At 37.4% G+C, this 72,089-nt stretch overlaps 3 protein-coding genes and 1 pseudogene across 3 annotated transcripts; 3 read left to right on the top strand and 1 right to left on the bottom strand.

Moving 5' to 3' along the window:
• Nucleotides 1–11,153: 11,153 nt before the first annotated feature.
• On the bottom strand, nucleotides 11,154–16,506 carry LOC140241145 (uncharacterized). Its single transcript, XM_072320906.1, has 2 exons — nucleotides 15,505–16,506; nucleotides 11,154–11,207 (listed from the first exon to the last, which is right to left on the bottom strand). The coding sequence occupies exons 1-2, from the start codon at nucleotides 16,504–16,506 to the stop codon at nucleotides 11,154–11,156; spliced, it is 1,056 nt and encodes a 351-aa protein (XP_072177007.1).
• A 3,419-nt stretch (nucleotides 16,507–19,925) lies between these two features.
• Nucleotides 19,926–36,543, top strand: LOC140241146 (retinol dehydrogenase 8-like; annotated as a pseudogene).
• Nucleotides 36,544–40,450: 3,907 nt separating this feature from the next.
• Nucleotides 40,451–41,524, top strand: LOC140241147 (uncharacterized). The gene has a single exon (XM_072320907.1). The coding sequence runs from the start codon at nucleotides 40,451–40,453 to the stop codon at nucleotides 41,522–41,524; it is 1,074 nt and encodes a 357-aa protein (XP_072177008.1).
• Nucleotides 41,525–64,887: 23,363 nt separating this feature from the next.
• LOC140241148 (retinol dehydrogenase 8-like) lies at nucleotides 64,888–69,051 on the top strand. Its single transcript, XM_072320908.1, has 4 exons — nucleotides 64,888–65,152; nucleotides 66,439–66,618; nucleotides 67,320–67,413; nucleotides 68,724–69,051. The coding sequence occupies exons 1-4, from the start codon at nucleotides 64,888–64,890 to the stop codon at nucleotides 69,049–69,051; spliced, it is 867 nt and encodes a 288-aa protein (XP_072177009.1).
• The last annotated feature ends 3,038 nt before the right edge of the window (nucleotides 69,052–72,089 follow it).

Raw genomic sequence — 72,089 nt, forward strand, 5'->3', positions numbered from 1 at the left:
GTATAATAGCTCTGCCCGGATCTCTGTGTCAACTAGTGTCATGTTAAATTGATTGCTTTGGGAGTCGCACGATCGCTCTTTTAAACAACATATCTGATCATTGTCACCGTCATTATTAGTGCGCGACAGGCATCCCATGCTTTTAAATACTTCATCGCAATCCGACCATTTTCTCCCAAATCGCTTGCAACTTGATGGAGCTTCCTGCTGTACCTAGTTGAAAGATAACGTTTCGTCCAAGGTTATTTTTTCTTGGGACTGAACGGAAGCTTCTTACCTTTGCATGAACACGCAGTGACAAAAAAAGGAAAGACTAATGGATTTGTGTAATTTAGGCGTATGAAAACAAGAGGAATCCTTTGTAATCACAAACATAAATCTCATATTTTCATGATATTTTGAAATAAACTACCGGCCTATGGCAACATGTTGGCCAATGGTGAGAAAATGTATGCAAAGATACCGGTAATCTACAAAATTGGCTCATTTTTTCGCTTCTCTTCCAGAGTCAGGACGCTGATATCACCAGGGGTAAACGATCGAATGGCATGTACCCCTCCGGGATTTCCTTCCCTGCTGGTGGTGAAATTGGTGGACGTGGGGTTAATAATGGGAATGCAGATAGTCAAGCTGATCTAACACCAGCTCCAGCACCAGACGTCATTTCCTCAGACATTTTGGTCATGCTGTCTTCGATTTCTTTCCGATAATAATAACATGCTTCCATCTATATATTTCCATTTCAAAGCATAGTCATACTTACAAATTCAAATTACAACGGAAGCACTTAAGGCTCTTTGGAAGTGATCCCCTACTAAGCATCGTTATTACATCTCAACATGATAAAACAAAGGCGGTAGATACAATGAAAAAAAAAAAAGAGATGAAGAGGTGAAGGAAGAAACATTGCATACTCACACGTTATGAAGTAGATTTTACTGCCCTCAAAGGTTTTATTATAATGGTTCGCGACACCCAGCATTACTTAAAATAAACTGTAACCTTTAAAAAAAAACATATCATAGTTATCTTTAAGGAGGCATGCCGCCGTGGATAGCAATTTCGCGGTATGAAGTGACTGGTATTAGTGGCTCAGGTAAGTTTTATTTTCTTCATGAAACAAATTACCCGCTTTTGGTAGTTTGAGTTTTAATGAAGCAGACGTTGTCCTTCTGAAGAAAACGAAATGGCCCTTATATTCTTATTGTTAGACTAGTTTGTTTGTTTTTAGTTTTGGTTTGAATTGAGCATCTCTATCAGGCTGTCAAGTTTAATCAGCCTAACTCCACTGGGAAATTCTTCATTGTCATCTTGCGTCGGTACGGGCTAGTATTCATTGTCCGGGTCAGACAATAATTCAATATTATACTTATAACGAACTAAAGAAAACAACATGCCCTTTCATTTTTGGTTTGGGTTTGAAAAGATCGGAGCGTCTCCTTCAGCCCATTGCGGTTAATCAGCTTACTCCACTATGAATATCTTATTCAGTCATCTCGCTTCGGTACATGTCTGCCAGCATTATTCCCTCGGGTCAGACAGTGTTTTTGTTTAGGAAGAAATGTTTTCTCTTCGATTTATTTCAGTTCAGGTCAGGTCAGCTTAATTTCTGAATTCCATTGTCGATACAGTGATACAAGAACTTACAAAGTATCGGCATCGAATATAAAATTAACACACATCTCTTGTTGTTGTTGTACATAATTAATGACAGATACGTCAAAAACACAGATATAAGGTAATTTCATGTTGATAACACAAAGGAAAAAAGAGAACACTTTCGAATAAAGTTTACAGAAAATGACTTGAATGCAGAGGACCATATAAGCATAACGTGACTAGGAACATTTCAAAAATTAAAAATTTACAACTCGAAAGAAATAATCTGTCATAATATCAAACTGTCATTTTGTATGAAATAACTTTCTAATCTCGCGCATGTATGGGCATGATGGGTGCGGTGTATGTGTAATGGAGGTGGCACCAGAATCATGTTTACGATATACCACATCTAGATTGTGATGAGCGCTATCTCAATATACGGCCGTCACTGCCAGCAAATTGTTCTCCATTCATTCATATATATTTCATATATATATATATATATATATATATATATATATATATATAGTTGTGACGAAGGACGAGCTAGAGGACGTTGCAGTAATACTTATTGCTTTCAATGCTGTATATTAACTGTATATTATGGGCCTACATGTACAACGAGACAGCAGGGAAGAAAATAAAAAAATATCACTGAAGGTGATTAATACCCCCGCCCCGTGACGACAGTCTTACCCAAGGAATGATCTTTCCTTGATCTTCTGCCATTTAAATGCCGTTACCATGGCAACGCAGCTTCCGACACGTCCGAAAAATATGTCTTGCACATCTTCCCACCAAGACTATTGTGTGTGCCATTGCACATTTCATAAGCTTTTGTCAAAAACTGAGGAAGTAGTTCAATCCACAAGATCTTCCGTTATTAATTAATATGCCATTAATATGCCGTTACCATGGCAACGCAGCTTCCGACACGTCCAAAAAATATGTCTTGCACATCTTCCCACCAAGACCAATGTGTGTGCCACATTTCATGAGCTTCAGTCGAATACAGAGGAAGTAGTTCAATCTGCAAGATCTTTCCTTGATCTTCTGCCATTTATATGCCGTTACCATGGCAACGCAGCTTCCGACACGTCTGAAAAATATGTCTTCCACATCTTCCCACCAAGATCAAGGTGTGTGCCACATTTCATAAGCTTTGGTCAAAAAACTGAGGAAGTAGTTAAATCCGCAAGATCTTTCCTTGATCTTCTGCCATTAATATGCCGTTACCATGGCAACGTACTTTCGGGTACTGTCAAAAAATGCGTCTTGCTCATCTACAACCAAAGGCACACATCTGTACCAAGTTTCATGGAAATTGGGCAAAAACTGAGGAAGTAGTTTGCAACACAAAATTTTCCATCATTTTGGCTCATAATATGTGAGCTGTTACCATGGCAACATACTTTTTGTCACTGTCAAGAAATGTGTCATGCTGACCTATATCCTAAGACAAACATTCAATATGAATTCCATGAGAATTGGAAGAACACTGATGAAGCAGTTTTGCCATGAAGCATTTTGCCCTATATTTTACCAATAACATGCCGTTACCATGGCAACGCACTTTTTGCCACTGCGGAAATATGTGTCTTGCACATTAACATATTCAGATGAACATCTGTACCTAATTTCATAAAGATTGATCAAAAACTGTGGGAGGAGTTCGCGACGCAAGATTTGTACCCATTTTTGCCCATAACATGCCGTTACCATGGCAACGTACTTTTGGGTACTGTCAAAAAATACGTCTTGCACATCTACAACCCAAGGCACACATCTGTGCCAAGTTTTATGGGAATCGGTTGAAAACTGAGGAAGTAGTTCGCGACGCAAGATTTGCAACGGACCGACCGCCCGACCGCCCGACCGACCGACCGCCCGACCGCCCGACCGTCCGCTGATTCCTATATACCCCCTTCAAACTTCGTTTGGCGGGGGTATAAAAACAACAACAAGCAAACACATACCAGGTGAAAGAATATAAACATTACGGATTGCAGACAAATGAAATCTTCAGTGTAAGAGAAACAGATAGGTTTTCAAGTTTGAATTTGAATGTCTCTGCGCGTAGACAGTTGGCGTAACTGAATACAGTTTTGATCCCATAACGGAGAAGGCACAATCACTCCATCCATTTTTTTTTTCCTGGTTTAAAGTAACAGTCCATCTGATGATTAACGGAAAACGATGAACTTCGTGTTGGGTTGTACTTGGGAATAAAGTCACGTAGGTCTGCGGGAGAAAGGAGTGAACTGAATGATGCTCTAATAACAGAATCGTAAAAATAATACAATTTTCAACTGTCAGCCAGAGTAAAGGTAAGAAGAATTGGTGATATGGAGTCAATCTTTTCAGGGAAAATTAACAACCAGGGCAGAATTTTCTTTGAGAGATTATAGAATAACAAAATCGAAAAATCCAACCAAGAAAAAATCCAAACATGACTAATAATCTCAGCTGGGTATTCAGACAAAAAATGTCTTATGAAACTTAAAGGTTTTATGACATAAATATGCATGTTGATTTGTGTTGACCCATGATACCCTCAACATAACTTTTGCGGTGAAAAGAATATTTAGAAACAATCCGTACACTTTTAAATACTTTTCTTCAGATTACTTGGACGCGCCCACAACAAACCTTCCAAACCAAGATTCTGGTTATGACCTCATCCGTCAATCATTGCTTACTCATGTTTCACAAAAGACATTGAAATGCATCTTCCCCTCTACTCAGCATAACTTGCATGTTTCTGTGATATTAATGTGACTAACAAAAGACATGGCGAGGGAACATGCAAGTTATGTTCCGTCTCGGGGAGGGTGCATTCTAATGTCTTTTGTAATCTTATTAGTACTTTGGCAATGATTGACAGATGAGGTCACAAACAGAATCTTGGTTTGGGAGGTTTTTGTGATTGTATCCAAGTAATCTGAAGAAAAATAGGAGAAAATAAAGAAATATGGAATATTTCCACATAATATTCGTTTCACCGCAAAAGTAATGTTGAGGGTGTCATGAATCAACACTAATCAACATGCATTTGTATGTCATAAAACCTTTGAATTCCGCAACTGATGTCTTACATTCCGCTCAACTTCAGCTATGTGACATCGGAATGACATGACACTTCCTTATCAAATAATACGCCCAGATTTCGGGCTGTCTTTGATGGATTAATACATATGCTCCCGATATCAACGTGACTAGATCGATGCAGGGGCGGATCCAGGAATTCCGTAAAGGGGGCGCCTTTACAATATGAAAGTGGGGTGGGGCGCATCCCCATTTTCCTTTTTATTTCTTTTGTTTAAAAAAAAAATAAAGTGGATGAGCACACACGGTACGCCCCGCCTGGATCCGCCACTGCGATAATCGACTTTACTTAGCATGTGCTTTGAACCCAATAACAAAAACTCAGATTCAGGCATACCTATTACAAATAAGGGGTATACTTCAATTGTTGTTGTTTGTTGTTTGTTGTTTGTTTTTTGTTCTTTTTGTTTAGTTTGTAAAGTCTTAAACCTTCACTCACAAGTTCAGGATTTGCTGGTATACGGATTTCGTCACGGATATCTGTCAAAACATTAGCAGGGAAATTGGTGTGTCAACCTAATGTTGATATCCGTCTTAAATGACGCAGTTTTTGTGTCCAATGTCCACCTCATGGCGGACGTAGAGAAATATATATACACATAGAGTATATGGATATAGATACATTTCCACTCGGGAAAGGTTTACGGGCAAAATGGGGTTATGATGTTAATCTCTCAGGTAGATCCACTGACAATTACGGAAATACATCTTTTCTACTGTAGACACTGAAGGTGTGAAGTCAGAATGATAGAATCGAAGAACTCTCGCAACCAGAAATGAGAATTCCGTATCAAAGAATTTCTATAGAACATTATCAAGTGGTATGCCTATTTGTCTTTCTCTATTTTGCTGAAGAGTTAAAGGCCTATTGGTTTCTCTAACAGATGCAAAATCTAAAGGGCAAAGATGTGAATGATTTTCTCTGCGCTGAAAAAAAAAAGAAGAAGAATGGGAGACTTTCGTGGTAAAGATCGACTGAATCTGAAAAGTCGCTTGGCCTCAAAATATCTTTAATTCTGTAACCTTCACTGAGGACTGTTCTCAATGCAGTCTTCATCTCACTCTTTTCCAACAGTGCAATGATTTCAATAAGAATCATTTATTTTCTTTGTGGGTAAAGCTTTTCTTCACGTTAGGGGAAATAGATAGTCATTTCACTGCCATACTGGTAAATATCTGTTCATTCTTAAGAATTCGCACATAACAATTCCCTTTTTCTACTAATTACAATGATGTTATCCACTTAGTGACATAACTATGCGAAGGAAAATTCAAGAGATGAGGAAAAGAAATCACAACCTTAGAGTAGCCTTTTAAACACTTTTCTATCATGACTCCTTCATCTTTTTTGATGAAAAAGATGTGGACGGAGCCTAATTGTATCGATGCCGTGCTGAACGATGCTCGTAAATAAATCCACTGCAAGTCCATCAACGCTCAGGTCTCCTCAATACGCTTGACCAGAAAAGAAAAAAAAAATCTCTTTGTCAACCGTCCATATTCATTCATTCATTCATGCATTCATTCATTCATTCATTCATTTTTTCATCTCCAACAGAACTTGTAAATACATTTTTTTTTCGTCACATAAAACATAAGTACATATATGTGTCAACAATAACAAAATATGATAAATGATATTTATGGATAAACAAATGATAGGGTGAAAAAAAAAACACAAAATGCAGGAGATGGGGAGGAATGCTGAAGAAGCAATGCTTGTAGGGTGCATTCCACCCAAACATAGTGAAACAAATATACATAAGATATCATTGACATTTTACTTTTGTACACGAAATTCAATTCACGAAATGAATTACACAAACTATGATTAACAACCTAACTAGCCCTAGACAAACACCCAGACAATCTCAATGCATAGAAATATATGTATAAAAGGTGGACGAAAGAGATGAAAGGATCGTTTCAAAACAACCAATATTTGCTTCAAAAGCTAATTTACTCATGTCTTCACTCCGATCACTCTGCTTTCAATCACAAACACCACATCAAGACTTATAATAGATCTTATTGCTACGGCAGTCGGATCATCAAGGCAACTGATTGTTCTTGGAGTTTTTTATTTTATTTTTTTTTTTGTGGTACTCATTACCAGATTTTGCTACGCAGTATAGATTGCAAATGTATGGTAACAGATACGTACCACTTGTTTGCGAGTTCCTGTGTTCAGAGTATTTAAAAAGTGCACTCTTTAATTGACTGTAAACGTCGGAAAGGGATGTGAATTGGATATCCAATAACTTTTAACAACACTATTTGTTCTGTACTCTGATATGATTAGCGTAGGCATTGACGCAAATACAACAGATACACACTAACAATTTTTGTAAATTAAGGTTATCTGGCGTGAAAATAAGATATGTGACCTGATTAGTTTCGCTAATACAATGGCAGCTATTAACAGCAAAAGAACTGTAAAGGAACGTGATTTTGACTCCGAAAAAAAAAAAAAACACATACAAATACATTAACACAAGAAAGTTTTATGAACGGCACTTGCTCTAGTAGGGATTGCAAAACCTGATAAAGTTTTGACATTCATAGAAACTTCTTGGATTTAGATAAAGCATTACCTATATGTTTTCTTTTTTTTTAAAACTCACGTAGTATATTTTTCATTCACACTCATATGCACGAGTGACTGAATATGAACAGTAAAGTCTGTTCTTATGCCGGAAATTGTGATTATATTCGGTTACCGGCTTCCCTACTTTGAGTGTGAAGGGATCTGGGAAATTCAGTGAGAAATTAAGATTCAGAGTTTCACGATTTTAACCATATCCCCTGAGAAATGGGTCAACGATTTTGATGAGGTATCCGGTCTTCATTTGATATTTTATAAAATGAGATAGGATCATTTTCTTCATTTCATTTATTAAGTTTCCACGCAAATTACATCTTGCGACATACTTCAAAGATGATGAATAGTAAGAAATGCTTGAAAATGCAGTGCATACATACTAAAGATGATATGAATTCATAATACAGAATGGATTTAAATCCCATTTATTGGAAACTTAAGATGATATGCGAAGGGAACCTACAGAAAAGCAGATGCTTGTGGAGGGGGGGGGGGGGTCCCAGAAATGAAATCAAACACAATTATTCTTACACATATGCCCACACTACATGTATGATCAGTAACAAAACATTTCAGATTTCTAGATTCACGTTTACCATGTTATTTTTAATTCTCTTAGTGCATTTTATCGGCTGGCTATTCTGCATCCTTGGCTTAAATTCTCCATTAAAACTGATGTTCTGCAAAATGATTTATTTTGATAGCCGGCTTGCATACCGTGTTCCAGTAAATCTTGTGAAATTCAAAGAGAAAAATACGAGTCATATGAATGGTGGTATAGTCTTGAAAGTCTTGTATCTCGTAAGCTGCGAGTGTATTTTGCGTGTGTGCGTGTCTCTGTGGGTGTCACAAAAGGGATGATAGAAAAGTTTGAAGAATAAAATTTGCCAAGTAAATGCAGGGAGCTTTATGCAATGTTATATTTGAAATCAAATAAGACCTGTCTTTCTCTTCATTTACTTACATCACTCTTTTTTTCTTAATAATGGCTTCGTCTCCTTTTTTTTTCGGTCTTCTTTCGCAAGCAATAAGCTGAAGAAATGTGACATTAGCTCAGCATAAGAGGAGCTTCATATTCTCTGTTTCCACACCAAAATCAATGATTTCTTTCAAGCGCTAAGTGCTTTTGAAAGCTCAAGGATCTGCTGAGATGTGTCTTGATGTCCACTTTACGTCGATTTCCACCTGAAAACAACCTATATATATGTGTATATATATATATATATATATATATATATATATAAACACATGCGAATATGTATATCTACATAGTATATATCGATTTGTCAACTTGACAATTATTGCTTGATATATCTCTCAGACATCCCCTCTTCAGCATTTTCTTTTCTCTCCATGTTTGTCTTGAAATTCACAGCTTCCTAGAATAAAGGCTTTTAGTATCAATATTACCATCTATCTTCTTATTCCTTTACACTTTACACCAAAAGGCCTTTGCTTTCTACTGTTAAGTGAACATAATGGAAACGTCTGTCAGTTTATGTTGTTCAGAATTGATGGTCGTCTCTAACACATGGAGATGGTAACGGCATGAAACTTGAAAAGTGACATTAGCAATGGGTTTTCTTTTTATCATTGTCGGTAATCTTATCGTTTGTCCAATAAGCAATAATGTGTATGTGTGTGTGTGTGTGTGGGTAGGGGGGGGGGGGCTACAGTTGCTAGCACTCCCTCCCCGATCCTCGGATTATGAAAAAGAAAAAGAAAAAATGATCCTATTAATGAAGCCTTATTTATTAAGGTGTGGTGATTAAATGCAAAATAAATGTAAATTCTCAAAACAAACTTGAGGCGGCGATGAAGGTGTTCTTAGCAAAGAATAAACGTCTCTCATGGTTCAGCACTTTTTTTCCAGGTTAAACTATACCCCTTCTATATGGAGACTTGGAGGCTCGAATTCAGAAATTTATTGTCAGTAGAAAGCCTAAGATGGCACTTGCAAGACTTTCAAAATCTTGTTTATAGTAAAACAAGTGTTTAAATCCTCACAGGTGTTTATATTTTATCATCGAAGTTTGTAATTGTATATAATTCACAGCTGAAATATTTCTCTGAATGTTTGTATTTTCTTCTTATGTAACCACGTAGATGCCTGTTTTTTGTGTTTTTGTATTTATCATCGACAGTGATCGAAGTTTATAATTGTATATAATTCACAGCTGATATATTTCTCTGAATGTTTGTATTTTCTTCCTATGTACTATATTGTTTGTTTATATTTCTCATGTAAGGGACCACTCTGTAAAACAGCGCTGTCGCGATAACAGTGCCGAGTAGGGTCATCCCTCCGTTGAAGGACCATTTTATGTAATATATCTTTGTTTGTATATCTTTTAATGACCGAAAATAAATACAATACAATACAATACAGTGCGTTTTAAATTCTTGTTTCAAAACAGTGTTTGCAATCACGACTATTCCGAAAACAGCCTCTGGCTCTCTGCTGATAGAGGGCTTTCTAACTTTGTAACAAAGTGAAGTAAACAGTCTATTGACGTACCTTACACATGCGAGTGTCACTGTGTGATCAGATGTCTGCAGGCGTATATCACGTGATGTTTCACGCTCATTTACACAATTGAAGTTTCATAATCCATGGACTAGAATTCACATCATGTCTAGCGTAGAGATAAGTATGTTCTCCCTAGTAGTTCCATTAGGACAAACTGAAAATTCTGGAGACGATAAATTAAAAAATCTCACTGGTATATTCTTCACGAGAAAATATTGACATAATTATGCGAACATATATCACTTGAATATTGGATCATATAAATCATATTTCACTGATAAGAACATATGTACATGAAAACAAAACAAAATATATCGTGATTATACTCGCAATGCACACTCGTCACACACACATGCACACACACGCACACACACAGTCCCATGTGGAGTAAAAAAAAACAAACGAATTATATTAAATCGTCAAGACATCGTTTTTTACCTTGAAGTAATGTATATAGGCCTATTTTACAGGATACAGCTATCTCCTGATTTCCCCAATTTTTAAACATGACAACGAGATGTTCGTATAATTGTCACTCTTTTGAAAAGGGCAATTTTAACTCCAGGATGAACTTGTGCATCCAAAATTTTGACTACTAATAAGGTCCCCATATAACCATAAGTAAGCATTTAAGTCTTAACATCTAATGTTTTTTTTTCCGCAGAATTAGACTAAACTTTGCTTAACATACACCTTTTCCTGAAATTCCAACAACATAAAAGTTAAACTCAACTCTTTATCATTGAAGATTGAAAAAAAAAAATCCACAGAGATTCCCTGGAATTTCCAGTTATCTCATTTTCTGTTTAGGTATGTCAATATCCTGGTAAAGCATCAATATACAATACCTCAATTTGATACTGTATGTGCTTGTATGCATAGTATGCCTGTGCGTGTGTTTGTGTTGTGTTGTGTGTGTGCGTGTGGGTGCGTGTGTGTGTGTAATTGTCCACATTATGACCAACTTTTGCGTACTCATAGCAAGTATAGCTTTCGAACAATGCCAACAAACTGTAGCATATTATTCAACTCTTATTTAAACTATGGCATCTTGAACATCTAGGCCCTACCTGCCTCAAAATCCATAACAAAAAGAACATAATTATCAACAAACATTTATTATATATATATATATATTTATTATATATCTATTATGTACACATAGCAGTGCAGTGATTGACGTATGTATTCTATCTACAACCCAACACGAACATTATTTTAGGACCTGAAATAATCTTGCTAGATGCGATTTACTTGGCCTTTGAATCTAGTTCAAATCTCATCAATAAGTGCATTGACAATAGCCCTAAATGACTACCATGCACTGTCCGTAATCAGTCTCTGCTTGATCATCTGCGTCTGATGATACTGCATATCAGAAAACAATTCATTCAAAATGACATGTATGAAGAAGGCATAATATTAAAACCTTCCTGAAGTGAGGGTTGATTACAGCTTTGCGGACACTCTAACGTATCTGCTTAGATATTCAACTTATTTCTCTATACCTAAACTCTGATTCCAACTCTATCTCTAAATTTCATCAAAATCAATTTACAAACTTACCAAAGAAAACACTTCAACCATAAACACTGTCTTATCTATTCAGGAAACGAATATATACAACAAACACATATATACATAAAGTTACAAAGAGTATAGGTATTTTATATAAAACGAAATGTCATTTACCTTTATCTAACCTTCTTACTTTTTACAATTCTCGGGTATTATTTTAGGTATTTTATATCAACTTGCATGGGGGGAACTGTAATCAATCAAATATGAATTTATTACTGAAACTACACGAGAAAGTATTAATTCAATGACATCAAAAAACTCTGAATACAATTATTTTAAAGTGTTTTTTTCCACCAGCCGAAGATATAGTCTATACTATTCGCAATCATTGTGGCATCACAGAATAATTCAATGACATCAAAAAAACTCTGTATACAAATCTTTTTAGAGAGTGTTTCCCACCAACCGAAGATAGTCTACACCATTCGCAGTTATTGTGTCATCACAAGGTCATTAAATGACGTGCAATCAAAAACTCTTTATACAAATGCAATTAGTTTTCTCCATCAACCTAGCATAATTATGATACTACCCTATTCGCAATCATTGTGTCTTCACAGGGTCATAAAATAACGTGCAATCAAAACTCTGTATACGAATACATTTAGATTGCTTCACATCAGCCTAGCATAGACGACACTTTTCGCAATCATTGTGGCATCACAGGCTAATTCAATGACATCAAAAAAAAAAAAAACAACTCTGTATACAAATCTTTTTAGAGTGTTTTCCACCAGCCGAATATATAGTCTACACTATTCGCAATCATTGTGGCATCACAGAATAATTCAATGACATCAAAAAAAAAACTCTGTATACAAATCTATTTAGAGAGTGTTTTCCACCAACCGAAGATAGTCTACACCATTCGCAGTTATTGTGTCATCACAAGGTCATTAAATGACGTGCAATCAAAAACTCTTTATACAAATGCAATTAGTTTTCTCCATCAACCTAGCATAATTATGATACTACCCTATTCGCAATCATTGTGTCTTCACAGGGTCATATAATAACGTGCAATCAAAACTCTGTATACGAATACATTTAGATTGTTTCACATCAGCCTAGCATAGACGACACTTTTCGCAATCATTGTGGCATCACAGGCTAATTCAATGACATCAAAAAAAAAAAAAAAACAACTCTGTATACAAATCTTTTTAGAGTGTTTTCCAGCACCCGAAGATATAGTCTACACTGTTCGCAATCATTATGGCATCACAGGGTCATTGAATGACATGCAATCAAAAACTCTGTATGCAAATACATTTATAGTGTTCTCCATCAGCCTATAGCATAATTTGCAATCATTGATGTATCACAAGCTCATTTAATTACATGCAATCAAAAACTCTGTATACAAATACATTTGGAGTGTTTTCCTTCAGCCTAGCATATAGTCTACACTGTTCACATTCATTTTGGCATCACAGGCTCATGTAATGATATGCAATCAAAAAGCCTGTAAACAAATGGATCTAGAGTTTTCTCCATCAGCGTAATAAAGTCTTCGCAATCGTTGTCGCATCACAAGCTCATTCAGCGACATGCAATCAAAACTTTGTCACGAAATTCATGAAAATCTTTTGAACAAAGAATCAAATAACCTCTCTCTACATTTTCTAAATGATGCAACTTCTTGTATAACAGGCTCATCACCTAATTGACACCCCCCCCCCCCACAAACACACACTGCATAATATTTTAGTCATTGCAGTGTCCACGGTAATCAGCACTGATTTATAAACAATCGATTATATAGGACATTCTGTATGCCTTTGTAATTCTTGTAGCAATAGAGATTGAGAGATTAAGAGATCTTCTAGTCTGATGATAGCTTGCTTTACGTTTTGAAGGTAGGTATGGCTTTTATAATATGTGATTACCGGAGAATGTGACGTCCTAAAAATTCTATGTTCGTCGTCTTCACCAAACATATTTATCATGTCGGGAGCATCTATACTTCCATTCTAACAGAGGTACTTGCTAATATTTACTGATTCTAATAACGCTGTCAGAATATTGTTCGGGTAACGGACCAAATGAGTTGCCATGTGTTTTTGCGTGCCTCACAGAATACCTATTATTTCCGTGATTAATATGATCCTCAAATACGCCAATATGTAACCCTCCTTGAAAGATCCTTGGTAACACATAAATTGAATGAATTTGCAGGATCTATTTCACAATCTGAGATTTCTTCGTTAAACATTTTGAACTACCAAGCGATGCTCGAGTTTGAGTTTAAGTTTATATGTAAAGATAAACACAACATTGTGGTAATACAAACTGCTAAACATGCACAAAAAGACAATTTCCATGTAACGCTCACAGCAAAAATGTACGCTTAAAGTCGCACTTTACGGCCCGTTGCGAATATTAAACACGCAAAAAAAAAAAGAGCGAGACAAATATGAAGCAATTCTATAAGCTACGAAAGCCAAAGTTTGTTGGAATTCTAGGTTTTTAGGTTGCGGAAGTGTGAAAGTTATTAGCATCGCTATTCACAAGCAAAAATGAAACAAAGCAAAGTAAAACCCTGAACAAAAGGTATATTCATGTAAGAAAGAAAAAAAAACCCGGATGATTTCTGTTTTGTGGCACAGCCGTAACGTAGCAGAGATATCATTCTGTTTGGCTTTGTATTATAAAGATCGCGAAAACTGGCCTCCTATAAAATATGACCGAAATAAGGAAACTTAGAGCCGATTCACCAACTTATCCAAATGTTATAGTTAATCAAAAGCTGTTCCTGACAAAAAAGGGCAAAAGCCAGTTCGATGATTACCCGCCATAGCAGTAGCCATTGATACGAGCAAACCGTATTAAAATATTCAATTAGTAGGCTATAACTCATTAGGAAAATTGAAATTGGATTTGCACGTCGACAGGTTCTCAGGGAAGAAATATTCATATTATATGCACAAGTGCAGTGGTGCAACATGCACTGCCCCACCCTGGCAAAAGGAAGCAAGTCACAAATGTGATATTTCAAGTCACGCTTTCGATGGTACTAACAACAATATAGTACTCGTTGTATGGCTTCTTAATAATGTATTATCTATATAATAAGAAAATGATCAATATTTCCACTCAAAATGTTGCCAGTACAGTGCATTATTGTGTAGCAATAAAGCTGAACTGAACAATAAAAGCATAAGTGACTCGGAATTGAACGATTTGTCGCCCTTCGAGTTAACTCGCTATTGAAGTTATCACACTTTATCATAAACAAAGATAATTGCATATAGTACACAATGTATACACCATAAAGAATGGCACCAAACAAAATAGAATCAACCTAACAAAACGATAGAAATTTCGTTTGAATTTAATTTAATATAAGAATGTGGACTTTACAAAACTACGATCGCATAGGTAAACGTAAGAGGTGGCAATACAACTTACGAGTCTTCCACTGAAATGCACATAAGTTTTCGAAAGAGGAACGCAGAGTTGTCCTGAACCAGCGATGAAAATCTTTGACGGAAAGGCGTTTTTTATCACGATATCGGCATAGATCTATGGGGGTGATGTTCGTTGTTGCGAAGGTTCGTAAGTCGGAAAATGAATTCAGGTTCGTTGTTCTGAAGGTTCGTTAAACCCAAACACTCAATATCCCTATAGCTTAATGTTCGTTTATCCATACCTTTGTGGCATTATTCCGAAGGTTCGTTGTTCCGAAAATGAAATTAGGTTGGTTGTTCCCAACGTTCGTTAACCCAAAATGCAATAAGGTTTGTTAATATGAAAATGAAAAGAATGTGCCCACAAAACCTTCGGAATTACGAACCTTATCTCATTTTTGGACTAAAAAGCTTCAGAACAGCGAACGTTCGGGGGAAAAAAGAACCTTCTTTCATTTCGGATTGACGAAGCTCGAATTAATGAATCTTCGAAACAAAGAACTGCAACCATCTGTGGAAAAGGTGACATGCGCCTGGCATTCTAAACGCGAGTCGAGCGTAAAAGAGGAGACTAGCTATTTCGGGCCGAGTAACAGTTTTTTGCAATTATCTCTGAAACGTCTATTAACAGCTATGTAAACGAAAAGATTAGTGATGTGGCTGACATACTTTACTTGATAGAAAAAGTAGAGCAGCGTGCCTGAAATGATACTGGCGATGTGGCCGATCTGCACGTGAGAGAGCTGATCGAGAATTATGCTAGGCAGCCAGAGGAGAAAGAATACGGCCGTGATGATTATCAGCATCTGTGTAGTCTTGTGATCCGATTTACGACCCTTCCTGGCCCCAGTCTGTGCTTGGTCAACGATCTGCCGACTAGGCGGTGGTCCTCTTCCAGACGGTTGTGAAAGGATAGGGTCGACGTTGGCGGATTGAATATCCAATACAACTGACGAGAAATCATCCGATGGCGGGTTTGAGGAGGTAGAAGCTATTTTGACGCTCTTGCTTACAGTGTAAACACCTCCTATCGCTTCCGGTTTGCTTTTAGGCCCAGAAACTGGTTGATCGGACAAGACTTTACGACGGATTTTTTGGTGACGGCGGATGTTTTTCAAAATCAAGACATAGAGAGCCGTGACAGGTAAGGCGGAGGCACAGAAGAGAACCGCCTGTGACCGCGAGTAGACACTCCGCACCCATGCAATGTTTCCGTAGATGTTGCAAATATACCCGCTCCCTGCTTTCTGCGATGTCGTGATGAAAAAGAACGGTACATGTACAGCAAAGGCGAGAATGGTGCACGTGAGAGACAGCCAGGCGGCAGCCCACCGTCCGACGCGTTTTCCGAATGGATGACACACGGCCTGGTAGCGATATGCAGCAATAGAGGTCGTTAAAAAAAGACCTGCGAATAGAGCCGATCTGGAACCTATGATTTCGAGGAAGCAAGCCCATGGATGCTCGTCATGGAAAAAGACGGCGGCGATTTTCATACCGCTGATCACACTCCCGACGAGGTCGACTACGGCAAGGGCGATGAAGGCGACGTCAGTGGCATTGCTGATTGACTGCCTGGTAAAGACAGCTATGATGATTATATTACCAGGAATTCCGAAACCGATAGAAAGAGCTCCAACTGTCAATCGTAAGATCGCGAAACCGCTTAAAAACATGGCAGCAAATTATCGATGGACACTGGCACTTCTGGAGAGAAAAGAAACTTGCCAGAATATACGCGATTACTCGATAATGAAACTAGTTGTCAGGCTAGGTGTTACCAACCTTAATGTATCAAGTAAGGAAATGACGTTTGGGGTAGGTGGTTCGTGGGAGAGCAGTTGTCATATATTCCTGAGAATGTTGATAAATTTGTCGGTATGAGCTCGTTGCTCCTACATCAACTCGAATCAAAGCGTAAGATCAATAGACCAGTTCGTAATTCCACTTTGCGCATGAGCAGATAAAGGTCATTTTTACCAACTGGCATTTTGGTTTGTAAATTCAGATAAGCATCTGTGATGCGATGATTATTTATGTGATCCTTATCTAAATGGTGCTTGCCAGCACATCCACCTGACAGCAAGAATGGTATTTCGCAATATAAAAAGAAATAGGCTGTTATTGCATTCAATACAAAACAATGAAATGGATGCCTGCTGCTAAATTGTCAACTGATAGAGTATTCTGATCACCTGATCTAAACGCAAGTTCATTCTTTGTTTGAACATGAATTCCATAAATTGTTACGTCGGGCAAGCTTCTGCATTATACCGCTTTGAAAACGAGTGAAGTGCCTAATCAACTGAGAAAAAAGAAAGGTCATATGTGCCAATATGTACATGCGCTAATTACGAACTGGCTTATTAGGACAATGGCTTAAAAAAACATTCAGCATCGATATCTCACTCGATGCAATATGCCGTTGAAAGTTGTTGATCATAACTGACAGTCTAAACTAATCTTATCCTTATCCTTGGTAGAGCAGGCTCACCACCGAAATTGTCATGGTATATTCCTTTGAATCGCAAAAGCGAGGCTAACTCATTTTCTGCCTCTCCATTTTACAGGCATTCAAAGCAATGCGCTTGCGCGAAGCTGAAACCCAGCTCAATGCATATGTAAATGTAGACGATGCGTTGTAAATTGCGTCGTAGATCATTTATTCAAGATCAAAAATGCCAATAAACGTTGACATGTACATGTACCAAGGATAATTACCACAACTCCGACTACGACTGCCAGACAAGATTTTGTGAGCATTTATATACCTTAACGATTCTTGCTTTGGAGTGCGTGTGGTAGACGACACATTGGAGTAACGTTAGGAAAAAAAAAAAAAAAGAATGGCCGCCACACCTGAAATCTTTACTTTGTATCAAATGTCGAGGGTTCATCTCTATTAGACCAATAACCATTAACATCATGAGTTTTCTTTTTTTTTTTCTTTCCTCGAGAGTGAATTGCTCGAGGTACTAGCGGATGTCACTCAGTCTTATTACTATGATCCTTCACGACTCATGCGCGCGCATGCGCACTAGTGCTTTCTTGATGGCTCGCAGATGAATATGGTGATCAATGATTAGCTGGCTTCTAATAATTGGAGGTTGTGGAGTCCTGACAAATTTTCCTCTTTTTTATGATGATATGCCCCCTTCTCCCGAAGGAAAAAAAAAAGGAAGAAATGATTGTGTGTGTGTGTGTGTGTGTGTGTGTATGTGTGATGACGATCCCTTGATGCAACTAGGAGCAATATTCGCTGAGTGCAGCGATGTGATGTCAGTGTATTTATTTTGGAATATGTGTCAGTGCGTGTGTATTCGTATTGAAACATGAAAGTGAAGATGGACAGGGAGGTGGGAGAGAGACTCCTTGCTACCCAGCTTGTGTTTGTGTCTTATATTAAAATAGTGGAAATAAAGATCTATTCCTTATTAGGGTAAACACAAAATTGTTACCTTTAATTTCCTGTATTTTTCTTTGCATTTTTGAGGGTCTTACTATACTGCCATATATACGATACAAATATTGTATTTGTAAATTCTGTTATAGGCGTCAGCAATAAACACCTTTTTTATGCTATCCTAAAAAAAAAGAGTATAACATTAACACTTCAGTCAGCTACTCCAAATTCGAATGCATTCAAATTAAATCTGATGATCTTCATTTTATTTTCATGATTGCATTGTCTCCACTCCACGTATGTGTCCTTCTAGACCATCTACCTTTAGTGTTTAATACTGGACAACAACTGAATCTGAAGAGGTTCCTCTGTTTTGCTGGAACCACAGATTTCAATTCATCTTTTAATGAAAAATTGAAGAAACTGCAATGAAATGAAGAAAGAGGAAGACAAGCTACTTTAGCAATTAATTTTGACTGACGGGAAAACAGGCTCCGTTCGTGTGTAAATGATATAATGTTACACTTTTTAATCCTACTGTGGCCCTTACTTTCCTTTCTTGTGTGTCAAGTTCGTTTATTGCCTTTTACAATTTCTCCACATAGTAATATAATCGTGGTTGATGTCTCATTTGAATTTTTTATTACATTATGCGACGCACGGACCAGTTTGAACAAATTGATTCATATAACCAAAAAAAAGGGGGGGGGGGGGCTTCATGAGTGTCTGTAGCAGTATTGTGAGCATTAGAACACTGCTTTGTGTGTTTGTTATCAAGTTACCCCCTTTGATTAAAACGTTACTACAGAACTTGAAATCTAAAGGACAATTCCTGAAGAGTTGAAAATTAATTGAAAAGAAAAATAGTAACATTCTATAAGACTACTGATTCATGATCAGAATCAAATAAGAAAAATACGGCAGATATCAATACATCAATAGCGAGGGAATTGACGAGTTTTCACTAAACAGTTCTTGAAAAGTCCCTATGAATATTCGAATGCACGATTTGATAATGTCATCACCGCAAACTCTTTAAAACTTATATTTCTCTTTAAATGTAATTATTCCAAAGCCTCAAATCCTAATCCTAATTTTGATATATTTCCATAATTTTGTAAAAGTGTATTTATAGAGTAAACCATCATTAATCTCTCCAAAAATTGTTCTTCAAGGCATAATCTTTCGTTAAAAAGATTATGAGGTCCTTTATCTAATATTAAACTTCGGTGGCAAATGCTGAATATGAAACTGCAATTTCTACTTCTGTTTTGTTGGTTTTTTTTTTTTGGTTTTTTTTTTTTTTTTTGCTTTTTCTTAAGTGTTCTGCATCACCTTTCCTGTGATACCACATCTGTAAACATAACAAGGGATATTCTTGAAGTCATGAGTAAAAATATAAAGGGTTTCGTTGTGTTTATTTCAACTTATCAAGAATGTACTGTAGTTTGCGATATAACTCTCCATAATCTTCTTCTGATATCTCACATCAGATTTGGTAGGCTCGTGCTTTAATTTGCAGTTAAAATCTTCCAATGAATTACTGCATGGATTTTCTGTAATGAGCTGGCTATTTCTACTAATGAATAAAGTCGTTTTATATGTTGAAGTATGCTACGATTTGAATTTGAAGAAAACTGAAAACATGAAATGAAATGAATTTAGAATTCAGACACGTCAGCAATGTACTTGATGGAGGTAAGACGTCATTATGGTCTCTATTTGCCCCAAACATACACAAACGATCGTGAGCTTGTCTCAAAAAGTACAGTTTGCATATAATGTCGTAATATAATTGGTATACTGTAGAACTTCGCGGTTGTCGGAAACATACGCGAGACATTCTCCGAACTGTGGGGATCTGTTTGCGGCTTCAAGAAGATTTTATGGCCCTTTTACACCTTTCCGGAAAGCATGCGGAGGGTCAATAACTGTCTTTCTGCTTGTTAGTTGAGAGTCGGCTGCGGCCAAGAAACTGACATTCTGTGGGACTTCTGTCATATCAAATTCCTTCAGAGGGATTCCTTCACCGAGTTGTCAGCCCTCACACAACACCCACGACACGCAGGTCACACGGAATGCACGTAAATAGAACGTACAAAGCACGGCTTCAGCAGGTAAAGCGCATGCAAAAGTCGCCTAAATCCTTGTCGGCCTGCAAAAAAAAAAAAAAAAAAAAAAATCCTGCGTGCTGAAAAATCCCCAGACGCAACAAGCCCGCCTAGCTTGCCCGGAAAGGTGTGACAGGGTCTATACTTGGCTGCTGGTGAATAGGACTTGCGTGCATAACTCCGGGTAACTACGGGTGAGATACGTTCTCGGTATTGTCATGTGCGGGCCATCTGCGGGGACCTCCGGACAGCAAAAATTGTTCTGCGCAAGTCGCACGCAAGGCTTACCCGGAAAGGTGTGACAGGGCCTTAACGAACATCTCGCCCTTGCGACGCACTACGACTGTCCGCGTGTATGACGAGGCTTTCATTTTTTTTTCAAGAACAAGCCACCAGTGTGGGGAAAACGTTCACAAGAAGTTCAAATGTTATGAAAATTACCACCTGACTGACAAACGACACCCTCAAATAGTTGACGCTTGCGAACCCCCGCGCTGGTTTAGCGATCGTTTCGTAGAGTAAAACAATATACAAATGTTGGACTTATTGGCATTTTCGACATTGGCATCTTTCACAAACCGTTCGGTTGGGTGAAATCAGCCCTTCCGCAAGCATTAGCCCCAAAGTGAAATATCCCCCTGAAGGTTGTTGTTTTTGTTTTTTTTTTATGAAATTATAACATCGGGTCAACTGAATGTGAGGCTAGGGAATTCGATTATCCCTATTAAAGTCCACAAAGAAGGATTCAAATTCTACTTTCACTTACCAAGTGTTGCAGAAAATGTGACAGCAGGAATCATTTAAATTGACACCTCTGCGTTTTGCTGCAATATCTTATATTGGGGATGATTAAATGGGATCGGTTGAATCCATGTATTCTGCACAAAGCAAAGAAAAATGCACGAAAAAAGGCCAATTTGAGATGAAATAGTGTCTATAATCGTCTCAAATTTGTTTTATATTTCAAGAGTACTTTTTACTGTAACCATTAGGAGCTTTTAGAATGAATTTTGTAACCATTATGCTATCATTGAGACAATAAAATAGTTCATCGAGAGTTTGGGGAAAAACAGATAATAGCATAACATTTTATAACCGAAATAGGGTTAAAACAAAAGAAAGGTTGATTTTTATTCTGCCTTGTTAAATAGGGCTACCAACATCGAATGAAGGAACTATAATAAAAAATAATACAGCACCAACTCCCAACTTCCATAGAAGTTCGAAGGTTACATGCTTTCGAATTTAAACTACGGGCAAGTGCCTGTATTAAATAGAAAAGTACCAAAGTTTTAAGCTTTAAAATTTAGGAACACTTCTCTCACAAGAGCTCATGGGAATGCGTCTCTTACAAGTTAATAAGCAATAACTCGTAACAATAGCTGACTGGTTGATTAAAGATTTGATGCATAGCCTGAGTCATAGGCTGCTTCACGTTACAAGGCAATCAGTGATGTTGATAGCAGCATAGTAACAAAATTATTTACTGCGTAAATAATACGTGGTTGTATGATAATGATTATACTCATCAGTAAGTATCTGTTATTTAGCAATTCATGAATAAACTGGGCCTCGTATCCCAGAATTGTGTAATTTGTAGATGAGAGTTTTATGATCTATAGTATCGAAGGCTTGATTAAATCCAATGTCAAAGTAAGGTGCTCTTCTTGAGAGAGTTGTTTTAGGTTTATCTTTTGACTATACCATAGCAAAATCAATGGAGTATTTTTCAAACCAAACTTCCTTATGCAGGAAAGAAATCGTCAGATGCTTTCTGTTGAATACTCATGCTTCCTGTTTTACTCAAGAACTGGATTAACTTCGTGTGGTTACCAAGACTCCTCAAGTAGTACTCTTGACTAGATGTTCGTCGGGTATCGGGCTCTCTACGGCTCGACGTCTCGCACAAGACCCCGATCAACGCTACCTTGTCATCGCTACTGATTGTCATGGCAGAAAAGGCTGAGTTAGTTGCCGCCGTTGGGGATGCTATTGATAAGACAATTTTCATCAAGGAGATGGACGTCACTAAGGATGAAGACATCATACGAGTAGTTGATGACGTCATTAAAACACACGGACGCATCGATATTCTCGGTAAGTATACTTATAACGGCATGACCAGTTTACCCTCGAAACGGTGTCCGCAATAGGTCTGTATTTGACAGGTTGAAATACTTCGCCATTCCGTTATTGCTATATTAGTGTCTCACGGGGTGCACGTCAAGAGACCGACACCCACGAGTCATACAGCTCACAAGTTACACAGCCCACACGTCGGCAGCCTACGAGTCACACAGCTCACAAGTCACACAGCCTACTAGTTATACAGCCCGTGAGTTCGACACTAAGTAAATAAAGCCCACGAGTTATACACCCCATGAGTTCGACAAAACGCACAAAAGGCTCACGAGACCGACACTACGCAAACAGAACTCACGACCAACAGGATATATATATATATATATATATATATATATATATATATATATATATGTATATCTATCTATATATATATATATATATATATATATATATATATATATATATATATATATATATATATATATATATATATATATATATATAGATATATATATATAGATATATATATATATTTATATATATATATAATTGTATAGGGTACGTGTCCAGATGATGGCATGAGGAAGATACGATAGACGGAAAAGGAGAGTTGCTGGCGTGTTACCCCGTCATTGCCCTTCCTCACCTCCACGAAAGAATTTTGATTGTGTTTGCTTGTGTGAGTGTTTGTGAAAAAATAAATAAACAGAATTTAACAAAAATGAGCATCAGATCTTTGCACATTAGTTTAAAAAATACCAAAACACCCTTGTTTCCCTTTCCGCAAGAGACATACATTTAATTTAAAAAATGTGGACATTCAGATCAACCAACTAAAAAAAAAAAAAAAAATGCCTAGCAAAATGAAGCTTACAAGGAAATATTTCACACAAAAAAAAGGGTTAGTGTTGCAGTGCACACCTTACATGATTTGGAGGGGGCGTATAGTCATCTGCGAAGGTGTTGATTCAGTATAAATTCACAGAAAATAGCTAGTAGGTAGCAATAAGGATTCGGAAAGTGAAGATACATCCATGAAAACAGCTAAGCATTATAGGAAAGGGGAAAATTGCATCTTGTCAATCTTCTAGCTAGAAATTGGGAAAGCCTTTTAAAAATAGCACGGCGGCATTATCAAAGATTTAAAATTAGACCATACATCATTCTTGTCCTCTTTTTATTTATTCATTTTACAATCATTCAATATTATTAAAAAAAAAAAAAAAATCGGTAAAGATGTCACTCCCCGTCGCGACAAGACTGCCCTCTAAAAGCCACACGTGTAGAAATACATACTTGGTGTCATTGATGTGTAGATGGTGCTGTTCATTTAGTTACAATCTGTCGCTCAATAGCGTGACGAAATTGCACCCGCCAGTACTAGTCCATGGGCCAGGCCAGATATTGGTACCACCTGAGGTGGCAAAACCTTTTTGGTGTCATTTTGTTTGTCGGGCATAGATATGCTTATCAAGCCATGATAGCATTTCCAAATGAGTAGCTTAGTCATAATAAATGCATTTTTAACCAATTTGGTCTCGTTGTTATATCCCTATACTTCTGAATCGAGGGAATATCCAAAGGTTATGACGTCCACAGCGCATAGTCTTTATTCAAGACGGCGATGGGAATATCCAAAGCTTATGATACAGTGTATATCCCTTTATCTAAAAACAATAACAAAAAAGCAATTCCTCGTTAATTTTACCGTATTTTTCAATTATTTATCAGTTTCCGATGAAAACGCTACGGTGAAAACGCTAATACTACGCCAATGTCGCTTTATTTCCATCCAACAATGAAAGATAATGCAAAAACAATGTACCGGTACAATACGATACATTATGATAAATAATATTGCAAATGAACAGAGTGATTTTTGTTTAAAATTGATGTATTTGTTGAGAGGGTAGCATAAAAACAGTATAGATAAAGGAACTTTAGATATGATAACGGTACATTGTTCTATATAAAGACTAAGCGCACCGCGTGAAAGCTGTGGACATCATAACCCTTTGGATATTTTATTGAAAGTTATATTGAAAGTTATAACGCCCATGCACTCTGTGTTTTACTATTCAAGTTCAGCCTTTTTAGGCCATGGGGTGAAGCTAAAAAAGAGGCTTAGAAAATGGGTTTCGTTCCAGCAACACTGGCACTACTTTCTGAATGCGGAAATGTGATTTTTGTACATCCTAAATATACTGTAAAAAGTTCTCCTCGAAATATCCTGCAGTTTTTGCGAAAATCCATATTTTATAAACTGCGACCAGCAGCTCAATACACATATCGTAATGGGGCTGCGGATTGTAGCATTTAGGATCATGACAGGGTAGTATTGCGAACAAATGTCAACCTGTAATCAAAAGAAAATTCTTCAATTTGAAGACTTACAAGTAAGGTTGAAGTATTGACAACAGGGTTCGTGCAAGGTTTGGTTCTACAAATAGTCATTTTCTGTTCAAATTGATGACTTTTATATGACTAGGTCGAGAGGAATCTGGGAGAGCTACGCTAAATTATTTGTTAGATCCATTATTTGTTAGATATAAGATCTTAAAAATCAAAGATTTGTTTTTCTTTCAGCTGGGTCAGTTTATGTTTAATTATAACACAAATGCACTTCCCAGCATTTTTGATTCAATGTTTCCACGAAATCAATCTTTTCATAATTATCCCACCAGGCGATCAAATGAGTTTCATTTACCCCTTCTGAGAACGTTATCGGCTCAACATACATTTATATACACTGGCCCTAGATTTTGGAATTCTTTAAGTTGTGATATAAAAAATTCTTTATCTTTGAATTCGTTTAAGCGTAAGTTAAAATATTTTTTGTTGAACTCATATTAATATATATACGATTCATTACTTAGCTGGTCTTTACAGCCTAAGGGTTCATCGTCAACCATTGATTTCATCATTGTGTATTTTTTTACATTATCTTATTTGTATAAACTTTGCTCGGCTGATTGAGCTGAAACACCTCAATTCCCTCTTACGATCCCGATGTTCAGCGTGTTGGCTTTTCCTTTCATTTTCTTTTTCTTTCTCTCATTCCTTTCCATAATTCTTTTGTGTTTTATTACTGTCATGGTATACCCTACCGTAAAGTCATGTAGTGTCGTTGTGTTTCTATTGTCTTGTTCTGTCCTGTCTTGTTCTCTCCTGTCTTTGTTAAAAACAAAAAAAAAAAGTTTAATGTATTCACAAGAATCCTTTGAGTGGTTCACAATTTACAAGCATGCTTTTCAGTGAACCTCTCAGTTCTTTCTTTTTTTTCCTCCATACATAACTTTGTATTCTGCAGGTATGCATGTGTAATTTCCTATTTGTTAACCATTATCTACCATGTAAAGTCGAATACATGCCTATGTTATATCTTCTGATTCATTTCGTGTTATGTTTGACGAAAAAGAAAGAAGGAATAAAAGAAATGAAATGAAATGAAATGAAATGAAATAAATTGACGGTCAGCGCAGGCGCACACATCACTACGCACAAATTTCGGACCCATTGACTGGACAAGATGGTCAGTGTGCGCATGCGCTGGCCGTCAATTCAGTGTAGCTCTCCCAGTTTCCTCTCGACCGAGTCACATATAGTCATCAATTTTAACAGAAAGGAACTATTTGCAGAAGCAAACCTTGCACGAACTCTGTCATCAATACTTCAAATTTATTAATAAGTCTTCAAATTGAAGAATTTCTACCGATTTTAAGTTGATATTTGTCCGCGATATTACGTCGTCATGATCCTGTATGCTACAGTTCACAGCCCCATGACGCTATGCGTATGGGGCTGCTGGCCGCAGTTATGCGTATGGGGCTGCTAGCCGCAGTTTAGTTCCCATAGTGTTTCTAAAAGCCCCCTCACACCTGAGCGAATTGCCTGAAATATGACTTGCGATGGCTGGCGGGCATTTTTGGAAAAATCGTTTTCAATGGTAATTGATAGTAAGTCATATTTACCCTTCGTGTTTGGGTTCGTACACCTTCTGAACTAACAGTTGCGATTATTCAAATTCGCACGGGATTTTTGAACATGTTTAAAATTTCCCGACGAATTGAAAAATCGTCTGTCATTTGCATCTCTTATTTAGTCTGCGGTAATCGTTCGTTTATCGTTCGTGTGCTATCGTCACGCATAGTCCCTCATCGCGCTTTTGCCAAGGTGGACCGATCTCGAAAGAACCCTAAACGAAGCAACACGATGACTAAATATGACTTACGCATAGAAACGAAGATACTATGACAAACGTATTTTCGCTTGCCATCTTATATGCGAAGGGAAACTAAGACTGACTTTTACTAAATTTGAAAGGCGATGCATACACGAAGGCAAGTCTAAGAGATACTATGACAAACTATGGATTGCGAAGTGATACGAATACGAGCGAATGACCTGACGAAAAAATTGGCGAATGCTGAGCTGCTCTCTGTGACCAGCCACTCGCCACGCTACTCTAAACATTCCACCTGAAAGTTTCAAAGTTTCTTCAGAAAAATGGAAGATGCAGCCCGCCTCAGAGTCCAGTATTTACTAGCACTGGCTCAGAATGACATCAGCAGCTGAACCTACACCAGTTCATCAGAGGCCGATTCAGATGGAGACGAGGCTTCAGACGACGTCGTATCTGGAGAAGGACGTGGCTGAACCCTGCCAGAAGAAGGGCTTTCGGAATCTACGACCAGCTGTTGGTTGAGCTCCGAAGAGAAGACCCTTCGACTTTCAAGAAATTTCTCTGCATGCCCCTGAACTCTACGATGAAATCCTGGAGAGGGTCAGAGGAAGAATCAGGGGGAAGTACACCTGGTACAGGGAGCCGCTGGAAGAAGGTCTCAAGTTGGCAGCTACTCTCTGTCATCTTGTGTCTGGCACCAAGTACTCCGACATGCAGTATGGGTGGACGGTGCCTGAAAACACCCTATCTGTAGTGGCCAGGGAAGTGTGTCAGGCCATATGTGACGAGTATGCAGATGAAGTCATGACGGCCCCTTCAACCTCTGATGGATGGAAACAACTTGCTGGTGGATTCTACAAGCGGTGGAATTTTCCCCACTGTGTGGCAGCTATTGATGGCATGCATGTGGTCATCAGAAAGCCTCCTCTGTCCGGCTCGCTATGCTGCAACTACAAGGGCTTTTTTTAGTATAATCCTGTTGGCTATCATAGTGGACAGTGACTACAAATTTATCTGGTGCGATGTTGGTGGTAGGTACGATACAATAGGGGAAAGGGGGTAGGTCGAGTCAATTTAGGGGTACGTCAAATTTGTTATCATCTCACCTCCATTGTTACTGTTTCAATATTTATTAATTTTTTTTTTTTTTGCTAAAATGATGGCAATTGGGGCAATTCATCTCAGTTTTTGCTTGATACCCTTTTTCTTCTTCAAAAACGTGCTTTAAGAATAATTAATAATATTGGATATTTATTTCACACAAATGATCTTTTGTGTAGAAGCAAAAATCTGAAATTGATTGATTTGTTTCATTATAATGTTGGTATTTTTATGTATAAATTTTCAATTGATGAGCTTCCTGACATTTTTGCACATGTTCATAAGAAATAACTCTCTTCATATCTACCCAACTCGTCATCGTGATGACTATCACCTTCCACGTACTCGCACAATTTTTGCGAAAAAAAACATTAATGTTTACAGTGCCAAAAATACTGGAATCTTCCGGCTGATTTAACTGTTTATCTTTGTCGTCCTTTAAATGTAAATATTGCGTGGATGATTTCTCTGGCCGCACTGAAATCTCGACGGATCTGGTACACACACGTACGAGAACGCCTGATCTATTCTTTCGTCTTCGTTTCCAATCGCACGCCATATCAAACCATTGCTCATTGTTCGTTCGTCTTATCGGGTCATATCAACCCTTCGCTCGCCTTCGGCCGCAATTTACTCAAAGAAGTGAACCGAAAACTCGTTATCCTTCGCATGTCATATTTATCCTTCGCTTACCGTTCGTTGATCATATTTGACTTTAGTTTATAATCGGATGATTTGAAGGCAACTTTATTTGAAATCGTTGAATTCGCGCGCATTTCGTACGTTTTTCTCATTCGCCCCCCTTCGTCCCCCTACATTCGCTCAGGTGTGAGGGGGCTTTTAGCTGAAATACATATACACATTTGGAAAGCACTGCTTTTAGCCATATGCCTAGAAAAAAGTGTGAAGTTTTGGTTCAATAGTTGCATTACATCTCATGTTTCAGCTTTTCCTGATGCTGCCTATGCAAAGGAGGACAAGAGCAAAGTGGTTCGAGACCATGAGAGATAGCACTGACTGACCGTCAGAGGTCAAGGCAAATGCCTTATATTCTGTTCAAAGACATGTTATTAATCAAATGACTAATCATTCAAGGCAAAAAAAGAAAAAAAATCAGTGGGTTTGTTTGTGTGAGTGTCCGCGTGCATGTGGGAGAATCTTATTGTACACACACACACACACACGCACGCACACACACGTACACACCCTCACATACACACACACATACGCACACACATAGTTATGAAGATTCAATATACCCAAGTGTATTAAAATATTATTCTACATGCCTTGGCCATTTATCACATCAGCATCATAAAAAAAGATTATCATAAACATGAACACACACAATGATATAATAAGTGTATTGATCAGTGCATTACACATACACAGGTGCATAAAAACACTGACATGTTTGTATTATATACACTCACACGCACACATAAAAACTCATTTACACACATCAGACATTACTATCAAACAGATCATATTGTTTATAAGTAAACATGTTTTTCTATTCTTCTTCTTCTTCTTAAGAAGCTTTAATATATTTAGATCACATAGCAATCATGTTGTTCATGAAATATTATACAGTACTTTAGAAAATTTAATCTTCATAGAATTTCCTGAAGTTTTCATTGCTATCATTAGGTTAAAACATGGTGGGACACTACCTCCTTTCATGTAAGATAGCTCAAAATGATAATCAGTCAAATTTTCTAGTTTTAATAAATTTCCCGGAACATTCCATGGTCCAAATATCCTTGAAAGTGTGTAAAAGTTTTGAAAAATGCCAATATATAACATAAAGGCAAAATCATAGTTTACCCATTCATGAGTGAAAACTGTTGGATTCTGTATTGGAGGCAATGTGTACCTGAAAATCTTGGAGAGAATAAAACAGGTTTGGCATTAAAAATTATGATAACATTGCAATTAACTTCCAATATCAGAGGATCTGTGCAAACCTGACTCAACTTATGCACAATTTTCATTTGGCTAGTATTAGTTTTAGCAAACTGATTTTGTACTCACACCTACATTGTACTGACCTTTCTACATGAACATTCTGTTTCAGTATTAATAATAGTTACATTTTTTTCCCAGAGTGGGAGAAACAAATTTTAATTGTAGTCATTCAGTTTTATGAAAAAAAACACACACACACACTTAGGAAAACATCTTTGTTCTTCGAATAATTAAACCCTAATCAAATCATAATAGTGGGCAGAAAGGTTTGCTACAGGGCGAACAATCACATACTGAGGCAAGGAGTCAAAACATGTTGCATAAACATTGGCATTCAAAATACAGGAAACAATCTGTATTACAAAGACATTTTATCATGCACAACTTTGGTAAGATGTCAACTCTTGAATATTTATCACATTGACCAAAATATTGACCAAAACATTGGTGCATATACAGTACATTCTGTTGTTTCTGAACTTTGCACTGAAGTTCTTTGTGTATGTGTGTGAATGTTTCAGTGGTGTATATATATTGCTCCATGTTATCATGGACAACTTAAAGTAACATGACAATGTTTTCATGCTTCAATATTAATCATATTGACCTATTTCCCTTGGCAAGTAATGAGCAGGTTGACTCTGTTGCAAATGATGCATTTTACAGGCAACACAGCAGAACCTGAAAAGCTTCCAGAAAAAAATCTTGATCTTGATGAGAGCGTCTTAGGGGAGGAAACAGATGCTCCTGCTGACGGACCAGGCTCCTCCTTCAGCTTTCGTTTCCTAGCGAGATTCAGGCGTTTGCTATCTATCTCTTGTAGCACGTTTCATGGAATCCTATTTAATACAATGGAGAAATGAATAGCAATGATTAGCCGTTGGATTTTGTTAGGGGGAAAAAAGGCTAAACGCGAGGGGAAGGGGTTGAACATTACACTCAATAAATGTACGGTAGACTATTGACTGCCAATATTTGAATCTTGTAAATACCATAGGCCCTAGTACTATGCCAGGTATCAGATTAACCATAGCAAATTAATCATTAACAACTCATGATCATTGTCATCATCAACTACTTCAACTTGTAGTTGCAGTGCAATTACTGATTTTAAATTACATCTTCAGCTTTCAGCACCTGATCACAATATCAATTATCATAATTATGAATACAACTGCCTTATCATCATTAATACTAGTAATCCTTGGCCTTTCACTATCACCACCACCCACTGCTTTATAATTTGGCACAACATAATGGTACCGGGTAATCATATGTTCTAGGGAGTTTGATTGTTGAAATTATGTTATTGTCATTGTTGGTTTTTTTTTAGACCTATTTATATCAAATATTAATAAGTTAATTTAATGAGATGCTAAATGTGTGTTTTGAGGGGGGATTCGCCAATTTCGGGGTGAGAGAGACAAGATGGATTTTTAACATTTATACTCCATGGCCATGATTATGAAAATATAAATTTACATGCAGTTTAGACCTTTTTCAATCCAGTCCTCACGGGCTGTGTGTCAAGATTTTTACAAAACAATATCACTGATAGCTACATCAACCTAACCTGGGCTGTACATAGAACAACATGTAAAATTACATCTAGGCTACATTATAACGGCGCTATGCCATGTCAAGCTGAAATTCAAGATACAAATTGTATCTAAGACATCATGGTAATTAACATTATGCATATGAGAGAGACTGCACTGCAGTGTCGACTGCTACGACTGTACGCACGTAAACTAACCTGTAAATCATCCTATGTAGGTTGCAGTCAGTCCCCCTGAGCAGCTGAATCACTTCGTTCTGGTCTGCGATTTCACGGTCTCCTCCACTCAATTTGATCCACTCTTTGGCACACAAAATAGGTTTCGTCTATCTTAGGTTGGTCATAGCCGTAAAATTTTCAAACTTCATCGATGTTACATGCATTCAACGCATCTTAAAAGTTTCGGCAGAGCAGACGACGTAGACGCGTCGACAGGCTCACAGGGGGCGGCCATTTTGACTCGGAAACAATAATTCTCGATTCGGATTGGATAACATACATCACATGATCGTTCGCGAATGAATATCGCACACGGCAAAGTGTACATATTCAGCTCCTCAGTGATAAAAAAGTTCACTGTTTCCCCCTAAATTACCAAAATACTGCAGGAAGGTTTGTGTCGAACTTTTTCCTGTAGCCTCTTTGGTTATTTGTTTACACGTAGCTGTGGAGAAATTTTAGTGCCGCAGTTGTCGGAACGAAACAAGCGAAAAAACCGGCTCACCCCATGGCCTATTTGCAGGCACGCCGAAATTTTCTCTCTTTGATAGAACACTCAACTTTGTTAAAAACCGCATGTTAAAGTGATGTTTTTTTTCTCTCTTTGTAATGATGTGTTTGAATATGGGTCCTTCATTCATTCATTTACTTCTGAGTTTATCTCAATTTCTTCTCATTTGGCAGAATTGTTTAGTCTTAAGCAGACTTTTAGATCAGTTTAATTACCATATTATTTTTCTGTGTTCTGTGTTATGTGAAATATGAAATTTGGTAGTTTGAATAATTTTATTGATACGAAACTAGTGTTTGGTATAATACATTGCAATAGTATATTTTTATGAATGTATATTGATTGATATTTTGTGATAGAGAGTAAATGGTATTTTAATTGTTATGATGGAAAATAATAATGTGTGATTATAATAAGGATAATTTCAGGGAATAAGAAGAGGTTGAAGGAGGGAAAGTGATGATAAGTATGGTAAAGTTTATAAGGAGGGGAAAAGAGAAGATGGAGGAAAAGAAGATGAGTAGATGAAAAAAAAAAGTTGATTTTTTTAGTAAGGTTATTTATTAGACAAAAGAGATTATTTATGGAAAGAAGAACAGAGATGTGAATAGTTGTAATTGTGTTTGTTTTTTTTTTTTGTTTTTTTTTAATGATAAAGGTTAATTTTATTGTGCAATAGTTAATATTTCTAATGTATGTTTGTATATTTGAATGTATTCATGATGATCCTTGTAAAATGTCCGCAATCCAGCCTCCTGGCTGCAAGAGATGTTATTTAATAAATACCTTTCAATTCAAATTCAAATATTCCCTTCGCTGCCTTGAATAAAGACTAAGCGCACCGCGTTTACAACAGAACCAAAGATAGTAGATATTAGTTAAAGGAGACCTCCAGATGATTTTCAGATTTTTACATTTGAACAAATATAAATTAGTTATACTGAGGACAGAGTTTCAGAATTTGTGATAATTGGGATGAAGAATAAGAATATTTTCAAAATTTAGAACAAATTGTAAGGAACAAGGATGATGACATGGCAGAGTCACCATAAGAATGCATGAGTTGGGGCTCAAGGAAGCAGAACAAAAGAAGAAGGCATGCATAGATTATACACAGGTGAACTCGCAAGCAAGCGGTATTGTAATGAAATTACACTGCTACATTTCTGAAATATGTGAACCTCCTATGTCATCATCCTTGTTCAGTGTAATTTGTTTAAGGTTTTTCAAAGTATTGTTTCTCTGCTCAAGAACCACAATAAATACCACAAAGCGATACATGGAGTTGTCGTTTTATGTACTACATGATGTGAAATTATGAAAATTGTCTGGAATGTCCCTTTAAGCGTCTTTGAACAGAACACCTGTGGACATACAGAAGACAGTGCTCTTCTTTGTATAGCGGTTAGTTTCGATTCAGAAGTATAGGGAAATAAAAACGAGACCAAATTGGTTAAAAATGCATTTATTATGACTAAGCTACTCATTTGGAAATGCTATCATAGCTTGATAAGCATATCTATGCCCGACAAACAAAATGACACCAAAAAGGTTTTGCCACCTCAGGTGGTACCAATAACCCATTTTTCGGGTCTTGGCCCATGGACTATATGTCTTATTTCCCCTTCATCGAACACCCGGTACAGGTATGACATGTAGACGGCGCTGTTCATCCTGTCAGTCTCGCGGCCTTTCTTTGCCTAGTGTCGGTCTCGTGGGCTTTCTCTGGGTAGTGTCGGTCTCGTGAGACTTTTCTGCGTAGTGTCGAACTCATGGGCTGTACGATTCGTGAGCCGTATAACTCGTGGTCTATATGACTCATGGACCTACTTTTGATGTCGGTCTCGTGGACCGTATGGGTGTCGGTCGCGTGGGATGACCCCGTCTCCCCATCCTTATGAACTACACAATAAACAGTTTGCCAATAGTTGTTGTAATGATAATATCATTCACATATTTGTGAAAATTGAGGATATTATATTCAATTTTCACAAATATGTCACTGTCACTTTAACTAATTCTTGAACAAGCAACCAATTTCATGAAATATTTGAGTTCAAGAGATTTTCTAAAAATGTTCAACTTCTTTCTAATTTTGTAAGGTATTTTCTTAAGGTATTCACCAAAATAAGCTCTGTCCAATATGAGAAGTTCACAGAAGTCGAAGGTGCTTAAAAATTTGTATCTGTTTTTTTTTTTTTCGTGATGTACAAATCAATAGAGACACCAACTAAATGTGAAGTTGGTCATTTCAATTTTGTCTTTAGAGAATGAATTTTTTTTTCCATAACTATTTGCTCGTTATTTTTTCCCTTTCTTCAGTCAACATAGCGGGAATTGTTACCGCTGGTGTCCCAGAGCGCATGTCACGTGCAAGGATCGAGAGCATCGTCAACGTGAACACTATCGGCACGATCCGACTCACCCTGGCAGTACTCCCTTACATGAAGCAGAAAAAGGCGGAAAAAATCATCAGTGTCACCAGCGTCGGGGGAGTGAGATGCATGGTAAAATAGTCTCCTGCGTAAGTTATTGCCGATTCAAGTACGCCGTTCCGAACATCTCGTCTATACACAGATATGTTTTTTTTTTTTTTTTTGTATGATAGATTTACACATCTCCATTATTTCAGTCTGTTTTAGTATTCAAAGTACTCCCTACTTTCCCCTCGTTCATCTGGTCTGAATACTCCTAATCCCAACAAAGTACTGCATCAATTCCATATATTAATTAGCTTCACCAAAGAGTGTCAATTGCTGACAATAAGGTTTGACTCAAATCATTTTCACAATCGCGAAGATCTTCTTTGACCAAACGATTGGACTTAGCTTAATGCCGACAAAACATTAGATGAGATAGCAATTACGTTAACTGAAAACGTAAATATAAGATTAGTTCGGTATACTCCATGCAAGCTTTCTTGCGAATGATTTTCCGTAATGGTCCAATTTAACTGAGTTTCGCTATTTCTTCTGCTCCGCAGACTTTTTATACCAAAATAATATACGCGTGCTTTGTTTTTGTACCAGTTAAGTAGAGGGCGAAATCAAAATTAGCGAAAATTAAAACGATATTAGATATCCCACGTTTACAGTGTTTTGCCAAATTGACTGGTCTGTATGTGGCATTAAAAAAGTTTTGAAGAAAGTCGTATGGGTGGATTTCACGTGAGGAAATTTTTCTATATATATTGCTGGGCATTGTTTTTTTCTGAGCAATTCTAAAATTTGAGTTCTTATAGAACATATATTTGTTTGTTTGTTTGTCTCTTAGTTTGTATGTTGTTTTGTTTTGTTTTGTTTTGTTTGTTTTGTTTTGTTTTTTGCTGTGTGTCTAAAATACTTTTTTTTCGGTCTCTGTATTACTTTGATAGCAGATGCATCATCATATCCGAAGTTCTTAGTAACCAATGATCTGTTGAAATGAGTTACAGAATGAAACTCCCGATGGCATTTTGTTATATGGTGATTCGTCTGAAATTCACATTGGGTACATTTGTCTCATGAATGTCTGTTTGGCTGTTGTTGTTGTTGTTGTTGTTATTGTTGTTGTTGTTGTTGTTTCGATGTACTTGAGGGGTTTAGCCCGGAAATCAAGGTTAAAACGTATAGTTTTTAAAGCAAATTGGAGTATTTTGATCAAATATACTTGAAAATGACCGAGATATCATATAAAGCTGTATAGGTTCCGTGTTTTAATTAGGATGTTAAACAAACAGTGACTTATCTCCCTCTGCTGTTTGAGTCATATTTATTTGTCATTCAATCGGCACGGCTTCTCTGGTTTGGAAAATTCAATTCGAGTGTTATATTTATGAATTCAAGAAGATATGAAGCTGACTCCTGGATTCAAGTTTTGTTCGAATAGTTTCTTAAATAGAATGTTGCGGTATTCAGGTCTCCAATTTGACTTCATTGTTTAAGTATATCTTTATTCGCCTGCAAAACAATGTCCACCTTAAGATTGAAATTCTAGCCAGTAATTTCCTAGAAGATTGTATAAGAAAACTAAGTTATATATATTTACCGTCAGATGTCAGCAGGAGATATTTTAACGTTGTTCAGACTGCATGCATTTTCAGGTTGTTCATCACGTCATGATATTGTATTTTCACCGAGATAAGTGTGAAAATTAAGACCACACGTCACCGTAACTACAAGACATCTATCTGGCAATGCACATCGCTCCTGGCCGGTTTTGGGTGGCTTTTAATGTGTGTGCATGTGTGTGTTTATGTGTGTGTGTGTGTGAAGAGAGAGAGAGAGAGAGAGAGAGAGAGAGAGAGAGAGAGAGTTGTAAATTAGATTGTGGCAGTATGCTCATTTTAATATTCATGATTGTACCCGAGGGTTTGCATGGTACAGCCTACTCAAGTAATGACAGAACTGGTGACGGGAGTTATATCCGACATCGACACCCAGATCAATGACGAAACCATTCACGACATCGATCGACGTCAACTGCGCTGCATTCTTGACGGATTGAAGAAGTTTCCTCACTACTCAGTAGACGACGTGGTCGATGTCTTGATGACGAATTGCGTTGAGGTCGACGACCCGGGGCCCGTTTCATAAAACTTGTCATCAGTGACAACTGCCAAATTTCTATGACAAATTTGCTCTCAGCCAATCAGATGCCAGGGTTTCAGTAGCTTGTCACATCTATGACAGCTTGTCACTGATGACAAGTTTTATGAAACGGGCCCCCGGTTTTCAGACACCTGGTTGTTCACCCTGAGACCAAGGAGTCGCTGGCGGAAGTCGCTGCCGACCTTGCCGGGGAAAATATGGCCATCCTGCAAAAGATGATTGGGGTTCTGTAGATGGTGTGTTTGATTATACGGGTAGCAAGAGTGCTGGATTCCAAAACACCTTTTGCTTCCTCGGGAATTGGCTCCTATCCTATACACTCCTATCACACCACTGCATCCAACAAGCAGTACTCCTAGCTGTGTGATTACATCCACAATTCATTAGCCCTATTTCCCCTCCCTCTCTCTCTCTCGCTCTCACTCTCTCTCTCAGTTTCGTTTCTTTTTTAGGTGATCCGAGTATCCTTCGGATCACCTTCTGTATCTGTACGGATTCTTTGTTTTTCTTCTTCTTCTTTATTTCTGGACAAAATTTGTGTATCGGTTAGCTCAGAAAGTCCTCTTCCTATCAATGTCAAAATCATGCCATATATGTATCGTGTCCCAAAGACGACGGGTCAAGTAAAATAATTGTGATCAGTCGACCGTGACGTCACTATGACGTCATTATATGAAAACACATTCTCATTAATATCTCATTAATGGAATGGAATTTTACAATGAAATTTACGTCACATATATTTCAAGTTATGCGCATTCTACTCATATTCTCAAAATTCATATTTTCTCCTAAAACGTGCGCGTACGCGCGCGTTGAAATATTTGTATGCTCCAATCGAGCTCAATTTTTTTTTTGCACACGTTTCAGACCATTTGGAGCATTTTTTGAAAAATTGAAAAAATTGGACGGACGCGTACGCGCGCGCACATATACTCACGCACAGCTCATATGCAATAGAAATTTTCCGCTTTTTCACATTTATCAGATGCCTGAAATGTCAAGGAATATTTCTACCAAGTTTCAAGTCAATCCGACTCAATATGACGTCATACGGGCCCGTCAAAGTTGAAATTCCGCGCGCGCGTCAATGGCGATATACAGCGCAACTATGCCAAAAAACCGCCAATTTTAAATCCAATTTTACTCGTCAGGATGGACGGTGACCCCCCCCCCCCCATTTTCTTTACATATTCTGAAAGCTGATGTGTTGTACATGTCATTTCATGGGTTGGCGATGCTGGCAAAATGATTAAAAAATATCAAATTTCTTAATAAAGTTAGAAAAGTAAATTTTCAAAATGACGTCATCAAATTTCAAGTTCATTCGAGCGTATCTCACTTATCCTTTGCCAATTTTCACACAAATTTCAGTATGTTGTAGCTTATTAAATGCTCTTTCATTAATATAATAACAGCATTTTGATTGGATGACTGCATCACCTCGTAAAAATGGATTGAAAGTAATCTTGTCAAATTTGACCAGTTTACGTGTTATCTCTATGGGAGTGCTGTTTTTCTGGAAATGAAAATTGACATGACTATCTTTCTCGAGCACTAGCTCACTTATGCTTCGGTGAATTTCTCCCAAATTTTAATATGTTGTAGCTGAGACTTTGGGCTATCGTTCGTGTGCCCTTTGTTTTTTCATACGATATCGGTATCACGTCAAAAAAATTTGGTTGAAATTAAAGCTTATCTTCGATGTATTGAGATATTTCTCTTTTTCTGCAACTTTCTTTGCAATAACTCAAGAAAGACAACCCTATCACCCCCATATTTTAAACATGTTTAGTTCATGTTACGTACATTATTTCATAAAATAACAACTACTTGATCAGACACCATCTTGTGTATGTAAATTAGGGTCAAAGGTCATGAATATTTCATCCTGTATCTTAGTAAATACATGTTCTATATCTTTCCCATATTTTGCACACGTAAAGACCATGTTACTAGGATCATTTCACAAAATAACCACTTTTTGCTCAGATGCCATCTTGTCTGTGCAAAGTGGGGTCAAAAGTCATATGTACTTTTTTCTGTATCTTCGTTATGACGTGTTATCTCTATGGGATGGAATTTTTCTAGATGTGAAAGTTGACATGATTGTCTTTATCGAGCACTAGCTCACTTACCCTTCGGTGAATTTCTCCCAGATTTTAATATGTTATAGCTGAGACTTTGCGCTATCGTCAGTGTGCCTTTTGTTTTTTTCATACGATGTCGGGATCATGCTAAAAAATTTGGTTGAAATTAAAGCTTATCTTCGATGTATTGAGATATTTCTTTCTTTTTGCAACTTTCTTTGCAATAACTCAAGAAAAACAGCCTCTATCACTCCCTTATTTTGCACATGTTTAATAATGTCACGTAATTTTTTTCATAAAATAACAAATACTTGATCGGACACCATCTTGGGTATGTAAATTAGGGTCAAAGGTCATAAATGTTTCATCCTCTATCTTGGTGAATACTTGTCCTATCTTTCCCATATTTTGCACACGCAAAGACCATGTTACAAGAATCATTTCACAAAATAACCACTTTTTGCTCAGAGGTCATCTTTGGTGTGCAAAATGGGGTCAAAGGTCAAATATACTTCATTCTGTATCTTCGTTAGTGCATACGGAATTCGGTACCAAAGATGGCAGGTCTGACTCCCTTTTCTAAATGAGACCCCAAACATCACATGGCCAATGTCCCCTCAACATGAAACCTGTATGGTCATGCCTACTGGATCAGGACTCAAATCATTGATTTCCCAATAGATCGGATCACCTAATTTGTCAGTGTTGACAAATTCCGAGTCTAGTTTTCTTTTGCCATTTACCAAGGAAAAGGGAAAATTTTCTGTTAGAGTGCCACCATCAAAGTCAACCTTATTATTGATCGCGAATCCTCGCATTTACTGAGAGCCATCATCAAACATTTAACCGCATATGCGCATGCGCACACGTGATTCGTCTGAGAATCATTGTTACACGATCGAGTGATATTTGCAAGTCTTTAGACTTCTCTCCTCTCCAAGGAAAAAAAAGAGAGATATTGATGATTTTGGTGATATAGAGATGAACCCTTCGCATAGTGTAAGGTAAAATTCCAGGCACCGTGGCCATTTATTTTTTTTTTTCCCGTCACGTCACTCTTGACAGCCAATCGTATTCGACACTCTTCAGATTCCGTATCGGAAAGCTATATATTAATTAGAATACTGTCAAAATCTTGTCCACCAGCGTAGTCGACGTTTTGGGAATTATCCTTGATACATGAATTACGGCATAGGAACGCTCGTTAGTATTTCTCGTTAGGATTTAATAAATGACGCAGTGTCTCTATTTACACGCATTATTTCTGACATTGAGCTGTACTTGGGCCATTGGATATTTAGATACTGCTTTTATTGTTGGGTAGATACAATCGATATGTCAGAGCACGGTTTGGAAAATTAGAGAAATTTTTAATGACAATTACAGTAATGGGCCTTGGCTACACGAGGAGATACGATCAACACCGCCGTGTTTACATCATAGTTGATTGTCAATCAACTAACTTCTCTCACCGTCATATTGGATTGAGTGTGATATCGGCACTGCATACTTGTATGCCATTACTCTAGACTGCTCTTACGCTTAGATTCCAGTTGATGTTAGGGCACCGAGCGCATGCTGACAAATTTATTACTACTCCTAGCAATTATACGAAATCTTCACATTACAGGAACCATTTACCTCGTCGAAGATCATTCACTAACTTGGCACAGCAAGGCTCGCATGAGCAGATCCAACAAATATCTTCGCTATCAAATAGTCGTGAGGATTCTAGCAAGTTGTCTCTTTTTTTTTTCTCCTCAATTTATAGAAGCGCTATCGTCTATCTCAAATTTGTTGCCATGTTTTTAAGCGAGTTCGCAATCTTGCGGTTGACAATCGGAAGTTTGGCTATCGGTTTCGGGATTCCCGGCAATGTGATCATCATCGCTGTCTTTACCCGGCAGTCTATCAGCAATGCCACTGACGTCGCCTTCATAGCCCTTGCCGTAGTCGACCTCGTTGGGAGTGTGATCAGCGGTGTGAAAATCGTCGCCGTCTTTTTCCACGACGAGAATCCATGGGCTTGTTTCATCGAAGTCATTGGCTCAAGATCTCCTCTCTTCGCAAGTCTGTTACTCACTACGTCTATCGCGGCATATCGCCACCGAGCCGTGTGTAATCCGTTCGGAAAACGTGTCGGACGGCGGGCTGCTGCCTGGCTATCTCTCACGTGCACCATCTTCGCGTTTGCTGTACATGTACCGTTCTTTTTCATCACGACGTCGCAAAAATTAGGCCGCGAGTATGGCTGTAATGTGTATGGAAACATCGCATGGGTGCAGAATGTCTACGCCCGGTCACAGGCGGTTCTCTTCTGCGCGTCCGCGTTACCTGTCACGGTTCTCTATGCCTTAATTTTAAAACACATCCGCCATCACCAAGAAATCCGTCGTGAAATACTGTCTGATACAGCCGTTCCTGAACCTATACCCAAAATGAAATCGGCCGGAGCTATTTTCTCTATAAGCAAGAGCGTCAAAATGACAGACCAAGCTCCATCGGATGATTTCGCAGAAAATGTCGAGCCGATTCCACCTCACCCATCCGCTGAGAAAGAACCGCCAAGCCGGCAGAACGTCGACAAAGCACGGAGTGGACCCAGAAATGTTCCTAGATCGGATCACAAGACTACACAGATGCTGATAATCATCACGGCCGTATTCTTTCTCCTCTGGCTGCCTAGCGTCGTGCTCGATCAGCTCTCCTTCGCGCAAATCCGCCATATCAGTGCCACCATCCCAAACGGGACATTCATGCTCTACTTTCTGTATCAGGTCAAATATATCAGCCACATCACTAACCTTTTTGTTTACATAGCAGTTAATAGGCGTTTCAGAGATAATTGCAAGAAACTCCTGCTTGGCCAAAAGTAGTTAATCTGTTCTTAAATTTACGGCTCGCAAGCAGGATCATACCGAAAATAACATTAATATGTGAGACGATGATTGTATCTTCAGACCTCTTCAATAAAACTATACTAGAATCATGCTTTGGTAAATTATTTACCTAAATAAAAAGCACACCCCTCAAAGATTTTCGTTGTTGATTTAGAAAAACTGTCCATGCAAGCATCAGGATCAATTATTGACTATTCTATTTCGGTTCTTTTTTTTTTTCTTGCATTTTAATGAAAGTCTTGCTACTACAGAACTAACTTCGTGTATCGTATTTTACGTATGGGGTCGTAACCGGTTTTACAACATCATTTTATTTTGTGTATAGATGTCAATTGTATATAATTTATATAGCAAGTATAATGGATGTTCACAATGGATTATGAAAATAATTCAGATTTCGAAACAAGAACCTGTGAATGTGTATTAATTGTTCTTAATTCTGCAGTATGTATTGTAGGCCCTAACGAAATCATCAGATGTAGACATGTTTTAGGACTGCATTAGTCACGGTAATGTTAGCATTTTGTGAGGTACGGAAAAAAAGTGCCTGCACATTCATTGTTACACCATAAATATTTGCATTTCTTTGTACTTTGGTAGGATCAGGAAATGGGTGTAGATACATAATCCACAGCTGAACACCAACTTCTTTCTCTGGTGGTTAGTTGGACCATTAAAAGGATTAAAATTGAAATTTCGGGGGCCCGAAAAAGAAATATATTGACCGAGGGAAAAAGATTTACAATAATGGACTTTGACTCTTATTTGCCAGATCGGGCCATCAAAAGAAACATTTTTGAAAATTTGGTAGCCAAAGGTCAATTCCTAGTGGCCCCTGCCGACCGCTAATGTCGATCCCTGCCTGATCAAAATGAAAGTATAAATGCCACCCCAATAGTTTTCACGTCGAAATGCAAACGGAACAGGGCATTAATGAGAATGACGAACATCCGTAGAACGATATTGGCGAAGTCGTCTTGTGACCATGCAGATATTGGTAGAAATTTATAATACAGCTCGAAAAACGTAACAACAAACTACCATCAGACTATAACCAGGGCTCGACACTAACAGACTTCTCTGGTGGTGCGTTCTGGCCACTGCGGTCCCCAAATCTGAAATAATTTTGATAACCGGAAAACGAAATGTATAATGGCAGGGAACAAAAGGACACATAAATTTTTTTTTCAGTTTGAATTTGATCTGCCCGATCGGCAGCCATATAAGATAACCCTTTTTCGGAAATTTCTGTAACAGGGAGAAACAAACGCACTTTCAGAACACAACTACCATTGTTGGTGATTGCTTTAATCATGTGTTTTAGTCAGGGACGAAGGTGGCATGATATCAATGAATAAAACTCAATTTGAGAAATGATGAAGTGGCAGTCTCCACAATCACAATAAACAATGTTTAAACAAAGTCCGACTATTACGCATGTAATAAATTCATTAAGAAAACGGAAAGTAAACTTGGATGAATGATAAATAGTAAGTTTGTGCTCGACGCTTATAAAGCAGCTTAAAACTAACAGTACCTATCACTAGAACTGATATTTCTTTTTAAGATACATATATATATATATATATATATATATATATATATATATATATATAATTATATATATATATATATAGGCGTACCTGTGTTTTGGTGCCTTATCTACTAACGGCGGTTTCACGCTGTGGCGATCTTCAGGCAGACTGACAAAGTGGTGTGTTTCTGTGCTTGATGATTTCATCAATCATCAACAAACTATATATTCCCGACGGAAATATACCCAACAAATATATACATATATATATATATATATATATATATATATATATATATATATAGTAGTCAAAGAGTGACTGTGCAACTGCTCACCATGTAATCTCCGCAAAAGATCTATGAAAAATATTAAATAACATGATTTTGATGAGGGGAAATTAACATTGCGGTTTCTTTATGAATAATATTTCCATTTGTTCGTGTGTTTTGTAAGAATTTCAACTCTGAGCATGCTGTTGAATAAGATGATTTTTATTTTCTGAAGGATCCTCTTTCGCAGTAATCACAAATATTACACAAAGCATGGAAAGAAAGATAATGCACTTTGCAAAATCCTGCAGGCAATGTGAAATGCAACCCAGTTCTCAACATCAGGTTTCGTTTCAATCAACATGAACGTAGAGGTCAATAAATGATTTCTTAATAATCGTTATTACCTTCAACTTATTAGCTAAAAACTAACAACTAAAAACAAACAACTCTAGGAAGAAAAATAAAAGAAAACGAAACAAATGCAACTTTCATCCTGAATATCGCTATTGAACACACACACACACACACACACACACACGCGCGCGCGCGCGCACAAAAAAAATGTCCTTTGCTGAAAAAAAAAAGACAGGAAGAAACAAGAATGATTTATTAAACGTGTTCATAAGGAAGACGAGGAAACATCATCAGAAACTGATGATTGGTGACGTGACAAGGTTTTCGGGTCTCAGGCTTACATACTTTTGTCTCAGGTCCTCCGTAAAGTTTAGTTATTACTTTTGTCTTGTCAACTATATGATTCTCGGCATTTTCGTAAAGAACCATGTGAGCTATAACATGCTATCTCTATGACAAGTATCCACATATCGCGTACAACAGTTTATCCTTATCTATGTGATGCAATATCATAACTATTGTTATTATTATCATCATCTTCATTTTTTATATCATATGATGGATTATATATGATGAATCAGCCTCATTCTGGGGAGTTATTGTCAATGGAAACCGACTGACGAATAACTGACCGACTAACGAATAAACGCGTTGACTGTGCTCTTATGACATTTTGTCTTATGATAAGTTATTGTGTTTATGTGTATACGTGTGTGTCTGCATTAGTACATGTGTTGCCGCCACAATCAAAGTAAGGAAAATGAAAAGAAAATAACTAGTAACTTAAAGGAGATTTATGATAAAATTTTCTTGTTTGCCTCTTTGACGTTGATTTTTCTTACGTTTAAATGAACAGGGTTTTTGTTGTTTTTTTTAAACAAATCTAATTCAAGTTGAATTGAAACCTATATACATCGGAATGCAATCGTTTGGCTTCGTTGGTAGCACTTAGTGTGGTAGATGAGGTTCTTAGCAAAGAGTAAAATCAGTGTTTGTCATTCTCGGTGAGTTGCTTTAGCCGCCATGACCAAGGTGTAAAGTGCAAGTGGCAATAACGAAACATCTATTGAATACGCAAACGCTATCCTCCAGGCAATCTAGGACAGTAAGCTTACATTTTCCTTTCTTAAGATCCTTTTAAAGAAGAAATCGACTCCAGAATTTCATCAATTTCATTAAATAAAGAAAAAAAACTGCAGATTATTGCAAAATAATCAAAATAGGAAAAGAAATTAAGGAAGTTTTGACATTCTGAAATTTTCAAAATTTTTCGGAAAATACTTTTTACCAGCCGTTATGAATATTCAAATCAGCAAATTTATGATGTCACGCCCTTACAATTCCTTATTAATTTCATATACAAACATGACAACAAATCACATAATTCAACTGTAAACGTATTAAACTTCTCTTAAATCACTCAAAATAACAAGGAACAAATATTTACTGTTATGTTGCTAAGGAAATATGCTTTTACATGTATAACATAACATACATGAGGGCATGTGAGGGCATGACATCATCAACTCTCTCATTTGAATATTGATAAGGACTAGTCAAGCAATGTTCTTGAGAAAAATGTGAAGCTTGAAAATATCATACCTTCCTTAATTTTTATCCTATTTTTGTCATTGTTTAAACGTTAAAAATCAACATAAATTGCAGCAGCTAATTTCACTTTTCAGCTGTCAATGATGGATTACAAGACCCCTCCAACAACAAACAAACCAACAAACAAACACTGCGCACTGTCCGCAGGGTGATGATGCGTCTGTAAGTTACGTAATATCACAGTTTCATGCATAGTCTTATTCTCCGTCTCTCTCAGAAAAATGTGAAAATCTAAAAACTATAAGATGACAGATGTTGCATTTTTGTTCGTTAAAAATGCAATGAAGTTTGTGGGGTTTTTATTGATACGCGAAATGAAGTGAGTGTAAACGCAGAAGGAATGAATTACTAAAAAACCTTCATTCCAAATATAATTTTTTAAATAATATTTTTAGAACATTTACTAGCTTGTGTTTTGTATGATCAAAGTGATAAAGAATATGTCGGAGAAGACCTGCAAATATAGAAATGTCATCTGAATAAGAACCTCTTAGTTGTCTTAATGCTGTATGCCATCGACTTTAAGTCTAAAGGATGAAAAAGAACAAACTCTGAAGAGGACTGTCGAAGAAATATCATGATGTAAATGTGAAGATAAAATCGAAGTATATTCATTAGGGTTGCATTACAGAAGATATCGATTTCAAGTCAAGATCAAAACAAGAACTCCTCTACAGATCATGGTGGTTATTAAAAGCACAAAATACTGGGGAATATATTGATTTTTGCGAGGAGACAGACAATAGCTTCTACAGAGCTACTGCTGGATTTTTTTTTCAGCCCACTTGTTTGGGAAAAGAGCAGCCATTAAACACATAAGTGATATGTCAGTACAAGAACTTGAAGTCTTATTTTCTTTTAAAAGCAAAATTCAGAAAGCTTAATGCATTCCTGCATTCAAGAGGGAAATCTTTATGTGCAAAACTTTTCAGCGACCCTTTCGTAACCAGAGGGAAAAAAAGGACATTAAGAGAATTCTACGTCTAAGAAATTGTTCGGCAATTTTCCCCGACTCTTATCGATTAGTGTTCTTACGCTCTTACCTACATTCGCTGAATCAATACGCATGAAAAAAAAAATCCTTTTTATTGTCAACAGAGCAAGAAAAAGCCATTGAAAAAGTGTGTGCATACTGCTCTTCAGATGAAAATCATAAGTTGATCCGAAAATGATTATTATGAGGTTATTCTGAAGGTTCGTTATTCCTAAGGTTTGTTACTCCGAAAATGTAAAGACCATTAATTATCTTATTCGTTGCTCCAGAAACAACTTTCACACCTCGGCACAATTTAAGGATAGATTAAACAAGTACCCAGAAACGGAGGAGTCATAAAACTGTCTTTGGATTGTCTTTGACTCTTGCCCCCTTTGATACTGTTTACTTTGTTCATGTTTGCAAAAAAAAAAAAAAAAACCAAACAAACAAACTTGGGATTACCAGTCTACAGCAGTTATGGTTTTTTCAATGTCATATCGTCTTTCTTTTTCTCTGCTCGATCTCTTAACGACTTTTCTCTCCGAGTGTCTGTATGTCTTTGTATCAGCGTTCATTAGGCTAATATGATTGGAACAGTTGAATCACTGCACTCGGGTTTAGAATGTTTATTTCTTCAATTACATCACTTTGAATTATGTTTGTTATGTATTTTGTTTTGTGATGACAGCCATGTATATCATGATATCCTAACTGCATGATATAAATGTTCGTTATCATTACTAAATAGATGTAATTTCCGATTCACCCAGGTTTATGTGTTCATTTCCATCTGAGAAGATGGCTGGATAGCTCATATTCAGCAACGTTAAGCTGGTCTTCTATGGGGTCCAGTTGGATGTGAGGTGGGACCACGTCAGCGGGTTAAACACCCTGCTCTTTGCGATGAATGAATGAACCGGGATCTTTTACGTGCATGAGTTGTTACTCTCTCATACACGGAACCATTTTATGTCCTATCCGAGGGACTTAGTGTTTTTGCCTCTTGCTAGAGGGGGCGGTATATGCTTAATACACACAACATTGCTCAGTCCAGACTCGGGTTCGAACCCGGGCCCTTAGGATCGTGAGGCAGACGCGCTACCGACTGAGCCAACTCACCGCCCAGGTAACTTTCAAGACAGGTACCAAATTAAATCATTGCATTTGTACCTACTGATTTGAAAGCATGGTATGCTATATAGTTTCGTTGAGATGGAGAACCACATTTAAACTTTTTTAATTTGATATAATTAATTAAATGAAATATTACAGAGCGTACAATTTCTAGAGGAGCAGAGAATCTATTTGATGAAAACCGGACCCTTCTTGAAATGACTGAGATATCCTAAAACAAAGTAAAACGGATGTGGTGCCAATAAAAGGCGGTACCCACATTTTACTTTGTTTTTTCGTATGAAGACAATTCACAAATGCTATTGTCCATTAGGAGCAATGTTTCAAAAAATGTTCGAATTATTTTGTTTTTGGTGCATGTGTAGGTAAATTTATTACAAAATGATTATCCTACCACTTAGAGATTTTGCCATTTATAGGGCATATGTAGGGCCTCAAATATAAGGAGATTTCTTTATTTTTCTCAATAAAGCATAACTTTAGACGGTTTATTCTAGAAACAATTTTATTATAACTATTGTTCACATCCTGTATATTTAATAATACTTAACATTGGTTATAATGATCATGGCATTTTACATTGGTTGTTTTTATATACCTAGCTCACAATTTAGAACTATTTTGAAGCACTAACGCTGGATTTTGTGTTTCATCCGCAAATGGTAAATAATGCCTTTAAACACTTTTAAGAGACCAGAAATGCAAATATACAGATCATATCTTAGATCACAGACAAACGATGGAATAATCATCACCCTGTGTTAAATTGAAATTAATTTTTGTGTCCCAATGTGGTTTATAATCAACAAACTTAATTATAGAATCATCACTATCTCATGACAAAAGATCTGTCACAACAGGTAATAACCGTTTTGGCAACATGCAGCTAAGTGGACTGTCAAGAACAGTGATAAAAATACTTTCACTCACTCTATTACACATGATCCAATCTCCCAGCAATGCATTTTAATCCGTTCTGAACGATTTAAAAACATCGATGGAACACTCATAACACTGGGCTTTTGCTGTTGATGATGCTGTATTTCTTGGCCCAGGGGGATCTAGAAAGATTCCATATCTGGGTCCCTCAATTTGCTGTATCGATTGTCACAGAAACGGACCTACACAAAATAAATTGTTTCAACGCGTCAGTACACATTCTGGAGTAGAATCGTACAAAGGAAACAAACAGGAAAGCTTGGAAGAGGAGGAACACAAACCTCGATCTTTACATTCAAACTGTTGCAAACATTGCCTGAGCAACTCTGCCCTCTAGTGTTCAATTCAGGTCATCTGATAATTGCACTCTACGAACTAAAATAATCCGTGATTCCCAAACCACATTTTAATTTAACTACGAAATATCCCATCTTTCCTTGCGAGCAGAACTTTCAGTTTTATTCTTGGTCTAATAAGAGTCATCAATCATGTTGACATTTTCACAAAACAGATTGGGAAGTTGATAGCATTAATACTTTAAAGCGGGTTTACAAATACATCAACCTATATATTTTTTTTCTGTGTTTGAAAATATCTGTATATATATATATATATATATATATATGTGTAAATATGCATTGACTTTTTCAACTGTTTTGCAATTTGTTTTGCAACTTGTTAAGTGAATGTTGTTTATTGTATATGGCTGTATATTTTGCCATTCCACTGTGCACATCTTGATGAAAACAGTTGTATGTGTAAACTGGTGTATTTCTTTTCCTAACAACGAAGGTGAAACGTGTGTTTTCCATTTAAGAAGGAACGTGTGTTGTTCGGTTTCGAAACGTCAACACAAGAAATTCAAAAATATCTTAACTGTCTTAACTCGTATATGACTTAAATCTTATCATTCAAATAAACAATAAAAATTATATAAAAGGTTATACATGACATGCTCGGGTAGGCACAACACCACTTACAACATAATTCGTTAACACAAGCTGTTTTACCAGATCTAAGAATAGCTAAAGACAATCCCATGTTTTTGTGGGAGGGGGGGGGGGGGTTAAGACGATTCCACTAAAAATCAGTCATTATCTTCCCATTTTATTGCATGCATTTGTACTGATTAACTGCATTTCTTATCGAATAAATGACAACAATAACACCAAAATAGAGAAGGATAAAATTACACAATTACAAACAGAAAGTACTTGTATGAAAACAAAGTATTTCATATATGTATACATCAACACGTGAACTGTATAATATTAAGCAAACACAATTTGAAGAAAGTCATACAGAATATTGTTTTACTCCCATGGAAACCTTGAAACACACTCATTAACTCTCAAAATATGAAAATAGACAAAGTTTGTCTACGGTTTAAGTGCAATAGTTTGTTCCTTCACGTTTGTTAAATAAGTTTTGTACGTCGTAGATTTTTTTTTTTTTTGTACGCAAGCCAATGGTAACATATTATAGTTTATGACAGAGTATGTTTTGGTGAAATGCCTCTTACTGAACTGTGATCCATCAAATTCTCGGAATTTTATTTGTCTCCAATTCAGCTTTATAATGTATATATTTTTAATAATTCATAACTACAATTTTACACCAACATCAAAACGTTGCACCTCAAAATTCCCTCATAATTCTACCATGCTGTTATTTGATCATGATGTAATATAATATATTGGAATCAATGCGACAAAATGATTTAGGGACATTGCGGCTCAACCAAAATAAAGCCAATTCTTTCTGTCCGGGAACATGACTTGTGCGATTAATCACTACTTCCCTTTATTAAATAAAAAAAAAATGAAAGTCATGATTTCCAAAATTCTCAGATTTCTGTTTACACTTTTTTTTTCTAAAATTGATGAGGGGAACTTATACTCTGAAAACCACAGAGTCATCATAACACGAAAATAACAATTGTCATCATCAGGCCAGATGTTTGGAATTATCTGCCCCGAAGAGTACAAAAAAGTGTACACCGTTTGATATTTTCAGAGAGGATACCGCAATGATTCTCCAACACAATACATGTGCACATTATATATCGTAGGTTCCCATTATGTTACAATACTACTGTATTTTTACTGATTATCATTATCACATCACAACACTTACGTCACTTGACAGTAGGTCCTCCGCACTGCTGATCACTGATGGACTGGCAAGACGTATTATGTATTTTACGACACTTCATGTAACATTACCTCCAGCAACCTTTCTACTGAAGCTCTATAAATATAGTCTCCTGCATTTCCATTTATTTTCTTAGAACTCTGTTCGAGGTGCTTCTTCTGCTAGTGTTCATTTGATATGAAATTGTTCAGCAGTGGCGGATCCAGAGGGGGGCACAACCGGTGCACGCCCCCCTTTATTTTTCGTTAAAGACAAAAGATATTTAATGTAAAAAAAAAATGAAATGAAACCCGGAAGTGGCACCATTAGTCACGCCCCCCCCCCCCCCCCTTTACAGAATTCCTGGATCCACCCCTGTTCAGTATCATTTCTGTGTAGGTTTTTTAAAAACTATAATTGTTATAATGTTTGTTGGTGCGTATTTTTTACCTGAGAATTTTACATAGTGTGTATACACTGCAGTGTATGCCGAGACTTTGTTATATTCTATAATGTATTGTCAATGGAATGCAGAAATATAACTCAGCTGAACTGAAAAGCAGATAGTTATTGCTTTCACAGTTATAAACATACTCCTTCCCAAAATGAAAGATAATTAAGCGCTTAATCCCTCCCAAATCATTTTAGTCCTCTGGTTGGTCGAGAACAATGAAAGCGACAAAACATTTTTAGCATGAAAATGCTCATCAGGTCAGAGTCAAACTATTTTCTTACGTTAATAGTAAATTGATATATATATATATATATATATATATATATATATATATATATATATATATATGTATATATATATATATATATATATATATATATATATATATATATATAATAGGTGAGATTAAGGATGAGACGATAGACGTAGCTTGAATCCTCACAGTTTAATTTTTGTTCTCAAGGTTTCGGGCCCTACCATTTATCAAGACTGAGGATCAAAGAAATCGGACAAAACAATGATGATGGATACAGAACATGATATGCAAAAATAAAATGGGAATAAAAGGGAAAATAATAACGATAATGATAGAGGCAGAAACAGCAGAAATAATAAAACTAATAGGAGTGTATTATATGATACACGTCAATCATATGTAACACACATACATACAATCACAGCGTATCCGGGCAATTACCCCCAGAGGGCAATTACCCCCCGGCTAAATACTGTTTAGTGGTAAGGTTAGAGTTAAGATTAGGGTTACGGTTGGGTTTAGTGTTAGGAGTTTGGGTTATGGTTAGGATTAGTTTCAGGATTAGGATTAGGATTAGGGACAGGGGAAGGGTGCGGGGTAATTGCCCAGGGGGTAATTGCCCTAGACCCAATCACAGGCCAGCATGCATATACACATACAGTATATGACCAAACACACAACAGGAGGGCAAACAGTCGTGTAGCTTTGTTTAAGACCTCAAATTTCCATTTAGAAGCATCAGTTATGCCTAAAGATGAAAAAAAAAGAAATGTCCATTATTTTCGAATCTGCACTACTGAAACGCCTTTCTCTCCATCTCTCTCCCTTTCTTTCGCCCCTGCCCTTTTGGTCTTATAAAACATCTTTGGGAGGGGGTGGACGTGTCCCCTGGATTTTTCTTTCTTTTTTTTTAGCACTCTTGATAGACCTTGTCACGATGATTTGCAATGCGAACATGTTGAAGATTACAAATGTTTGATTGAAAATTCTCAAATATTCCACCAAAGGTGTGCATCACAGTCATGGTTGTTATTCTGAAAATGCATAGGCTCCCTCCCCGGCCCCTTTGGTCCACCTCTTACACACTGAGGACGCGCATAATGTCGATCTTGGATAAAGAGGTCGCGAAGAATAACGGATTTAGCCACATTTTCCCTACATTTAATCTCTTTTCTTTTATCAAAAATTGCAAATATTCCACCAAACATGTGCAACAAATCGTATCAATTCTGAGAATACAAAAGGTCCCTCGTGTGGGAGGGAGACATCCTTCTAAACATGGCTCGCAGTCCCACCCTCTGCGTACGCCCAGCCTCCCACCCGCCCTTCTCCACTCACTTACCACCTGTTGATTATTGGCCTGTTCTTCCTCCCCCGCACTCGGTGAAGCGATGGTCTTTGCACATTGCGATAATTGCTAAAAGAAATGGATGCAGGTAGGCGAAAACACACACACACACACACACACACACACACACACACACACACACACACATCTATGTGACCGTGCATCACAAAACAAACAAAAAGTCGCACCCCTAGATTTTACGCGAGGACTCAAGAAAGGTGAAATGGGTCAACCAAGTCAATTTTAAGTTTTCCATTTTTCTGAAAGAGCTATTCTTCTTCTACATTATTCTTGAGTTTGGGATCATAAATTGAATGGGAAATTGGGTTTTCACCAGTTTTTCTACAACTCTTTTTTGGTAGAGTATTGTGATCAGTTTTTTCTTAGAGGCCCCTTTTATTTCTTGAAAATCCTTTGCACCCTGTTCACTTTGAACTCTAATAACTTTTGAAAGGATGATGCTACTTCTCTGAAAGATAATATTTATCATGGTCAGAAAATGGTAATAGACAATGGTCAATTTCAGCTTAATCTGATAATCCCTCGATTGTTGGTGCTACAGTGGTTCACATCATGTTTTTGTCCCGTTCATGGCAAAGGTAGCACGGCTTAGTAAAGATTAAGGGCTTGAATAGACCCTATACTTCAGAGCCTCTTTTCTCAGATTACACTTTCCAGAGTGTGTGCTTTCTTTCCAACATTTATATAGGTTAGGAGAATCCATTTGAATTGAGTTATACATCATTTTAAAGCTTAGAGTCTGCTCTTTAAGAATCTGCATGCCTGGCGACTTATTGTCTGTTATGTGGTGCAGGGTCACACAGGCGCGTACACACACATACACACGGGCGCACGCACATGCAGACACACTCAAAAGTCTTACCGTACCCCGCCTCATGCTCCAATAACTCCATTGTCAGCCTCACAACCTTACTGAGCTGCTGTCTAAAGCACACACACCTAACTTCAGCACGCCTACCTCCACCCATCATCACTAGTAAGTAACAACTAGCACTTTTTTATATTTTTACCAATTATTTTCGGACAACCCTTAATGTTCCGATTCCATCAATGCTGCCACTGTGTTTAGATGTCAGATTACCCACCCCTGCTTTTTGTTTTTTCAACACAACCGGAATGTTTCCCGCAATCGGTTGCCAACTGACTGCCGGCTTTCAACCAGCCCAAATGTGAATTGTATATCACATCGCACGTATCTATAGATTATGTATATATTTGTTTTTCCTTTCGCTTTTCCTGTATCTGGGATTGTTGTCAAACACACCATTATACACATATTCAATTACTACTAGTATCATGATTTTTATTTATTGCCGTTATGGTTTATATGGTTGCCTGTCTTCACATGTGTGTGGAGATAATATTATGTGCGTGCATATTTGTATCTATAATAATGTGCATGTGTGTGCGCATGTGTCTGGTTATACGGTATGCTAATAGTGATAATGTTAATCGAAATAGATTATATAGATATAAACTGAAACAATTTATAAGGCTTTTCCGCACAATGTGTTATTCGGAAGCCTATGAATATACTACTGGAAACATGTCAACCACTTTTAAAGTTATTAATGAGATTTTAATGAGTACTTTGTTAACATAGGTCCTAGTCAAACTTCAAAAATAGATCCCACGCAAATAGATTTATCGCAGTACTTAGGTACGTCAAATAATAATAATAATGTCCTTGGCGACATTGGTGAAAGACTCGTTGATCTGCCCAGCTTTTCCTGCAAAGTCACCCTGACGTAATCCCTCAATCACTGCAGGAGTCTGATTAGTCATTGTTCCAGTCATAGATTTTATATTTCTATGCCACTGGGAGGGGTTTATCTTCTTCATTTTTTGTACACGTTCCACATAAAATGAAGACTTTGCAGAGGCTATACATCTGGTCAACTTGTTTCTTATCTGCTTCCAGCGTGCTGTTTTACCAGCGGCAAATGCCCTCTGACGTTGCTTGATTAGAGATTTGATTTTAGGCGTGATCCAAGGTTTGTCATTGTCATGCGTTCTTGTGGTACGTGTGGGGAAGTATGTGTCAATCAGCGGCAGGAGGGTTAAATAAAAAGTCTCACATTTAGCGTCAACATCAGTAGCATCATGTACATGAGACCAGTCACGATCACTCAGCTTCTGACCGAATTCACGCATGGCACTGTCCGGCATAGGTCGAGTTGTTCGTATGTGAACTCGATTCGGCTTAGGTGTGAATTCCCGTGGAGACCACATGACCGTGGCATGGTCGCTGGCTCCCAGTGGGGGTAGTATGGATGGTGTCACATAAAATTGGTTTATATTACTCACAATTTTGTCCAGTGTTTGATGACCCCTGGTCGGTTTGTCAACAACTTGAGCAAATCCATTACTGGCAGTCAGTGGAGTGATGTCGAGTTCATTGAAGTCCCCCAAAAGGATAAAGCCAGCATTGGGGTGCTTAGACGAAATGAGGTCCATCGATTCAAGAAGATGATCGATCAGGCTGTCGGCTGTAGGCGCATTGGGTGGGTGATAAATGGCCGCTACAACAATGATGGAAACGGATCGTGGGAGTCGTTCTGGGCAAACTTTCAACCATACGACTTCTAATTCATCAGGAACGATAATGTCCGAGACCGGTTGAGAGTTCAGTGATTGCTTTGCATACAAAGCTACTCCCCCTCCCCGGCGGTGCGATCTCGATTTCACAAACACATCGTAATTCTCCAACGTGATGTAATCGTCGGGTAGATCGCAACGAAACCAGGTTTCGGTGACTGCTGTGATGTCAATATCATAAGTTCTAACATAGGTGGAGAACTCATCAAATTTGTTGTTGAGCGACCGCGAGTTCGTCAAAAGAAATGTAGGAAACTCGGGTAGTGTTCTTACCGATTGGGCTGACACGAGCGGGACACATATCAGATTGGTTCTATTTCTTTGTGGCAGTTCGCTTCCTGTTCGCAGGGGTGACGAGTCGGTCGATGTCATCCGATGTCCGATTACCGTTGGTATCTTCCGTCGAAGTCGTCTGCCCCCTCTTTTACCTCTTTGGTTACGTTTTTGCCTCTGGGATTGACGATCGATTCCAAGTTGTCGAATGGTGTCCAACGTTGAGTGTGATAAAGACACATGGGCGTGATTACGTAACCTTAACAAAGAGTCTACTGGGTATGACAGGCGGCGTCTTTGATGTGACCTGTGCGCGGGAAGTTCAAGTTTGGCATCCATTTTATCGAGCGGGCTACCTCGCCTGGCGGTATGCACGGTAGGACGCCAGAGTAGGTTGCCAGGACTAGCGGTCTGGCTATCGTTGATGGTCCGTAATAGATATACTGAGACAACAGTGAGAGTCCAGTGAAGAATCAGCATGATTGCTCTGTAATTCACAAATGTCCTCCTACCTCACAATACTGCATCCAGATTGATCTTGGTGGTTCCCTGTAGACACCAGACAGGTTATAAGAGCAGTCACTCCAACAAAAACATGCAAATTGAAACAAATATTAAGGCAAACGAGGTGTGTAGGCGTCTATGCGATAGCGCCATCACACGAAAAATGGTGTTTTCATGGATGTTAGCAAGGCATTCGACATTCTTGACCACACTATCCTTATACGTAAACTGCAGTGCTATGAAATTCTTCGTAGAAATATCGCCGCATTTCATCTTTTACGCAATCATGCAACCAACCATGAACTGTAACTGTTCACCGGTACCTCGATGAGAAAACATCTTTTCTTGCCTTACTGATCAGTGAGCCATGTCTACTAAATTTGTGAAAGCCTTTAGTGAAAGCAGACTGACCTCTCCTATCCCTTTCTCCTTTCTACTACTGTATTCCTACACGCAAGTCATCCCTCCCATACGAGAGCTGCACGCAAATCAGGCCACGCTTAAGCTGTATAGCCCTACTGTGTCCATTGTATTGCTGTTAGCATGGTTAGTTTTCTGCTGTACATTGTTGTTGTTGTTGTTGTTCTTGTTGTTGTTCATTTTCCATCTGTGAAGATGGCTGGATAGCCCATACTCAGCTACACTAAGCTGGTCTTCCATGGGGTCCAGTTGGTTGTGGGGTGGGACCACTTCACCGGGTTAGACACCCTGCTCTTTGCGATGAATGAATGAAGCGGGATCTTTTACGTGCATGAGCTGTGACTCTCTCATACACGGGACCTCCATTTTATGTCCTATCCGAGGGACAGAGTGTTTTGCCTCTTGCTAGAGGGGACGGTATGTTTACACACAACATTGCTCAGTCCAGACTCGGGTTCGAACCCGGGCCGCGTGATCGTGAGGCAGACGCGCTACCGACTGAGCCAACTCACCGCCCTTTAAAACATTAAAGGCAATGAAGAAAAAAATATGTTGTGTACGTCTGATGTTTTATGTATATGTATGGCACCAACAATGTATTTATAACACAGTCATGTACATGACATGTACAATGATAATACAGGAGCAAATCAAGTCACTGTTAACTCAATAAACATATTGTGATTAAGCTTAAAGGGACATTCCGGACGATTTTCATAATTTCACATCATGTAGTACATAAATCAACAGCTCCATGTTTAGATTCGTGGAATTTGTTGTGGTCATTGAGCAGAGAAACCAATAAACTGAAAGTCTAATCAAACTACACTGAACCGTGTTGATGACATCAGAGCCTCATATATTTCAGAAATGTACGCAGTGCAATTCCATTACAATACCACTTGCTCAACAAGTTCACCTGTGAAGAATCTATGCATGCCTTCTTCTTTTGTTCTGCTTCCGTGAGCCCCCAACTCATGCATTCTTATGGTGAGGCTGCCATGTCATCATCCTTGTTCATTGCAATTTGTTATAAATTTTAAAAACATTCTCACTTCTCATCCCAATCACTATGAATTCTGAAACTCTGTACCCAGTTTAACTGATTTATAGTTGTTCAAATGTAAAAGTCTGAAAAATAATCCGGAGGTCCCCTTTAAAGCAAAGGAGATAATAATAATTTTATCTATTTTCCCTCAATAAACCATAACTGCGGACGGTTTATTCTAGAAACAATTTTATTATAACTATTGTTTACATCCTGTATATTTAACAATACTTACCATTGATTATAATGATTGTTATTTTTACATTGGCTCTTTCTATTCCTAACTCACATTTAAGAACTATTTGACGCACTGAAGCTGAGTTTTTGTTTCATACGCAAATGGTAAATAATGCCTATAGCTGGGCTCCACACTAACTTTTTTATTTGGTGGCTCGATGGGGCCACCAAAATCATCAATTTCAAATTTTTGGTGGCCCGAGAGAAAAATTTGGTGGCCCCCAAAAAACAATAAAAAACATTAAAATTCCTGCTTTTTTTTATGAGTCAAATATTCAAGTTTCATCATAGTAAGAATTGGAAGCTGGACATATCTACTCATAAATAAACTTCAACAAACTCGCAACACTCACTCTCAGGCACTCATTCAGTCCTTTCATCCATCCTTTAAAGAAATTTAACTGCTGAATGGTAAGACTAAGTATAAATATTCATTGACAGGCACATGGGTTGCAACATCTTAACATAAATAAATGACACTTTTCAACAACAACAAAAAATTTGGTGGCCCGAGGCGGGCCACCAAATGTGCCCTTTTTTGAAATTTGGTGGCCCGACTTTCATTTTTGGTGACCCCGGGCCACGGGCCACCGTTAGTGTTAAGCCCTGCCTATAGGTTTATCATGTTTATAGCAGAATATGGGCCTGTGTTTTCACAGTAATTTACGCCATATTTGCCTATTTACATCCATACAGTCTATTTACAAGTATTTACAATACGATGAATAAAGACTTGCCACTGTTATCAACCGTCAGTCGTATATTCGAATGGAAGCCCCCCACAGATGGCGCTGCAACAATTTTGTATCCGATATGAATGTGGTTAGGTGGCTGTCGTCGGCTGGGTAGCCTGTTAAAAATGATTTCTGATGTGTCAAAAGATGAGCAAGATTATTACGTATTTATGCCGTATCATGGCAATTACCCCTGAATGTATCCGAGGAATAACCACCAGAGGGCAATTATCCCCCGGCTAAATACTGATTAGTGGTAAAGTTAGAGTAAAGATTAGGGTTAGGATTATGGTTAGAGTCTCGGTTAAGGTTAGGATTAGGTTCAGGAGTAGGAGTAGGAGTAGGAGAAGGGGAAGGGTCCGGGTTAATTGCCCACGGGGTAATTGCCCTAGACCCATTTTGTACATCATGGTTACCCTTCCAACTTACCTGCAAGGTACAATGTACATAGTGGTCCAATCAAGTTTTCGCAGCACTTTGATGACATTTGAGGTATTATGGTATCGATTTAGAGTGAGTATCTATATTCTTTTGTTTTACTTTGTGGATGACGTTCTTGTGGTAGCTAAAGTATCTGGGTCCCAAACATAGGAGGCATAGGCCCTACTCTACAGTTGGTCGAACAAAACGCTTTCGTAAGCTGCAGCGCTGACATTAGGGGATTTCATGCAAATATTTCGTCTTAGAAATGCAAGGACCTTGTTGGCTTTGTTGAGAGTATGGTGTTGGGTCCACACCTAAGTATTTCACGCATTCATCAAATTCAGGAGGGTCATTGTTCAGATACACGTTTTGATTTTTTTTTCTTTTCCTGGAAATTGTCAACACCTTGCACTTGTCTTTGTTCTTATTCGCCCCCTAACATGCACCAAATGTTCGTTTGCGAATTTTATAATGTCGTAAAATGATTGGAAAAAACTTGGCGTATTTCGTCAAAACATAGTTGTGCGAGACCGTCTCCAAAATTTCAGGATCTTTTTTACAGGATGTTCAGAAGATTTTGCAACCCACTATCGTGCATCATCGTGTTGCGAAGGTCTAATGAGGCTTCCAAGACATTTGGGGAAAATGCTCGCGAGAAATTTCCTTTTTTTTTTCTTTCTCAGTCTTTTAAAGTTACCGCCTGTAACGGCACCTTCAAACAGTATAGCGATCTTTTGTACACTAAACTAAAATACGAATGTTGGACTCTGCAATTGTCGACATGCGTATGCGCGTCGTGAAATCAGCCCTTTCACAAGCATTGGCCACTCACTGGAATATCAACCTGAAGGTGTTTTTTTTTTTCCCTGAAATCATCAGATCGGGCCAATTGATTTTTGTGGCTTTAGAATCAGTCTATCCTTTAGTCCATGAAGAATAAATCTAAATCTCCTTTCACTCACCAAGTCTTACAAAAATGTGGCAGCAAAAATCATCATTTAATTGGAACCTTTTTTATTTCATTGTCTATCTCACATTAGGAAATGATTAGATGGGATCCACTGAATCCATGTATTATGCATAAAGCAAGAAAAATGTGGTGGAAGGGACAATTTTAATAGACAAAATAGTTTTGTTTGTTTTTGTTTTTTATTGTTCCATATTCCACATTTCAAGAAATGCATAAAACATAAACATCACAATACAAAAGCCTGGATGAATTGTCAAGTACAGCTTATAAGACAATAAAACATGTGAAATATGAGGAATCTACATAGAAGCATTGCTTGTAGGGTGTAGATTCCCAGATGCGGATGTGAGATTATTTCTTACTTGGTATGTGTAATTAAAGGAATGACAATTTGTGAATTGGAGAAATATAAACGCCAAAAATTAAAAAGAAAAAGAAAAAACAAAGAAAACAATGTCCGCGGCACAAGACTTCTTGAGAGTTGCGTGATCACCCGAGCGAGGTACAAGTCAGATGCAGTGTACAATAGCAGAGATACCAAATGTGTACAAAGGAAGTTCAGGAGATAATACAGAAATCACGAGCGAGGCACATGTTACATAATCGATAATGTCAGAAATGTGAAGTATGATCAGAGAATGTCGAGGAGGATTGAAGAATAGCTATAAATATGAATTCAGAAAAACTAGTTTAAGTTTATGCTTAAATGAATAGAGAGACTGGGATTGGATTATTTCTCTATCCAACTCATTCCAAAATTTAGGTCCTGTAGTGGTTATTGTTTTTAAAGCAGATACGGTCCGTACAGGAGAAAGATGAAAAGAATCTTTTTGTCTAGTAGGGTAAGAATGAACTTCAGTATTTTTGACGAACATCGAAGAAAACACATCAGGGAGACCACCTGAGTTTAACTGATACATAAATGACCCGATATTGAAATGATATAAATCCTGGATCTTAAGTGTTCTACTGGAAAAGAATAAGACATTAGTGTGTTTCAAAAATGTGGCGAAGTTAATTATCCGTATAGCTCTTTTCTGTATCAGTAATAAAGAATTGAGTCTAGTTGTACAGCAGTTTCCCCATGCCAGGATTCCATAACCTATATAAGGCAAAAATAGAGTAGAATACAATGAATGGAGAACATGTTTGGGAAAATACTGTTTTAACTTATACATAACACCTACATTTTTGGATAGTAATTTACGCAATGAATCAACATGAACTTTCCATGTCAACTTACAATCAATATAAAGACCAAGGAATTTTATATATTCCACCTGGTTCAATTCCACGTCGTTAACAACCAACTTACCCGGTAAAATATTGATTATATTGCTAAAAACCATAAATTTTGTCTTGGTCAAATTCAATGACAATTTATTAGCCTGAATCCACTTAGATACTGATTTCAATGCAGTATTAATGGTATTCAGTAAAACATGAGGGTTTCGATTTGAATAAAAAATGCTGGTGTCATCGGCAAATAGTAGAAAATAGAGCAGAGAGGACGAACTGCGAAAGTCATTCATATAAAGAATAAACAATAAAGGACCTAAAAGGGATCCTTGCGGTACCCCACAAGTTATAGGCTGTGAGCTGGACACATGGCCATTCAAACTAACAAATTGAGTTCTTCCAGTAAGGTAACTTCTAAACCACTCCAAGGCCCTTCCACGAATCCCATAGTGATGTAATTTGTACAATAATATTTCATGGTTGATTGTGTCAAAGGCCTTGGAGTAGTCAAGAAAGATACCTATTGTGTGACACTTGGCATCGATCGCTTTGATAATTTTCTCTAGCATGAGTAAAATAGCATGAATTGTGGAATGCTTTTTACGAAATCCAAATTGATTATCATCTATTACATTACAGTCGTTTAAGAATCGGAATACACGTGTGTACACAATCTTTTCAAGTAATTTAGAAAAAGAAGTTAATAACGATATTGGTCGATAATTTCCCAGTTCGTCCTCTCGGCCCTTTTTATATATCGGGATAACTTTAGTGATTTTCATCCTAGTAGGCACTACACCGTTCAGTAATGACAAATTAAATATATGGGCGAGGGGTACAACAATCTCATGTACAACATATTTCAGAAGATAATTAGAAATTCCATCATAACCAGTACTTTTTTTGGCTTTAAGATTATTTACAATGTCAACAATTTCGGATTCTAATACAAGCATAAAAAACAAAGATTGATTATTGCGATGACTTAAATACGTAAAAAACGGTATATCCGTTTCCGGAATAACATCAGCTAAATTAGATCCAACCTTCACAAAATATGAGTTAAACGCTTCAGAGATTTCATTATCATTTCTTAACTCGATGTCATTTAAACAAATCTTTTGGATATCCGATTTATTTCGTTTCTTCTGAAGAACATTATTAATGACTTTCCACGTGGATTTAATGTCCTTCTCATGGAGAAGAAACAGTGAAGAAAAATATTTCTTTTTTGCCTCACGCAACACAGAAGTAAGAACATTACGATAACTAGTATATTTGCTTTTAGCAGCATCAGTTTTGTGAGACTTGAATATATAAAAAAAGCTTATTTTTCCTATTGATAGACCTCAACAAAGATTTCGATATCCAGGGGGATCGTGGTATCTTTTTATAATTTGATCTAGATTGTGATCTTATTGGAAAATGAAGAGAGAAAAGAGGAGCGATCAGATCAACAAACTTATCATATGCATCATTAGGCTCATTCGCATTGAGAACCACTGACTAATCAATATCTAACAGGCTTTCCTTAAATCTTATAATATTTTGTTCAGACATAACACGAGCTGTAGAATTCATTTCCCAAGTTGCAGGCTTAAAACGATTTAGTATAAATGGACTGGAAGCAAACACTGGGAAATGATCAGACATATCCGAAACTATTATACCTTGATCAGTTGGATAATGAATATTAGTGAATATATTATCAATAATTGTATACGCTGAATCAAATATTCTGGTAGGTTTAGTTATACACGGCGTAAAAGCATATGAAAACATAGTGTCCACAAAATCCTGGCAGCAGGGCTTTTCGTGATACTGCAGTAAATCAAGATTGAAATCCCCCATTAAAAAAAAAATGTTTATTATGCAAAGACTCAGAATTCAATACGGAATTCAATACATCAAAAAAAGCAGTATGATTACAGTTTGGTGGTCTATAAATCTCACCAATCAAAATATTCTTTCCAGCTGGTATGTCGATTTCAATAAAAATGCTTTCAAAATCTTCAGTCATATGACATAAATTATGAATCAAATCAAAATTGAATCCTTTCTGAACATAAAGAGCCACACCCCCTCCATGTTTATTTACTCTATTATTAAACACAAGAGAATATCCATTCAAATTAACTAGGGGAAATGACACGTCAGACAGCCACGTTTCGCACAAACCTATAACAGAAAAATCCACATTGTGTAAATTCAAAAATGTCTTCAGTTGGTCAAGTTTCTTATACAAACTTCGTATATTGAAATGAAGAATAGAAAAGTTGTTCTCCATCTTGAAAAATTCACGTGTACATATGTCCTGAGGGGAAATATAGTCGGAACCTCTACCTCGCAGTAATGTATCATTCTCATCATAAAACAAGTCAAATTCTGGAGTTTGTTTGTTTAACCTTTTTATAACATGTGAATCAGAGATCTCATTATCATCACCATAATAATGCATATCCATACGACTGGTCATTAAGTCACTGCTCTCTCCATTAATTACCATAATGGAGGAGTAAACCTTCGGATTTGAAAGACATTCAAGATAGGTGAATCAGGGAAACAGAGCTGAATAAAGTACCTCGCCAGATGAAAGAAAAACGTGTGTGTGTAATTACATAACGAATGGCGTATATGGAATAACTCGCTCGGGTGACTCACGCATACCGCTAGGGATGATTGACCTTGTATATGCATAGCACTATATGCATTACAAACTGTGTCAAAAGGGTAAATGACATAGCTGAATTCACGGACATGTTTTGACAGAAACTGAGACATTGATAGGAATGTGAACTTGAACATCGTTTCAAAAACAGCTACGAAACACAACAGTAAGTGCATACATATGTATGCATTGTATATTGAAAAAAATCTATTCCACGACATTACTGAGTGAACCGGAGGTTACGTCTGAACTAACACTGCCACCACCTGTACTTTGGACTTTTGTGTTATCGTAAACAAGCAAAATACAAGCAGGCATACCTCTAAAAAAATGTCGACTTGACTAAGTTTGAACCTTAGGGCGTACAGTCAAATTTAGTATGTAGAGAAATAGTGTGTGTGATAGTGTCAAATATGTTTTAGATTTTGACAGTATTGTACTTCAGACTATAACAAAGCTTTTAGAATGATTTTTTTGTGATAGAAATAAATGAAGGCATAACATTGTATGACCAAATACATTCCTTTTTTTTTATTCTACCATGTGAAATATACTATCAGTGAATGAAGGAATATAATAAAAAAGCAGAACCGACCTGCAAAAAGGGGTGTTTTCTAGAAGTTCTTAGGATACATTCTTTCGAAGTAGAGCTTAGGAAATGCCTGCATTACAAAAAAAAAAGGAAAAAAAGTTTTAGGAACACCTGTCTCAAAAGAACTGAAAGGAATGTATCTATTTCCACTCATCGGGTTACTCTGGGGAAAGATAGAATACATGGTAACAATAGCTGACTGGTTGATCACAGTTCTGAAGCAAAGCCTGAGCTGCAGGCTTCGGTTATGTAGGCAAAATAATTCAGGTGAATATTACTGTGATGGCATAAAATTGATAGAATCATTTAATGTGTATAGTAGGGATAAGACAGTAGTGCTTTTCTGATCATGTTTACTCATCATACTAACTTTACATGTAATAGTACGTCATAAATAATCTGAGTCTCGTACCAGAATTTTCTATAGAGTTTTATGATCGAGAGTATCAAAGATTTTATTCATAACTGTCAAAGTAACGTGCTATTCTTCTGAGAACTGTCTTATTACTTATTATACGATAGCAAATGACTTTCCTAAAACCAAACCTCTTATCTTATTCTGTTTTACTCAAAAGCGCGGAGTGAATTTCGTGAGGTTACTATGGCTCCTCAAGTAGTACTTCTGACTGGATGTTCGTCGGGTCTCGGATTCTCTATGGCTCGACGTCTCGCACAAGACCCCGATCAACGCTACCTTGTCATTGCAACCGACAAAGACATGGCAGGAAAGGCCGAGTTGGTTGCCGCCGTTGGGGACGCTATTGATAAGACAATCTTAATCAAAGAGATGGACATCACCAAGGATGAAGACATCACACGAGTAGTTGATGATGCCATTAAAACATACGAACGCATTGATATTCTCAGTGAGTATATAACGGCATGACCAGATTACTCTTGAAACGATGTGCGCAATAATTTTGTAGTTGACATTTTGCATCATCATTGCTCCGCCGTTTCTTTATTGCTATTACTGCTTTGCAGTGTCTCACCGTCCTTTTGCTAATGTTTAGTTTCAAATGGTATTTTTCAGTTTTCACAAACCTTTAATCGTTTCTTCACTAATTCTTAACAGCAAATTCTAGAGACCAGGTGAGTTCACGAGATTTTCTAAAAACTTTCAGGCCTACATTTTTATATGATTTTGGACAGATTAAGGCATTCACCCAATCCCTGGTACGTCTCTCCCAAAAAGAGAGTGCAGAGAAGTAAAAAAAAAAAAAAAAAAAAAAAAAAGTTAATAAATGTGTATTTGACTTTGTTGATTTTGCTTGTTTTCGTGATGTATAAGACCACTAGAGACATCATCTAAAATCAATTTACACAGTACATCAATTAAACCGAATTACGTTGCGTACTGTAATTTTTACATTTTCGCTAACATGTTAAAGGAGACTTCCGAATGATTTTTCTGATTTTTACATTATGAATAACTTTAAATAAGTTAAACTGAGTCGCAGAGTTTCAGAATTTGTGATGATTGGGATGATAATAAGAATGTTTTTGAAATTTAAAACAAATGAACAAGGATGAGGACATGGCTGCCTCATACTAAGAATTCATGAGTTGTGGCTCAAGGAAGCAGAACAAAAGAAGAAAGCATGCATAGATTATACACGGATGAACTTGCAAGCAAGCGGTATTGTAATGGAATTGCACTGCCACTTATGTGAGGCTTCTGTGTCATCAACATTGTTCAGTGTAATTTGTTTAAGGTTATTTCAGAGTATTGTTTCTCGAGCGCATTAAGTGCATGGCAACCAAAGAGATTTCTCTTTGATGGCAACCGAATGTAATATTATGCACATTCAAGAGCGAATCAGTGGCTTTCCTAGTCTGTGTAATGATAATATTCATGAGATAATATCTCTAGGTTACGAAAAGAAAAGCGCGAAGCGCAGTATTGATACCAAGTTTACCGCGCGAATTGATTACTCAAGATATATGGCGCTCCTACCCCCAAAGTAGGAGAAGGCGACGTAGAGGGTCCAGCAGGAGCGCTGTCGAGGTAGCCCGAAGCTCATAATTATATTAATCGTCCGCAAAGAGGCTGGGGGTCATCATAGATAATAGTTCAGGTAGTTCAGGTAAATCTATGTTGTCATTAGCAAACTGCTCGTGATTTTTTTTCCCCCATTCTTCATTTTTGTAGTCAACGTAGCCGGAGTTGCTACTATGGGGCTGCCAGAGCGCATGTCACGTGCCAGGATAGAGAGTATATTCAACGTGAACACTATCGGCACGATCCGACTCACCCTGGCCGTACTCCCTTACATGAAGCAGAAAAAGGCGGGAAGAATCATCAGTGTCACCAGCGTTGGGGGAGTGAGAGGTACGGTAAAAATATAAAAGTCTCCTGCGTAAATATTTATTGCCAAAGTACGTCATTCCGAACATGTCGTCTCTACACAAATACAATGAACATGTCATTGTGCAATAGATTTACATCTCCATTCTATTAGTTAATCTTGCCATTTAATGTGTAAGTGTAATGTTAATTTCTAAATATATGTATATTTTGTTATGTGATTTGAAAAAAAAACAGTCCTTTATTATTACAAATTAAAGTCTGGTGGCATTTTGGAGGTATGTGATGCATACATTACATTCATACATACATTCCTCTAATTATTATGAAGAGCTTGTTACCAAAAGGCGCTAAATCCATCATTTTCAATGGATTTAGCGCCTTTTGGTAGCGATCTCTTCATACATACTGCAAAGCACCCACAAATACCTCTGTAAAATGAAAAAAAAAAATAACATGACAAAATGTCAGGGTGCCAAAAATTTGCGTGTTCTTCAACATTTCTTGAGTTCTGATGGTATTGTGTGTGTGTGTGTGTGTGTGTGTGTGTGTGTGTGTGTCTGTGTGTGTGTATGTGTGTGTGTGGGTGGTGTGTGTGTGTGTGTGTGTGTGTGTGTGTGTGTGTGTGTGTGTGTGTGTGTGTGTGACCCTGCCCAGGAAAACCAGCAACTCGTCGCCAGATGAATAAATACACGTATACATGTATCTTCTAAATTGATGTGCAGGCGTGCCTTACGGTGAGGTGTACAGCGCCTCCAAGTTTGCTGTGGAAGGGTTCTTTGAATCGCTGCTCCCCGCTGTCAAGTCATTCAATATCAGGTGACAGCAAAACGGAATTTGTGGTACAACTCAAGTTTTTAAAGACGAAAAGAGACTAATTATTTCCTATAACAACAAGTGCATTATCATTCCCATTGCCTAGTATGTTAGCGCATCGTCTTGTGAATGTCAGAATAGCACTCAAAGTGACATTTCAATGAATTTCACTTAGATAACACTTGCTTCACGTAGATTTGTAAGCTGTTGTTGTTGTCGTTGTTTATATGTGTTTGTTATTTAAACCCAGATCTCAAGTCCGAAACGTATGGTTTTAAGAGAAGACTGGAGTATTTTGATCTAACTCTATAGCTGTTTGGAAATGACCGAGATATAGATGATATCAAGTGTACTGGATACATCTCTTAATCCGGATGTCAAACGTACGGGTGCTGTTCGTTATTCCGAAGGTTCGCTATTCCGAAGGGTCGTTATTCCGAAGGGTCGTTAATCCGAAACATGCAATTCCCTATACCTAGAGGTTCGTTAATCCGAAAATCAAAAAGGGTTCGTTAATCCGAAAATTTGTGGCGTTATTCCGAAGGTTCGTTATTCCGAAGATTGGTTAATCCGAAAATGAAATTCGGAACAATGAACCTTCGGAATAACGAATCTTAGGAATAAAGAGCCTTCGGAATAACGAACATTCGGAATAACGAGCTGTAACCCAAACGTACAGTGTATAGATCCCTCTACCGTTTGAGTCATATTTATTTGTTTCTGCTGTTTTGAAAACTCAAATCTAGTATCATGTTTAAAAAAAAAAAAATCAAGAAGGCATCGACCTTATTCCTGGATTCCAGTCTCTATGAAATCAATTTTTCCTTAGATAACATGCTGCGATATCAAGATCTACAATATGACATCAATGTCTTTGTATATCTTTACTGTATTTAAACGCTAAACATTGTCCACCTTATGATGGAAGATTATGTCAAAAAATAACGCGTTAGTTTTTGTTAATATAATTATGTCAGTAGGAGATATGTTTTACCGTTGCACAGCCACAAACGCATACATTTTCAGCCAGGTCCTCAAGTCATCACACTCAATTATAGTTCGAATTTCACTGAGATAAGTTTTAAAATTGGGGCAACTGTCGTTTTTTCAGTCCATTGTAACTACAATACGTCTACTGTATCTGACCAAGGTGGGTACTTTTTTGTGGTAGTTGTTTTTGTTGTTGATGGTGTTTTTTGTTTGTTTGTTTGTTTGTTTTGTTTGTTTTGTTTTTTTTTTGGGGGGGGGGGTGTCAGTACTAATGTGGTCTGTGGCAGTATATTCAGTTTCAATAATTATTGATTGTACCCTAGGGTTTGCATAGTAGAGCCTGCTCAAATAAAGACAAAAATGGCGACAAGAGTTTGGTCTGACATCGAGACCCAGATCAGTGACGAAACCATTCACGACATCGATCGACGTCAACTGCGCTGCGTTCTCAACGGAATGAAATGGGCTCCAATCAATCCAGTAGACGACGTGGTCGACGCCATGATGTCGGAATGCGTTGAGGACGATAACCCGGTTTTCAGACACCTGGTTGCTCACCCCTTGATCAAGGGGTCGCTGGAAGGGCCCAGTGCCGACCTTACGGGAGAAAAAACTATCGCCATGCTGCGGAAGATGTTTGGGACTGAGTAGATTGTGTGTTCGATCATACGTGCAGGAGTGTTTCAATTCCATCACACATTTTGCTTCTATTCTTTCTCTTCTGACAGCCAAACGATCAGCTCTCCTTCACGGAAATCAGTCATATCAGCGTCATCATCCCACACGGGACATTTATGCTCTGCTTTCTGTATCAAGTCAATTTAATAATTTATGTTAGCCACATTACTAAGCCGTTCGTTCACAAAGCTGGTAATAGATGTTTCAGAGATAATGCCAGAAATTCTTGCTCAGCCTAAAACAGGTAATCTGCTCTCATGTTTACCACTTACAATCTATGGGCCAGACCGAGAACAAGACTCGTCAATGTGTGAGGAGATTTAAATGTCTTCCAACACCTCTTCCATAAATTTACTCTGAAAATCATGATGTGGTCAGTAATTTGCACATTCCAATGTTTGGTAAGTAATGACAGTACAAACTACTTTCACATACATCAACAGTTTTTTTTTATTATAAAACGTCGCAATTCCACGTCTTTACAACACTATGATTAAATTCCAATGAATTTACTATTGTTTTGTAAGGTACCTAGTTTATATAATAAGATAACTAAGATAACTAAGACAACTAACATAACTAAGATACTAAGATTATAGAATAAGAACCTGTATGAGTTCATTAGTTGTTAGTGTTTTTTGTATTGGGACTGAATTATGTATTGTACAGTAAATCATGAGATCTCTTGGGATATGCGAATTGCATCAGTCACGGTCATGGCAGCATTTTGTGAGGTACACACACACACACACACACACAAATGACTGCACACATAGCGTAGTACCATGTATGCATTCCTTGTGCTTTGACATGATCAGGAAATGGAAGCAAATATGTCATCAAAATGACAGAAAATAATGGCCCGAAGTAAAATGAAAGTAAAATGAAACATAAGATTTGAATTTAAATTTGCGCTGCCAGATTGGGCCAACAACAACGACAAAAAATAATCTTTTCGGAAATTTGGTGGACCGACGTCCAGCTTGCTTGCGTCCGCGATGGCACGTGGTGTAATTCTTTTTTTTTTTCCCTTTCTTTTTCCTTTTCTTTTTTCTTTCTTTTTTCCCTTCCCAATTATTTTGATTTCATGTCAGTTGACATCGCTTCGTTTTATTTTGTTTTGTATTGCTGTCTTGTGTATTTTCTGATGGTCCCATATCGTACAAGCTTTGCTTCTTAGTGGGACCCTCCATTTCCATCCCTATCCTTAGCTAACTTGTATCATACGCTTTTAATATATTAACAAAGATATACATGTAATTGCGGGGTTTTTTTTTTTCATCTGCTATTCATTTTCATATGTACTTTGTTAAATCACATTCTGCAATGATTACAAATATCATGTACATATGAATTGAATATAATTTCTTTGTTTATTTGATGGAAGTGAAAATAAATTTGAATCTTGAATCTTTACTGGCCCCTTGCCACCGCTAATGTCTGGCCCTGCAAAGAGAGCTGTAAGGGTTCCTGTCGTTACCAGTCGAGACTTCAGTCACGAAAAAGAAAGCTACTGTACAATGATAAGAAAAAGTAAAGAACGGTGGACATTTGTGAAGAAAGTCGGAAGAATAATTATTGTCTTCAATATCAGAAGTCTTGTAATATCGTAATCAGTGTGGATTTATGATCTCAATGTTAATGAAATGCAATAAAGCAGCCACAATTCTTCTTACCGATTTGGTGAACTCCAGCATACAGTATTATTATTGTAAAATTATGTAATGTAAGCCTCTATGGTTGTATTGGTTGCTTTCTAAATGGAATCTGCAGGATTTTCTTTTTCTCTGGAAGTACCATGATCGTAAAACTGCCATGTAATGTACATTTTATACTATTTTCAATTGTTTAATTCATTTATAGCAAGTTTCAGCTAAATTATCTTGCTTTGGAATCCACTAAAGAGTATTGTGACCACCTTCACCTCACGCAGACCAGAGCATTCTTGAATGAACAAATCCAGAAAAAAAAAGATCCAGAAATATTCTCTGTGAGGTAATGTACCAGTAAACAAGTTTGATGTGATGCGTCTCATATCATTCTAAACCAATTGTATTTTTGTTACACATATTTCACAAAAAAGAAATTCCGAATACTACACCTTGTATAGATTCATGATGTAACGAAAAGTAAAGTTTGACAATCATTGGTGAATAGTTCGATGTTCGATGCTTGTAAACCTTCTTGAAAGTAACAGTACTTATCTCTAGAACTGGTGTTTCGTATAGATGATATAAAATGATTTTGAATAAGAATTTTTTTCAGAAGGATTATCTTCGCATTAATTAGAAATAAACTTATGATCCCAGACTTGAAAATATCATGCAGGCATTGCTGACTGCAAATCATTTTCAAACACCAGGTTTTGTATCAATAGACTTTATTTTTTTTCCAAATCATTAACATCATTAACACTGAAGTATCGCATAGACTGAAAACAGACAAATATAGCAAAAAAAAATAATAACTTTATCCTAAATTTGATGAGCAATGATACAGTTTGTATTTGGCAAACTCTTCCGCACACTTGATCGCAACAATTGAAAACAACATGATATTTTTATGACTCACAATACGAAAATTTCTGCTGCATAAAAAAGTCTTTCAAATGAATGCAAAATAAGTGTAAATGGTGATGTGATTGTAGAATATCAAAATGTACCCGTCAACAAGAAAATTTGTCCAAAAGACTGATATATTTCTTTATTCATTATGCTTGAATTCCTGAGATTCTTAACCCTATTCCCACATTTTTTTTTTGTTTGCCATTTTAGCCATATCCCACCCCCTCCCCACGTTTCGCGTGACTTTCCGCAACGCGTGGTGCTCTCGACGCGACATTTTATGACTTTTTTTTTTTCAAGTATCGCGCAACTTTTGAGGCCAAATTTGTTGCTCCCGGGCATACCGTCTTGAAGCCACGTCCCTTCGAAAAAAAAAATCATCGACAAAAAAAATATTATTGCTCAAAACATGCTTTTGTGTGCAAATCCAATGTAAATTTTGTTTTT

This window comes from Diadema setosum, chromosome 17, assembly GCF_964275005.1.
Source record: "Diadema setosum chromosome 17, eeDiaSeto1, whole genome shotgun sequence".
Lineage (NCBI taxonomy): Eukaryota > Metazoa > Echinodermata > Echinoidea > Diadematoida > Diadematidae > Diadema > Diadema setosum.

Excerpts from the sequence above, each read along its gene's own strand:
- LOC140241145 (XM_072320906.1), bottom strand. The coding sequence starts at position 16,506 with ATGTTTTTAAGCGGTTTCGCGATCTTACGATTGACAGTTGGAGCTCTT. Across the intron at positions 11,208-15,504 it reads TGCTCTACTTTTTCTATCAA|TATCATCAGACGCAGATGAT; the intron begins GTAAAGTATGTC and ends TCTGATATGCAG.
- LOC140241147 (XM_072320907.1), top strand. The coding sequence starts at position 40,451 with ATGTTTTTAAGCGAGTTCGCAATCTTGCGGTTGACAATCGGAAGTTTG.
- LOC140241148 (XM_072320908.1), top strand. The coding sequence starts at position 64,888 with ATGGCTCCTCAAGTAGTACTTCTGACTGGATGTTCGTCGGGTCTCGGA. Across the intron at positions 65,153-66,438 it reads CGAACGCATTGATATTCTCA|TCAACGTAGCCGGAGTTGCT; the intron begins GTGAGTATATAA and ends TCATTTTTGTAG. Across the intron at positions 66,619-67,319 it reads CAGCGTTGGGGGAGTGAGAG|GCGTGCCTTACGGTGAGGTG; the intron begins GTACGGTAAAAA and ends ATTGATGTGCAG.